This window comes from Cebidichthys violaceus, unplaced genomic scaffold (assembly GCF_023349555.1).
Source record: "Cebidichthys violaceus isolate CVI_PGR_0920_01 unplaced genomic scaffold, fCebVio1.0.p SCAF_1, whole genome shotgun sequence".
NCBI classification, from domain to species: domain Eukaryota; kingdom Metazoa; phylum Chordata; class Actinopteri; order Perciformes; family Stichaeidae; genus Cebidichthys; species Cebidichthys violaceus.
Genome location: NW_027176262.1, coordinates 1,069,862 through 1,130,809, shown reverse-complemented (window position 1 = coordinate 1,130,809; position 60,948 = coordinate 1,069,862). Strand labels below are relative to the sequence as shown.

The 60,948-nt window shown below is 42.7% G+C and overlaps 8 protein-coding genes and 1 non-coding gene across 9 annotated transcripts; 8 read left to right on the top strand and 1 right to left on the bottom strand.

The window, feature by feature from the left end:
• The first annotated feature begins 5,651 nt into the window (after positions 1 to 5,651).
• Positions 5,652 to 6,617, top strand: LOC137888997 (olfactory receptor 11A1-like). The gene has a single exon (XM_068732587.1). It carries the CDS (start codon positions 5,652 to 5,654, stop codon positions 6,615 to 6,617), a length of 966 nt encoding a protein of 321 aa, XP_068588688.1.
• Positions 6,618 to 10,554: 3,937 nt separating this feature from the next.
• On the top strand, positions 10,555 to 11,517 carry LOC137888915 (olfactory receptor 11A1-like). The gene has a single exon (XM_068732467.1). The coding sequence runs from the start codon at positions 10,561 to 10,563 to the stop codon at positions 11,515 to 11,517; it is 957 nt and encodes a 318-aa protein (XP_068588568.1). The 5' UTR covers positions 10,555 to 10,560.
• Positions 11,518 to 15,461: 3,944 nt separating this feature from the next.
• LOC137888819 (olfactory receptor 11A1-like) lies at positions 15,462 to 16,418 on the top strand. Its single transcript, XM_068732356.1, has one exon. It carries the CDS (start codon positions 15,462 to 15,464, stop codon positions 16,416 to 16,418), a length of 957 nt encoding a protein of 318 aa, XP_068588457.1.
• An 8,903-nt stretch (positions 16,419 to 25,321) lies between these two features.
• Positions 25,322 to 26,284, top strand: LOC137888654 (olfactory receptor 2A14-like). The gene has a single exon (XM_068732118.1). It carries the CDS (start codon positions 25,328 to 25,330, stop codon positions 26,282 to 26,284), a length of 957 nt encoding a protein of 318 aa, XP_068588219.1. The 5' UTR covers positions 25,322 to 25,327.
• A 9,201-nt stretch (positions 26,285 to 35,485) lies between these two features.
• LOC137888565 (olfactory receptor 2A14-like) lies at positions 35,486 to 36,421 on the top strand. The gene has a single exon (XM_068732006.1). The coding sequence runs from the start codon at positions 35,492 to 35,494 to the stop codon at positions 36,419 to 36,421; it is 930 nt and encodes a 309-aa protein (XP_068588107.1). The 5' UTR covers positions 35,486 to 35,491.
• A 1,819-nt stretch (positions 36,422 to 38,240) lies between these two features.
• LOC137877037 (5.8S ribosomal RNA) lies at positions 38,241 to 38,394 on the top strand. Its single transcript, XR_011103498.1, has one exon. It is a non-coding gene; the product is annotated as a 5.8S ribosomal RNA (ribosomal RNA).
• A 1,526-nt stretch (positions 38,395 to 39,920) lies between these two features.
• Positions 39,921 to 40,859, top strand: LOC137888469 (olfactory receptor 11A1-like). The gene has a single exon (XM_068731906.1). It carries the CDS (start codon positions 39,921 to 39,923, stop codon positions 40,857 to 40,859), a length of 939 nt encoding a protein of 312 aa, XP_068588007.1.
• A 6,970-nt stretch (positions 40,860 to 47,829) lies between these two features.
• Positions 47,830 to 48,768, bottom strand: LOC137869890 (olfactory receptor 2A14-like). Its single transcript, XM_068707037.1, has one exon. It carries the CDS (start codon positions 48,766 to 48,768, stop codon positions 47,830 to 47,832), a length of 939 nt encoding a protein of 312 aa, XP_068563138.1.
• A 7,802-nt stretch (positions 48,769 to 56,570) lies between these two features.
• On the top strand, positions 56,571 to 57,548 carry LOC137888377 (olfactory receptor 8G18-like). Its single transcript, XM_068731794.1, has one exon. The coding sequence runs from the start codon at positions 56,571 to 56,573 to the stop codon at positions 57,546 to 57,548; it is 978 nt and encodes a 325-aa protein (XP_068587895.1).
• Positions 57,549 to 60,948: the final 3,400 nt, after the last annotated feature.

The window sequence follows — 60,948 nt, the reverse complement described above, 5'->3', positions numbered from 1 at the left end:
TTCAGATAATAAAGGACAAGTGGTTAGGAAAGGGGACCACACCCCTCTGTGTCACGTTCACGTTCATGGTGGCAGTGTGCTGGAACATGTGCGTTTGGTTCGTTTGTCTTCTGAACTTGTTCAGCTGGAGTCACGTCATCGATCAGCTGATCAATAATCGATCAGCTGATCACATGATTGAAGGTAAATATTCCTCTTTGTTGTTGAAACGATGAGTCAAATGTGATTAATATCTACTTTTGCTTTGTGTCAACAATAAATCAAAGTAAAGAAAGTAGCAGCAGAAGTACTAATACCTCAGTTATGTTACAAGTATATTCTGCATAGTAATACACATTATATGTTTACATTGATTCAAAAGGTGCAGCTCATTTTAATGATTTAATGACATAATTTATTAGTTGATTAATAATCTGAATCTGTAAAATAACTAAAGCTGTAAAAGTAGAAAGTAGTAGAAATACTGAAGTACTTTTTTTAGCTTCAGTTTGTACTTCAGTACTTAGTTACTTTCTAAGTACACATAAAGTAAAGTTAAATATACTGATATCATTTAAACATGATAGTTACAATAATGTTATTTAATTTAATACATCATGTACATCATTCAAACAGCTGCTGAAGGTTAAATAAAACTAAACATCAGAATCAGAATCAGCTGTATTGGTCGTGTGTGTACTCATACATGGAAATTGACTCCGGTTTCCACTTCACTCTCAATATACAAACACAAGTTTACAATAAACACGAAAAAATATATAAAAAACAAAACAAGGGCAACAAAAAAGTAGAACAACTATGTACAATATAAGTATTAATATATATATGTCCCAAAAATTATATATATATATATTATATATATATATATATATGAACATAACCCTATACAACAACAACAACAATTGAGATGATAGTGCAAACAGAGGTAGTGTGTAGGTATCAGTGTGTCTGATTCATTGTTCATCAGATTGACATCCAGCAGAAAGAAGCTGGTCCTGGTTCTGGTGGTTGTGGTGTACAGAGCTCTGTACCTCCTACCAGAGGGGAGGAGTTGAACAGCTTGTGTCCAGGGTGTGAAGGGTCTGCAGTGATCCTTCCAGCCCGTTTCCTGACTCTGGAGGTGTACAAGTCCAGGATGGGGGGCAGGCTGGAACCACTGATCCTCTCTGCAGACCTGACAGTCCGTTGTAGTCTGTTCCTGTCCTGTTTGGTGGCCGATCCAAACCACACAGTGATAGAGGAGCAGAGAACAGACTGGATGATGGTGGAGTAGAACAGGACCAGCAGCTCCTGAGGCAGGTTGAACTTCCTGAGCTGGAGCAGGAAGTTCAACCTCTGCTGGGCCTTTTTCCTGATGGTGTCGATGTTGGGGGCCCACTTCAGGTCCTGGGAGATTGTGGATCCCAGAAACCTGAAGGTCTCCACAGCGGACACAGTGCTGTTGAGTAGGGTGAGGGGGGCAGTGTTGGGTGGATCCTCCTGAAGTCCACTGTCATCTCCACAGTTTAGAGCTTGTTCAGCTCCCGGTTGTTCTTACCACACCAGAGGACCAGCTGTTCTCCCGTCTGTACGCAGACGCAGACTGTCCCTGATGAGGCCGATGACCGTCGTGTCGTCTGAGAACTTCAGGAGTCTGACAGACGGGTCCTCTGAGGTGCAGTCGTTGGTGTAGAGCAGCGGTCGGGAACCTATGGCTCGCGAGCCATATATGGCTCTTCCGGTGACGGCATATGGCTCCCAGACAATTTTGAGTTGAAAAAAAAAAATCAGTTTGGAACTGATTTTAAAATACTTGTGATATTTCTTAATAATACTGTGTCATTTTAAAGTAAACAGAAATTAGTTTTGAAGATAAATTTCACGGGTCACGGGTCACCCGTGGGTCGGGTAGGGAACCAATGGCTCGCGAGCATGTCCGGGTCATTGTAAAGGTGAAGAAATCTATTTTATCAGATAGCCAACTAGTTTATCCGCTTCAACCCTTGTAACGGAAAAGATGGCGAAAAGAAAAAAAGACGATGATTACCGTGCATTCCAGGCTGCGTGGACAGAGGAATTTGCATTTGTCGACAGAGCAGGATCTGCGGTATGTCTAATATGCAATGATAAAATTGCATCGATGAAACGGTCAAATATAAAGCGGCACTTCGATACGCACCATGCTTCATTTGCATCGAAATATCCAGCGGGGGACAGCAGGAAAAGGGCATGCGAGGAGCTACAGCGGAGAGTGCTATGAGTCAGCAGCAACTACATGTGTGGACCAGGCAAGGTGACGGGAATTCCGTTAGCTTTGCGGGTGCTTTGGCAATAGTAAGGAATGGAAAGCCATTCACAGATGGCGAGTATGCCAAAACATTCATGCTTGATGTGGCCAATGAACTGTTTGATGACATGCCCCTGTCAGCAAGAACTGTGCATGATTGTAGCATCATGATGGCAAATCAAGTCGAGGAAACACAAATTAAGGACATAAATGCCGGGACATACTTTTCTCTCGCGTTAGATGAGTCCATGCAGCACCAGAAGTCGCATTAAAAGTAAGACATATTTAATTTATTATACGTTAAAAATACTATATGGCTCTCAATGAAATATATTTCGAAATATTTGGCCTTTATGGCTCTCCCAGTCAAAAAGGTTCCCGACCCCTGGTGTAGAGGGAGCAGAGCAGTGGGGAGAGACCACATCCCTGGGGGGCGCCAGTGCTGATAGTCTGGGTGCTGGATGTACTTTTTCCCAGCCTCACCTGCTGCATCCTGTCTGTTAGGAAGTTTGTGATCCAATGACAGGTGGAGGCTGGCACAGGTCTCCTGTAGTTGGTGAGGACCTGCAGGCCTCTCCAAACTGACGAGGGGTTGTTGACTGAAAACTTTTCTTCCAGCTTTTCAGTGTAGCTCCTCTTAGCTACCTTGATCTCCCTCGCCAGTGTGTTTCTGGTCTGGTTGTACAGCATCCTGTCCCCACTTCTGTAGGCCTCCTCCTTAGCCCGACAAAGCTGCCTGAGTCTTGTAGTGAACCAGGTTTATTGTTGTTGTATGTGCAGAAGGTTTTAGTTGGCACACACATGTCCTCACAAAGACTGATGTACGATGTCACAGTGTCAAACACATTTATATATATATATATATATATATATATATATATATATATATATATATATTCATATTCATGATTAGAGACTGAGCTCAGATCAGAACATTCTCTGCTGTTGATTGACTTAGATGTAAACAGGAACAGCTTCCTGTTTCAGGGTCAAGAATTTCACAATAAAAGCCTCCTCGAACAAGCTGGAGTTAACTTGATCACAGTAGAAGCAGAAGGTTAGTGTAGAGGTACTGTTGAACATCAGCTGATTTAATCAGTTTAAACCTCTTCTATCAATATTTTCTGATCAATAATCAAACTCATTATACATTCAGTTCAACAGGATTCAGTCATGTGACACTGTGATTGTTTTACATAAACAATAAAAGATAATCATTCTGTTTTTATCAGTTATAAGGGTTATTATTGAAGATCAATATAAAAGTTGATCAATGTCTTTCAATAGTAGTGAACTTATTGATGTTGATCAATGTGTCTGAGACTTATTAGAGTTAGACCTAGAGTTATTAATCATTAAGAAAATGTTGTTTATGTGTCAAACTTCACATGAATCACTTTGTGTTCTGCATCATTTTATCAGATAAACCAGTTGAATCGTCAACATGGACCCAACAGAACCAAACAGAGCCAAGTAGAACCCAACGGAACCAAGCAGGACCAAGCAGAACCGACATTGGGTGAGTTTCTTTTCTGCTGCAGTTAAAATCCTCTTCAACAGTAAACGGCTGGTTGTTTAAATGGAGGAACTGATTCCTCAATCTTTACTTTGTTTCTGAGGTGTGTTTGTTGTTCATCGAGGTTCTAAAAGATTTTAAAAGGTTCTAAAAGGACAGACCAGCAGGCTACTTATGAAAAGTCGCTGACTCACTGAGGTTTTACATTAACAACTGAAACAATTGGTGACGTGAACGTTATGAAGCATAGATTGCCAAGTGTTCCACTTGGCAAGTGTTCCACAACACTCTAGTCACAGTGCTGTTGCCCATTATCTCTACAAACAGCGGCAGCTAAAGTTAAGTTATTTTATTGTGTGCCTTGTGCGCTGCCTTATGTGATTATTTCCCAGTAAGGTATTTTCCACATTACTTACAGTTTTAATGTCTCCTGCAGCTTTTTGACGAGATATGAGCTGACTGCTGATCAACAGAAATATTCAGTAAAACCAAAACAGGAGCTAAAAGATCCTCAAAAGCTGCAGAATTGATTCAGAATTCTCTCTGGGTTTTACACATTTCATTAGTTAAAATGGAAACATTTGGTTATTGGAGCTTTGAAGTTATTTCATCTGATGTAACCCTCACACAGGTGTTGAGGGAAGTTACATCATGATGCTCATTGATGAAGTCCCTCAGGTGAAAGGTCACTTCAGCCTGTCAACAATGTTTGTCTCTGAGGCTTCTTCACAGTAGACACAGTTTCCACTAATTCCCTCTGAAGCAAATTAGTCAGAGCTGTGGACCAGTGAGACCTCAGCACTGGTGTCACTGGTCCACAGGCGTTCGATAATGACCTCACCTCAGACCGCTCTGAGACAACCTCAGGATGGACAGACAAACATTAGAAAATATTAGTTCTGCTGGTCAGAAAATGTTGGATATGAATTGTAGCATTCAGATTCTTTTAAAGTGTGGAGTTGAGGTCAATGTTGGGCTGGGGTGGCCTATGGCTCAGTGGTAGAGCGGGTCGTCCTTCAATCAGAGGATCGACCGATTTGATCCATGGCTCCGCTAGTCCATGTTGGTGTGTCCATTTCCATGTCCTTGGGCAAGACGCTTAACCCCAAATTGCTCCCTGCTGGTGTATGAATGGGTATGACTGTAAGTTGCACCTTGCATGGTAGCCCCTGTCATCAGTGTATGAATGGGTGTGAATGGGTGAATGATGACATGTAGTGTTAAAGCGCTTTGAGTGGTCAGAAGACTAGAAAAGAGATATACAAGTACAGTGCATTTACCATTTGAAAACATAAAGACTCTCTAGAATCAGTGACCTTACGTTACAGACGATGGCGGGACGATGTGGTGGGACGTTCCTGACTATGACGATTGGAACAAAGGTTACAACAACAAAATTATGATTTTACGTAGTAGAGGAAGACAGGATGACAACCGCACGCAGATGTTGACAACAGCATGACTACGAGACGTAGGTGACAAGTACATACATGACGACAACGGGACATTGTTGAAAACAACGGGACATGGGTGAGGACATTGTGACGTCGGTGCAACTGATGGGAAGTTGGGGATGACAGGATGTAGGATACTACAACAACAAGGACTGATGGTAACGAGGTGGCGAGGACTAGGAATTACGTCAGGAGGTAGGTGACACTGATGGGACTGAATGTGATCTGATAGGCTGGTGTGGGACCTGATAGAAAAGTGTTGCTGGCTGTTAGATTCTTCACCTCTGAAAAGGTACAAAGGTGTCTGCAGCCGATGGAAGTGACTGCAGCAGTCTGCAGCACAACAGGTGATAGAACCTGAACCATGTGTGATGTGATCCTGTTTCATTTACAGATACTTGTTGTGCCATAAAGAATGTTGAATTCAACTTCATCAACTTTATCTTACTTCATTCTTGGAGCTTATGTGCATGTAGGTAATGTGAAGTACTTGTATTTTATGTTAACTGCAATGTTATACATTATTATAGCTATTGTCAACATTTCTCTGATTGTGGTTATCTGTATGAACAGAAGCTTACATGAACCTATGTACCTTTTTCTCTGCAGCCTGTTTGTAAATGAACTGGTTGGTAGTACAGGGTTGTTTCCATTCCTTCTGGTTCAGATCCTCTCTGACATTCACACTGTTTCTGCTTCACTTTGTTTCCTGCAGATTTATTGTTTGTATACGTATGTAAATGTAGAGTTTTGTAATTTAGCCGTCATGGCTTATGACAGATATCTTGCTATCTGTTATCCTCTACAATATAACAGACAAATGACATTTAACAAAGCTGTTATCTTTATCGCTGTATTATGGTTTTATTCTTTTGTGAAAGTCTTAATTACTTTATTTTTAAACATCCGTTTGACATTTTGTGGAAACATCATTAACAGTTTGTATTGCCGTAACTACCTTGTTGTTAAGTTGGCGTGTTCTGACAGTGATGTGAATAACATTCATGGAATGTTTGGTACTGTTCTCACCATCTTAGTCCCTCTGCTTCCAATCCTTTACTCTTACATGAAAATTTTTAAAGTTTGTTTCTCTGGTTCTAAACAGACCAGACAAAGAGCTGTCAGTACCTGCACACCTCACCTCGCTTCTCTGCTGAACTTTTCCTTTGGTTGCTGCTTTGAAGTAGTTCAGAGTAGATTTGATATGACCAGTGTACCCAGAGTGCTGCGTATCATCCTCTCACTGTATTTTGTCATCATACAACCACTTTTGAATCCTATCATGTTTGGATTGCAAATGTCAAAGATACGGAATACATGTAAACGTTCCTTTTGTTTTAAAATGTCGACCTGTTACAAAGATACAATATTGATGAAATAACAAAAGTCAGTAAATATTCATTCAAAGTGGTAATACTTGTTGTCACTGATTAATGTGGGATTTGATGAACTGAATTGATTCCAGAATTGAATTTAGAAACATGGAAATCGTGACGACTCAGTAGGAAGTGTTGAGTGGTTGATTGTATTTCTTATATTGTTATGTTGATAATACAAATCATGAGTCCAGTGACTAATTCACAGGAGTGTAAACACCAGAGGAAAAGCTCTGCGTAACCAAAACAGATTTTCTGTGTGCCTTGATGATGCTGTGGGTTTGGTGTTATAGACCTGGTTCCTGATGGGGCCCTACACACCTGTAGTTTAACACTCTTGTGCACCATCATTTTCACTGATAATACTTTTATGTGAACAACAAATCTGTGTTGAACGTATGTTGTTAACAGCTGGTGGGCAGCACAGTCCTGCTTGGCATAATAATGAAGCTAACCGCTAACTCACGGAGGATGCATTGAGTTACATTATGATGTGTTCAAGCTCTATTCAGTAAAAATCAGTTTTGGGTGAAGGTGAATTATGACGTCATCATGATGTGTTCAGTGTGCTCTCATTCAATAGGAGAGATCAGGTATGGGAACATCTCTACTTTAATCATCGACATTAAGAGATTGAGCTTGATTCACAAATAAATTTGTCACTTGAACATTTTCACTCAACTTTCTTAATTACAGTAAAGGAGCAGTGTGGGAGATTTCTATGAATCTATCCCTGAGCCTGGTGCTGCGGTACAATCTTCCAGACGGCACCAGATGATCGGCACACTTCACCACAAGAAAGTGAATCATGGGAGGGCCTTACATAGTCAGGGAGTATGGGTTGCCAGACCCGTTACAATGGGCCATCCGGTGTCTGTACGACTGCAGTAGGAGCTGTGTCTGTATTTTCGGCAATAAGTCAGACACGTTCCCGGTGGGTGTTGGCCTCCGCCAGGGCTGCCCTTTGTCACCGGTCCTGTTCATGACTTTCATGGACAGGATATTTAGGAGCAGCCGGGGGGTGGAGAACATCAGTACAACAAGACATTAAATAAATATATAAAAGATACAACACAGGCATCAATGGCTTTGAAGTGACAAAAGTGGTCGTTTTATTGCCTGTTTTTGTGTTCAGGGACCAAGTGAGTTCTTCAGCAATGTGGAGTCCCAGGAATTTGATGCGGTCCCCACTATCCACCTCCTCCCCACCTATGTAGAGTGGAGAGGGTGTGGTCTTCCTGGATCTCCTGAAGTCCACTATGACTTCTTTGTTCTTGGTGGTCTTTAGGACCAGTTTGTTGTCTGAGCACCACTCAGCCAGATGTTGGACCTCCTGTCTGTAGTGCGTCTCACCGTTGTTGGAGATGAGTCCCACCACAGTGGTGTCGTCGGCAGACTTCACTATTGTGTTAGAGGAATATGTGGGGGAGCAGTCCTGGGGGAAGAGGGCCAGGCTGAGCACACAGCCCTGCAGTGGACCAGTGTTCAGGATGGTGGTTGTTGATGTCAGGTTCCCTATCCTGACACTCTGTGGTCTGTTTGAGAGAAAGTCCAGAGTCCATGAACAGAGTGAGGTAGAGAGTCCAAGGTTTTTGAGTTTATGCACCAGTTTATGGGGGATGATGGTGTTGAAGGCAGAGCTGAAGTCAACGAAGAGCATCCTGACGTATGTGTTAGGGAGCTCCAGGTGAGACATTGCCAAATGAAGTGTGATGGAGACCGCATCCTCCGTAGACCTGTTCACTGGGTGGGCAAACTGGTGGCTGTCCAGGTCTGCTGGGAGGACATCCTTGATGTGCGATAGTATCCTCTCAAAGCACTTCAAGATAACTGAGGTCAGGGCGACTGGGCGGTAGTCATTGAGGCAGGTGACTGCGGTCTTTTTCGGGACAGGGACAATGGTGGTGGATTTGAGGCAGGTGGGGACTGCAGGTTGTTGCAGGGAGAGGTTGAAGATGTTGGTGAACACCTCTGCTAGCTGGTCGGCACAGGTATTCAGTGTGCGGCCCGACACCCTGTCTGATACCGCTGCCTTGGTGATGTTGATCCTCCTCAGAGCGGACCTCACCTGGTGGTGCTGGAGGAAGAGTGTCTGCTCCTCCTTGGGCTGGGTTTTCTCAGCTGTTGCTCCGCTGTGCTGACTATCAAAGCGGGTGAAGAAGCGGTTCAGGGTGTCAGGGAGGTCACTGTCCTGACTGATCTGTGTGGTGCTGCTCTTGTAGTCAGTCAGGGTTTTAATTCCTCTCCACATGCTCCGGGGTTCGTTGTTCTTGAAGTGTCTCTCGATGCGCTGTTTGTGTCTGCGCTTGGCCTCTCTGATGCCCTTATTCAGGTCCCTTTGTGCATTTTTGTAGGCCTGTATGTCACCAGACCAGAAGGCAGCATCTCTTGCTCCATGCAGTAACCACACGTTTCTGTCCAGCCAGGGTTTTTGATTTGGGAACACTTTGATGGTTTTGGTGGTCGTTACTGTCTCTGTGCAGAAGTGTAGGTAGGCCAGGATAGCCGAGGTGTACTCCTCCAGGTCAGCTCCCTGTGCAAACACTTCATAGTACTTGCTTTCAAAGCAGTCCTGCAGAAGTGAAGCGGCATCATCGCTCCATACTTGAATGGTTTTGAAAGCTGGTCTTGTTTTGCAAATTACTGGTTTATATGATGACGTGATTATCAGAGAGAGGTGGTCTGATAAGCCGAGGTGTGGAGATGGTGCAGCTTTGTATGATCCTATAATGTTGGTGTACACCTGGTCCAAAGTATTCTTGTCTCTGGTCGGGAATCTTACATTTCTGTGGAACTTGGGCAGCACTGTCTTTAGTTCTGCATGGTTGAAGTCTCCCACCACAATCACAGCTCCCCCTTGAGCGTTTAGCTGGTTGGTAACAGTGCTGTGCAGCTCCTCCAGAGCTAGCTTCACGTTAGCATGTGGGGGGGGATGTAAACAGCTGTGATGAGGATGGCAGAAAGTTCCCTTGGCAGATAGAACGGTCTGGATTTCACAGCCAGGTATTCTAGGTCCGGGGAGCAGTGTTTCCCAATGATATCCGTAACTGTACACCAGTCGTTGTTCACGTAGATGCACACTCCTCCACCTCTGCTCTTGCCGGAGTTTGCAGTCCTGTCTCCTCGGTAAACCGTTCGACCCGCTAGCTCGATGGCTTCGTGGGGAGCGGTGCTGTCCAGCCAAGTCTCTGTAATTACCATCACAGAGCTGCTCATGTTGTGCGACGTAATCCTCAGCCTCATTTCGTCGATCTTGTTGACGAGTGGCTGGGAGTTTGCCAGAAAAAAACTCGGTAGAGCTGGTTGGTTGGGGTCAGCTCTTAGTCTAGCCTGCAGGCCGCTCCTCTTGCCCTGCTTCTGCCTTATTTCCCTCCTCCCACCCAGGCGCCTCCTGAGTGGGATGAAGGTAGCATCCCCGGGCCCTCCAAGTCACAGAATCTCCGGTGGGACAGTTATGTCGTAGGTGACAGGATGGTGATGGGATAGCAACTAGGAGATGACGGGACGATGGCGGGACGATGATGGGATGACGATGGGACGTAGTAGAGGAAGACAGTGTGACAACAAGATGCAGATGATGACAATAACATGACGACGGGACGTAGGTGACAAGTATGTAGGTGAAGAGGACGAGACGTTTTTTTAAAATAATGAAGGGATGTAGGATACTACAACAACAAGATGATGACCTAGACTTAGGTGACAAGGACTGGGAATTACGTCAGGAGGTAGGTGACACTGATGGGACTGAATGTGATCTGATAGGCTGGTGTGGGACCTGATAGAAAAGTGTTGCTGGCTGTTAGATTCTTCACCTCTGAAAAGGTACAAAGGTGTCTGCAGCCGATGGAAGTGACTGCAGCAGTCTGCAGCACAACAGGTGATAGAACCTGAACCATGTGTGATGTGATCCTGTTTCATTTACAGATACTTGTTGTGCTATAAAGAATGTTGAATTCAACTTTATCTTACTTCATTCTTGGCGCTTATGTGCATGTAGGGAATGTGAAGTACTTGTATTTTATGTTAACTGCAATGTTATACATTATTATAGCTATTGTCAACATTTCTCTGATTGTGGTTATCTGTATGAACAGAAGCTTACATGAACCTATGTACCTTTTTCTCTGCAGCCTGTTTGTAAATGAACTGGTTGGTAGTACAGGGTTGTTTCCATTCCTTCTGGTTCAGATCCTCTCTGACATTCACACTGTTTCTGCTTCACTTTGTTTCCTGCAGATTTATTGTTTGTATACGTATGTAAATGTAGAGTTTTGTAATTTAGCCGTCATGGCTTATGACAGATATCTTGCTATCTGTTATCCTCTACAATATAACAGACAAATGACATTTAACAAAGCTGTTATCTTTATCGCTGTATTATGGTTTTATTCTTTTGTGAAAGTCTTAATTACTTTATTTTTAAACATCCGTTTGACATTTTGTGGAAACATCATTAACAGTTTGTATTGCCGTAACTACCTTGTTGTTAAGTTGGCGTGTTCTGACAGTGATGTGAATAACATTCATGGAATGTTTGGTATTGTTCTCACCATCTTAGTCCCTCTGCTTCCAATCCTTTACTCTTACATGAAAATTTTTAAAGTTTGTTTCTCTGGTTCTAAACAGACCAGACAAAGAGCTGTCAGTACCTGCACACCTCACCTCGCTTCTCTGCTGAACTTTTCCTTTGGCTGCTGCTTTGAAGTAGTTCAGAGTAGATTTGATATGACCAGTGTACCCAGAGTGCTGCGTATCATCCTCTCACTGTATTTTGTCATCATACAACCACTTTTGAATCCTATCATGTTTGGATTGCAAATGTCAAAGATACGGAATACATGTAAACGTTCCTTTTGTTTTAAAATGTCGACCTGTTACAAAGATACAATATTGATGAAATAACAAAAGTCAGTAAATATTCATTCAAAGTTGTAATACTTGTTGTCACTGATTAATGTGGGATTTGATGAACTGAATTAATTCCAGAATTGAATTTAGAAACATGGAAATCGTGACGACTCAGTAGGAAGTGTTGAGTGGTTGATTGTATTTCTTATATTGTTATGTTGATAATACAAATCATGAGTCCAGTGACTAATTCACAGGAGTGTAAACACCAGAGGAAAAGCTCTGCGTAACCAAAACAGATTTTCTGTGTGCCTTGATGATGCTGTGGGTTTGGTGTTATAGACCTGGTTCCTGATGGGGCCCTACACACCTGTAGTTTAACACTCTCGTGCACCATCATTTTCACTGATAATACTTTTATGTGAACAACAAATCTGTGTTGAACGTATGTTGTTAACAGCTGGTGGGCAGCACAGTCCTGCTTGACATAATAATGAAGCTAACCGCTAACTCACGGAGGATGCATTGAGTTACATTATGATGTGTTCAAGCTCTATTCAGTAAAAATCAGTTTTGGGTGAAGGTGAATTATGACGTCATCATGATGTGTTCAGTGTGCTCTCATTCAATAGGAGAGATCAGGTATGGGAACATCTCTACTTTAATCATCGACATTAAGAGATTGAGCTTGATTCACAAATAAATTTGTCACTTGAACATTTTCACTCAACTTTCTTAATTACAGTAAAGGAGCAGTGTGGGAGATTTCTATGAATCTATCCCTGAGCCTGGTGCTGCGGTACAATCTTCCAGACGGCACCAGATGATCGGCACACTTCACCACAAGAAAGTGAATCATGGGAGGGCCTTACATAGTCAGGGAGTATGGGTTGCCAGACCCGTTACAATGGGCCATCCGGTGTCTGTACGACTGCAGTAGGAGCTGTGTCTGTATTTTTGGCAATAAGTCAGACACGTTCCCGGTGGGTGTTGGCCTCCGCCAGGGCTGCCCTTTGTCACCGGTCCTGTTCATGACTTTCATGGACAGGATATTTAGGAGCAGCCGGGGGGTGGAGAACATCAGTACAACAAGACATTAAATAAATATATAAAAGATACAACACAGGCATCAATGGCTTTGAAGTGACAAAAGTGGTCGTTTTATTGCCTGTTTTTGTGTTCAGGGACCAAGTGAGTTCTTCAGCAATGTGGAGTCCCAGGAATTTGATGCGGTCCCCACTATCCACCTCCTCCCCACCTATGTAGAGTGGAGAGGGTGTGGTCTTCCTGGATCTCCTGAAGTCCACTATGACTTCTTTGTTCTTGGTGGTCTTTAGGACCAGTTTGTTGTCTGAGCACCACTCAGCCAGATGTTGGACCTCCTGTCTGTAGTGCGTCTCACCGTTGTTGGAGATGAGTCCCACCACAGTGGTGTCGTCGGCAGACTTCACTATTGTGTTAGAGGAATATGTGGGGGAGCAGTCCTGGGGGAAGAGGGCCAGGCTGAGCACACAGCCCTGCAGTGGACCAGTGTTCAGGATGGTGGTTGTCGATGTCAGGTTCCCTATCCTGACACTCTGTGGTCTGTTTGAGAGAAAGTCCAGAGTCCATGAACAGAGTGAGGTAGAGAGTCCAAGGTTTTTGAGTTTATGCACCAGTTTATGGGGGATGATGGTGTTGAAGGCAGAGCTGAAGTCAACGAAGAGCATCCTGACGTATGTGTTAGGGAGCTCCAGGTGAGACATTGCCAAATGAAGTGTGATGGAGACCGCATCCTCCGTAGACCTGTTCACTGGGTGGGCAAACTGGTGGCTGTCCAGGTCTGCTGGGAGGACATCCTTGATGTGCGATAGTATCCTCTCAAAGCACTTCAAGATAACTGAGGTCAGGGCGACTGGGCGGTAGTCATTGAGGCAGGTGACTGCGGTCTTTTTCGGGACAGGGACAATGGTGGTGGATTTGAGGCAGGTGGGGACTGCAGGTTGTTGCAGGGAGAGGTTGAAGATGTTGGTGAACACCTCTGCTAGCTGGTCGGCACAGGTGTTCAGTGTGCGGCCCGACACCCTGTCTGATACCGCTGCCTTGGTGATGTTGATCCTCCTCAGAGCGGACCTCACCTGGTGGTGCTGGAGGAAGAGTGTCTGCTCCTCCTTGGGCTGGGTTTTCTCAGCTGTTGCTCCGCTGTGCTGACTATCAAAGCGGGTGAAGAAGCGGTTCAGGGTGTCAGGGAGGTCACTGTCCTGACTGATCTGTGTGGTGCTGCTCTTGTAGTCAGTCAGGGTTTTAATTCCTCTCCACATGCTCCGGGGTTCGTTGTTCTTGAAGTGTCTCTCGATGCGCTGTTTGTGTCTGCGCTTGGCCTCTCTGATGCCCTTATTCAGGTCCCTTTGTGCATTTTTGTAGGCCTGTATGTCACCAGACCAGAAGGCAGCATCTCTTGCTCCATGCAGTAACCACACGTTTCTGTCCAGCCAGGGTTTTTGATTTGGGAACACTTTGATGGTTTTGGTGGTCGTTACTGTCTCTGTGCAGAAGTGTAGGTAGGCCAGGATAGCCGAGGTGTACTCCTCCAGGTCAGCTCCCTGTGCAAACACTTCATAGTACTTGCTTTCAAAGCAGTCCTGCAGAAGTGAAGCGGCATCATCGCTCCATACTTGAATGGTTTTGAAAGCTGGTCTTGTTTTGCAAATTACTGGTTTATATGATGACGTGATTATCAGAGAGAGGTGGTCTGATAAGCCGAGGTGTGGAGATGGTGCAGCTTTGTATGATCCTGTAATGTTGGTGTACACCTGGTCCAAAGTATTCTTGTCTCTGGTCGGGAATCTTACATTTCTGTGGAACTTGGGCAGCACTGTCTTTAGTTCTGCATGGTTGAAGTCTCCCACCACAATCACAGCTCCCCCTTGAGCGTTTAGCTGGTTGGTAACAGTGCTGTGCAGCTCCTCCAGAGCTAGCTTCACGTTAGCATGTGGGGGGGGGATGTAAACAGCTGTGATGAGGATGGCAGAAAGTTCCCTTGGCAGATAGAACGGTCTGGATTTCACAGCCAGGTATTCTAGGTCCGGGGAGCAGTGTTTCCCAATGATATCCGTAACTGTACACCAGTCGTTGTTCACGTAGATGCACGCTCCTCCACCTCTGCTCTTGCCGGAGTTTGCAGTCCTGTCTCCTCGGTAAACCGTTCGACCCGCTAGCTCGATGGCTTCGTGGGGAGCGGTGCTGTCCAGCCAAGTCTCTGTAATTACCATCACAGAGCTGCTCATGTTGTGCGACGTAATCCTCAGCCTCATTTCGTCGATCTTGTTGACGAGTGGCTGGGAGTTTGCCAGAAAAAAACTCGGTAGAGCTGGTTGGTTGGGGTCAGCTCTTAGTCTAGCCTGCAGGCCGCTCCTCTTGCCCTGCTTCTGCCTTATTTCCCTCCTCCCACCCAGGCGCCTCCTGAGTGGGATGAAGGTAGCATCCCCGGGCCCTCCAAGTCACAGAATCTCCGGTGGGACAGTTATGTCGTAGGTGACAGGATGGTGATGGGATAGCAACTAGGAGATGACGGGACGATGGCGGGACGATGATGGGATGACGATGGGACGTAGTAGAGGAAGACAGTGTGACAACAAGATGCAGATGATGACAATAACATGACGACGGGACGTAGGTGACAAGTATGTAGGTGAAGAGGACGAGACGTTTTTTTAAAATAATGAAGGGATGTAGGATACTACAACAACAAGATGATGACCTAGACTTAGGTGACAAGGACTGGGAATTACGTCAGGAGGTAGGTGACACTGATGGGACTGAATGTGATCTGATAGGCTGGTGTGGGACCTGATAGAAAAGTGTTGCTGGCTGTTAGATTCTTCACCTCTGAAAAGGTACAAAGGTGTCTGCAGCCGATGGAAGTGACTGCAGCAGTCTGCAGCACAACAGGTGATAGAACCTGAACCATGTGTGATGTGATCCTGTTTCATTTACAGATACTTGTTGTGCCATAAAGAATGTTGAATTCAACTTTATCTTACTTCATTCTTGGCGCTTATGTGCATGTAGGGAATGTGAAGTACTTGTATTTTATGTTAACTGCAATGTTATACATTATTATAGCTATTGTCAACATTTCTCTGATTGTGGTTATCTGTATGAACAGAAGCTTACATGAACCTATGTACCTTTTTCTCTGCAGCCTGTTTGTAAATGAACTGTATGGTAGTACAGGATTGTTTCCATTCCTTCTGGTTCAGATCCTCTCTGACATTCACACTGTTTCTGCTTCACTTTGTTTCCCGCAGATTTATTGTTTGTATACATATGCAAGTATAGAGTTTTGTAATTTAGCCGTCATGTCTTATGACAGATATCTTGCTATCTGTTATCCTCTACAGTATAACACACATATGACATTTAACAAAGCTGTTTTCTTTATCGCTGTATTATGGTTTTATTCTTTTGTGAAATTCTTAATTACTTTATCTTTAAACATCCGTTTGACATTTTGTGGAAACATCATGAACAGTTTGTATTGTAGTAACTACCTTGTTGTTAAGTTGGCGTGTTCTGACACTGAAGTGAATAACATTTATGGATTGTTTGGTATTGTTCTCTCTATTTTAGTCCCTCTGCTTCCAATCCTTTACTCTTACATGAAAATTCTTCAGATTTGTTTCTCTGGTTCTAAACAGACCAGACAAAGAGCTGTCAGTACCTGCACACCTCACCTCGCTTCTCTGCTAAACTTTTCCTTTGGCTGCTGCTTTGAAATAGTTCAGAGTAGATTTGATATGACCAGTGTACCTAGAGTGCTGCGTATCATCCTTTCACTTTATTTTCTCATCATACAACCACTTTTGAATCCTATCATGTTTGGATTGCAAATGTCAAAGATACGGAATACATGTAAACGTTCCTTTTGCTTTAAAATGTTGACCTGTTACAAAGATACAATATTGATGAAATAACAAAAGTCAGTAAATATTTATTCAAAGTGGTAATACTTGTTGTCACTGATTAATGTGGGATTTGATGAACTGAATTAATTACAGAAATCTATTTTAGAAACATGGAAATCGTGACGACTCAGTGGGAAGTGTTGAGTGGTTGATTGTATTTCTTATATTGTTATGTTGATAATACAAATCATGAGTCCAGTGACTAATTCACAGGAGTGTAAACACCAGAGGAAAAGCTCTGCGTAACCAAAACAGATTTTCTGTGTGCCTTGATGATGCTGTGGGTTTGGTGTTATAGACCTGGTTCCTGATGGGGCCCTACACACCTGTAGTTTAACACTCTCGTGCACCATCATTTTCACTGATAATACTTTTATGTGAACAACAAATCTGTGTTGAACGTATGTTGTTAACAGCTGGTGGGCAGCACAGTCCTGCTTGGCATAATAATGAAGCTAACCGCTAACTGATGCATTGAGTTACATTATGATGCGTTCAAGCTCTATTCAGTAAAAATCAGTTTTGGGTGAAGGTGAATTATGACGTCATCATGATGTGTTCAGTGTGCTCTCATTCAATAGGAGAGATCAGGTATGGGAACATCTCTACTTTATTCATCAATATTTAGAGATTGAGCTTGAATCACAAATAGATTTGTCACTTGAACATTTTTACTCAACTTTCTTAATTACAATCTTTAAAGGAGCAGTGTGTGAGACTTCTATGAATCTATCCCTGAGCCTGGTGCTGCGGTACAATCTGTCAGACGGCACCAGATGATCGGCACACTTCACCACAAGAAAGTGAGTCATGGGAGGGCCTTACATAGTCAGGGTGGAGTTACTGTTCTCTTTTCCTTCCTGTAAGCACCTGTAGATGACAGTGGTGTGAATCATTTACAAGCATTAAAAACAGTCCATTAGAGCACTGATTCTAAAAAAGTTGGTAACTGTCAGTGCAGCACATGGCTGAGTATAAATTGTAGTATTATTGTAGACCAAAAGCCTGAACCGCACTGAACTGTAAAAGATTTGTGATTAGTGGCTCTAGGCACCACACAATTTGATTCAGGTTTAGAGTGCTACGATGTGATTATAAAAGCAATATTGATACTTCTTGATGCATCAACATTTTTATAGACATGATTTCATTTTAATCACTGCATATTTGTAATGATTCATGAATAAAAACAGATGAATTTACTTCTATTATCTGTTATTAATTCAATATTAGTAACAATTAAAGCTGCAAGCATCAATGATTGGGCCCTCTCATCTTCACGCATGTCGAGGGTACTGGCAGGACTCTGGGAGACGCAGCCATGCATTTCTGTGACCATCATACACTGCGTGCACGAGTTAAACAGTATTTCCTGTGTCGACCAATGGTGTAGCCAAGTTATTTTGCCAGGTCTTAAGCCTTGAATGTTTTGAGTGTACCTTTGAATACAATCATAACTGTAATACTGTAAAAATGTACAAAAAGCTGAATGTGTGTGAATGCGCTTCAATGTTAGTAACATAACAAACTGTCAAAGTTAATGCAGGTTGTTTGTTTGTGCAGGTAGCTCTGACAATCACTGCTGAGTGACTCAAAGCTGGAAGAGTCGAGGAGAAATAGGAGAATGTATAGTTCCATGTGGAAAAAAACCCATCTTTTTGTAAAGAAATCAGTTTAAACCAAAGGTCAGCCAATGTAGGATAATCTCTCATATAAATTAGGCTGGGTGCTGTTTGATATTATTAAACAAACTTCACATTGCATGAAATTACTTTACACTACGGCCTGTTCCAAAACAAACAAAAACAATTAAATTTACCATGAATGAAAATTCCACATAGAAGCGCGATTTGGAAACCTTTTTTATCCAATTTCTGCTCTCCAAACATCTTAGTTTGCACATATTTTGATCAGAGAAGTCTTATTCTGGTGGTGTGCCCACGAACCCTTTCAATAAGTTCAGTGTTTGGGCCGCTGTAATTATAGAATCCTGCTTAAGTCCATGGTTATCAGTAGGTGGCGCTATGACTATGAGTCAATATTGGCAGGCAGAAGTCCTAAAATCATGACAGTAATCAAGCATGTGAAGTTTGGGACAGTTTTGACAAAGTACAGTCGAGTTAAAACAGCTTGATGGAAGCTGAAGAATGTGTTGCTACGGCAACGGCCTTTCACGAAACAACAAACTTTGAGTAACTTTTCATCACAAAGGTCTTTAGATTGTTCTGACCAAATTTGAAGTTGATTTGAATATTTCCCTAGGAGGTGTTCGTTAAAGTACAGCGCCTGGAAATGGCAAAAACAACACTAGAAATTTAAAAAAATTTCCAAATGGCTGACTTCCGGTTGGGTTTAGAGCATAGACCCAGGAGACTTTCTTTTAAGTCCAAATGTGATCCATGTTCTTACCAAATTTTATAGATCTATGTGAAACGTACTGCCAGGGCTGCTTCGTCCAAATTTTGTAGGGGGCGCTATCAAGCTGACTTGCCAATCTGAAGCATTAAAACCATAATATGTAACTACATTTTTTACTTTAAATGTGTATCCGAAGTTTTGCTTTGTTTCGAGCATTTTTAGCCCCTCAAAAGCATCTTCATTTTTCACGGCGAAGACTGCGTCGCCACAACAACGGCATTTGACAAAAACATCAAAAGCTTCATGAACTGGCATTATGAACTTCTTACATTTGTGTGGAACTAATTTGATGTTGATCTGATTTACCTACTAAGAGAAAAAAGCCAAAGTATAGAGACTTTAACTTACTGTTGCCTGTAGGTGGCGCTATAACTATTATACAAAATTGGCCTGCAGATGTCTTCAGGCCTGGAGTCTAATGAAACATGTGAAATCTGGTAAAGATCTGATGATGTGGATTCGAGTTACATCAGTTTATTTGTTCATGGCGAAGGTCTCAAGAGCATGCTGACCGAATCTGAAGTCAATCGGGTCAAATCTCTAGGAGGACTTCGTTAAAGTAACGGCGCCTTGAAATGTTACATTTCAGCACTGCAAAGAGAACCAACAGTAAAATATATAGAATGAAGCCTGTAGCAGCATCCTGTAATAAAAACACAGAGTTTATCATGTTCTGAGTCATGTGACATAACAAGCTGCTGTTATTCACTAATAAATAATAAAGACTTCTCCTCTAACCAATGAGCATTCAGTTCTAATACAGAAATAACTCTTTGTGGAACATGTGGTTGAACTCTTCATCGAGTGATAAAGCCCAACGTTTACAGCGACAATAGATTCTGTAGTTTCTACCAGTAGGCGTAGTCGTGGGGAGGAGTGTTTACAGTTCGGTGGGCTGAGGATTGCATCGCTGCTTTTTGCAGATGATGTGGTCCTGATGTCTTCATCGGGCTGTGACCTCCAGCACTCACTGGATCGGTTCGCAGCCGAGTGTGAAGCGGTTGGGATGAGGATCAGAACCTCTAAATCTGAGGCCGTGGTTCTCAGCAGGAAATCGGCGGATTGCCCACTCCGGGTAGGGAATGAGTCCTTACCCCAAGTGAAGGAGTTCAAGTAACTCAGGGTCTTGTTCGCGAGTGAGGGAACAATGGAACGTGAGATTGGCCGGAGAATCGGAGCAGCTGGGGCGGTGTTGCAGTCGCTTTACCGCACCGTTGTGACGAAAAGAGAGCTGAACCGCAAGGCAAAGCTCTCTATCTACCGGGCAATCTTCGTTCCTACCCTCACCTATGGTCATGTGGACTGGGTCATGACCGAAAGAATTAGATCGCGGGTACAAGTGGCCAAAATGGGTTTCTTCAGGAGGGTGGCTGGCATCTCCCTTAGAGATAGGGTGAGAAGTTCGGTCATCCGTGAGGGACTCGGAGTAGAGCCGCTGCTTCTTTGCGTGGAAAGGAGCCAGTTGAGGTGGTTCGGGCATCTGGTGAGGATGCCACCTGGGCGCCTCCCTAGGGAGGTGTTCCAGGCACGACCAGCTGGGAGGAGACCCCGAGGGAGGCCCAGGACCAGGTGGAGGGACTATATCTCCAAACTGGCCTGGGAGCGCCTCGGGATCCCCCAGTCAGAGCTGGCTGATGTAGCCCGGGAAAGGGAAGTTTGGGGTCCCCTGCTGGAGCTGTTGCCCCCGCGACCCGATCCCGGATAAGCAGACAAAGATGAGATGAGGGTTTCTACCATCCTCCCTCTTTCCTCACTGACTTCATGACTTTAGCTTTGCTTTGGTTCTAGAGTCTCTCTGAGTTTATGAAAACATAGAGATCAATGTTGTATCAGGGTTCAAAGAGTTCAACATAGAAAGCTCTGGTTCTCAATGACAGTTGACCAAAACAGTGTGAATCTACTTACATTACATTACATTACAGTCATTTAGCAGACGCTTTCATCCAAAGCGACTTACAATAAGTGCATTCAACATTGGTAATCAAAAGAACTACTACTCACCAGAATTCATAAGTACATTTCCTTTTCCAAACAAGCATCTAAGAGCATGAAGCAGAGCATAACTCAGAGCCAAAGTACAGAAACAACAGTTAGTGCTATAAGTAATACGAATACAATAAGTGCTAGGTGGAAGGCTCAGGGTAGCACTTCCTGAAGAGGTGGGTTTTCAACCTGCGCCGAAAGATGGGCAGCGACTCCGCTGTCCTGACGTCAGTGGGAAGTTCATTCCACCACTGTGGGGCCAGGACAGAAAACAGCCGTGACCGGGTTGATTGGCCGCCAGGACCTCTGAGCGACGGGGCGACGGGGTGACCGATCGCCCCGAGGCAGCAGAGCAAAGTGGTCGGGCAGGGGTGTAGGGCTTGACCATGGCCTGGAGATACAAAGGAGCTGTTCCTTTCACTGCCCTGTAGGCTAGCACCAGAGTCTTAAACTGGATGTGAGCTCTTACAGGTAGCCAGTGTAGAGAACGGAGAAAGGAAGTTGTGTGGGAGAACTTGGGGCGATTGAACACCAGGCGAGCTGCGGCTTTCTGGACAAGCTCCAGAGGTCTGATGGCCAACGCCGGGGCTCCGGCGAGTAGAGAGTTGCAGTAGTCCAGGCGGGAGATGACAAGAGCCTGGATGAGAACCTGCGGTGTCTCGTCAGTGAGGAAGGGACGAATCCTCCTGATGTTGTAGAGCAGGAATCTGCAGGAGCGTGTAACAGATGAAATGTTTGCTGAGAATGACAGTTGGTCATCCAGGGTCACACCCAGGTTCCTCGCAGTCCAAGTTGGCGTCACCACAATATCATCAATGGTAATGGACAGGTCCCGGTGCGGGCAACCCTTCCCCGAAAGGAACAGTAGCTCAGTTTTGTCTAGGTTGAGCTTGAGGTGGTGTGTCGTCATCCACTTCGAGATGTCAGCCAAACACGCAGCGATGCGCGTCTCCACTTGGGTGTCACCGGGGGAAAATGACAAGACCAGCTGGGTGTCATCGGCATAACAATGGTAGGAGAAGTCATGCGAGCGAATAACAGAACCCAGAGATGTTGTGTAGAGCGAGAAGAGATGAGGGCCCAGGACTGACTCTTGCGGAACCCCCGTAGTCAGCATGCGTGGTTCCGACACGGCCCCCCTCCAGGTCACCTTGTAGGATCGACCCGTCAGGTAGGATGCAAACAGGGAGAGTGCAGATCCTGAGACGCCCATCCCCTCGAGGGATGAGAGGAGGATTTGATGGTTCACAGTGTCAAATGCCGCATACAGGTCCAGGAGAATCAGGACAGAGGAGAGAGAGTTAGCTCTCGCGGCGTGAAGCGACTCTGTCACCGCAAGGAGGGCCGTCTCTGTCGAGTGACCCACTTTGAACCCGGACTGGTGGGGGTCCAAAAGGCTGTTTTGGTGGAGATAGGAAGACAGTTGGTTAAAGACAGCACGTTCAAGTGTTTTGGATAGAAAGGGTAGAAGACAAACCGGTCTGAAGTTCTTGACATCAGAGGGGTCAAGTGATGGTTTCTTCAGAAGGGGGGTGACTCTGGCAGTCTTGAAGGCCATGGGAAAGCATCCTGAAACAAGAGATGTGTTGATGAGGTGGGTGAGGAAAGGAAGGAGTTCAGTCACAATAGACTGAAGAAGAGGGGAAGGGATCTGGTCAAGGGAGCACGTGGTGGGGCGGTTAGACGTAACAAGGTTCAGGACCTTGTTAGGGGAGAGAGGAGCCAGAAAGGGTAAGATGGGGTGTGGAGATGGGAGGGAGAGCTGTGGGGGCAGGATTGGACAGGGAGAGAGGGGCTGAGAGAAGGAGGATCTGATATCGTTTACCTTCTTGTCAAAGAAGTTGGAGAAATCATCAGGGAGAAGGGAGGAAGTAGGAGGAGGGGGTGGGGGTTGGAGGAGTGAAGTGAAAGTTTCAAAGAGTTTTTTAGGAATGGAAGCAGAGGTTAGGATTTTAGAGCGGAAAAACGCAGCTTTAGCAGTAGATAGAGAGGAGGAAAAAGTGGAAAGAAGAGCTTGGAAGTTAAGAAGGTCCTCCGGGAGTTTGCCTTTTCTCCATTTACGCTCAGCCTCTCTTAGGCTCCGTCTATCAGTACGCACTGCGTCTGACAGCCACGGGGCAGGTGGAGTTGGGCGTGCAGGCCTGGAGGTGAAGGGACAGAGTTTGTCCAAAGAAGAAGTAAGGGTGGAGAGGAGAAGATCAGTAGCAGTATCAGGGGATAGGAGAGAGAAGGATTCAGGGTCAGGGAGAGCAGAGGTGACAGAAGAGGAAAGATCAGCAGGGGAGAGGGAGCGGAGATGACTCTGGGTAGAAATGATGTGGGTAGGTGGAGGAAGTGATGGGGCAGAGGATAGGGAGAGGGAGTAGGACATGAAATAGTGGTCAGAGAGCTGGAGGGGAGTGACAGAGAGGTTAGCAGTAGAACAGTGTCAAAGGTGAAAGGTCACTTCAGCCTGTCAACAATGTTTGTCTCTGAGGCTTCTTCACAGTAGACACAGTTTCCACTAATTCCCTCTGAAGCAAATTAGTCAGAGCTGTGGACCAGTGAGACCTCAGCACTGGTGTCACTGGTCCACAGGCGTTCGATAATGACCTCACCTCAGACCGCTCTGAGACAACCTCAGGATGGACAGACAAACATTAGAAAATATTAGTTCTGCTGGTCAGAAAATGTTGGATATGAATTGTAGCATTCAGATTCTTTTAAAGTGTGGAGTTGAGGTCAATGTTGGGCTGGGGTGGCCTATGGCTCAGTGGTAGAGCGGGTCGTCCATCAATCAGAGGATCGACCGATTTGATCCATGGCTCCGCTAGTCCATGTTGGTGTGTCCATTTCCATGTCCTTGGGCAAGACGCTTAACCCCAAATTGCTCCGTGCTGGTGTATGAATGGGTATGACTGTAAGTTGCACCTTGCATGGTAGCCCCTGTCATCAGTGTATGAATGGGTGTGAATGGGTGAATGATGACATGTAGTGTTAAAGCGCTTTGAGTGGTCAGAAGACTAGAAAAGAGATATACAAGTACAGTGCATTTACCATTTGAAAACATAAAGACTCTCTAGAATCAGTGACTTTACGTTACAGTCTCAAGCTCCCTTCACATCTACCTCGTTTGGTCTCGACTTTTGGCCTTTTCTGTTTGATCTGAGCCGGAAATACAGGTTTGAAACTAGAGATGCACAAATCTGACTTTTATCAGTCCCGATACTGAAACCTGGGCTTTGAGTATCGTTCGATACCAAGTATTGTCATGCTATCTCCACACTACCAGAGACAGAAGGGGGGAAGTAAAGTAGGGGAAGACGATGGTACTTATTTGACAACGAAGGGACGTAAGTGACAATGAAGGGACAAAGGAGGGGACAATGATGGGACGTTGACGGTACGATGACGATGACGGGACGATGGCGATGACGGTACGATGACGGTCCTATTTTCTGTTCTTTAATGTAAAGTTACTGTGGCGAAAGGAGCCTCTCCCAGCTGTTAACAAACTAGCTAACGGGCTAGCTAGCGAGCTGTACACAGCATGCCATTTGGCGGTGAAATTTTATAAATGTACAATTATTAGTGTTACAAATTGTTTGTGTCACAAACTAATGTGTTGTGGTGTTTTGCCCTGTTAAAGAGAGTTACTTGTGGGTTGTTAATTGTTGTTATAAAGGTATAACCATGATTAGGGTTCCCTCTCAATACACTTAAGACAACTAGTTCCGACCGTGGCGCTCATAGCGGCGAACAATATTTAGCTGCCTGTTGAAGAGTGACAGCAGCTGTTTCGGCTATGCACCGGTATGACGGTGTGTGAAAAATTTATATCATACGGGAAATTAAAACCGGTACTGGTTGAACCGGTATACCGGTTAAACCGACGCCTGGACGATGGGACAAAGGTTATGGCAGCGATGGACAGGTTACAACAAAAAGATGACGATTAGACGTAGTAGAGGATGACTGGATGACGTAGATGACAAAAAGATGATGACGGAACGATGACGGGACGATGACGAGACGATGTGGTGGGACGTTCCTGACTATGACGATTGGGACGAAGGTTACAACAAAAAAATACAGGATGACAACCGCACGCAGATGTTGACAACAGCATGACGACAAGACGTAGGTGACAAGTACATAAATGACAACGACGGGACATTGTTGAAAACAACGGGACATGGGTGAGGACATTGTGACGTCGGTGCAACTGATGGGAAGTTGGGGATGACAGGATGTAGGATACTACAACAACAAGGACTGATGGTAACGAGGTGGCGAGGATTAGGAATTACGTCAGGAGGTAGGTGACACTGATGGGACTGAATGTGATCTGATAGGCTGGTGTGGGACCTGATAGAAAAGTGTTGCTGGCTGTTAGATTCTTCACCTCTGAAAAGGTACAAAGGTGTCTGCAGCCGATGGAAGTGACTGCAGCAGTCTGCAGCACAACAGGTGATAGAACCTGAACCATGTGTGATGTGATCCTGTTTCATTTGCAGATACTTGTTGTGTCATAAACAATGTTGAATTCAACTTCATCAACTTTATCTTACTTCAGTCTTGGAGCTTATGTGCGTGTAGGTAATGTGAAGTACTTGTATTTTATGTTAACTGCAATGTTATACATTATTATAGCTATTGTCAACATTTCTCTGATTGTGGTTATCTGTATGAACAGAAGCTTACATGAACCTATGTACCTTTTTCTCTGCAGCCTGTTTGTAAATGAACTGTATGGTAGTACAGGGTTGTTTCCATTCCTTCTGGTTCAGATCCTCTCTGACATTCACACTGTTTCTGCTTCACTTTGTTTCCTGCAGATTTATTGTTTGTATACATATGCAAGTATAGAGTTTTGTAATTTAGCCGTCATGTCTTATGACAGATATCTTGCTATCTGTTATCCTCTACAGTATAACACACATATGACATTTAACAAAGCTGTTATCTTTATCGCTGTATTATGGTTTTATTCTTTTGTGAAATTCTTAATTACTTTATCTTTAAACATCCGTTTGACATTTTGTGGAAACATCATTAACAGTTTGTATTGCAGTAACTACCTTGTTGTTAAGTTGGCGTGTTCTGACACTGAAGTGAACAACATTTATGGATTGTTTAGTACTGTTCTCACCATCTTAGTCCCTCTGCTTCCAATCCTTTACTCTTACATGAAAATTCTTCAGATTTGTTTCTCTGGTTCTAAACAGACCAGACAAAAAGCTGTCAGTACCTGCACACCTCACCTCGCTTCTCTGCTAAACTTTTCCTTTGGTTGCTGCTTTGAAATAGTTCAGAGTAGATTTGATATGACCAGTGTACCTAGAGTGCTGCGTATCATCCTCTCACTGTATTTTCTCATCATACAACCACTTTTAAATCCTATCATGTTTGGATTGCAAATGTCAAAGATACGGAATACATGTAAACGTTCCTTTTGTTTTAAAATGTTGACCTGTTACAAAATTACAATGTAGACGAAATAACAAAAGTCAGTAAATATTTATATTTTCTTCAAAGTGGTAATACTTGTTGTCACTAATTAATGTGGGATTTGATGAACTGAAATAATTGAATTCTATTTTAGAAACATGGAAAATGTGACGACTCAGTGGGAAGTGTTGAGTGGTTGATTGTATTTCTTATATTGATATATTGATAATACAAATCATGAGTCCAGTGACTAATTCACAGGAGTGTAAACACCAGAGGAAAAGCTCTGCGTAACCAAAACAGATTTTCTGTGTGCCTTGATGATGCTGTGGGTTTGGTGTTATAGACCTGGTTCCTGATGGGGCCCTACACACCTGTAGTTTAACACTCTCGTGCACCATCATTTTCACTGATAATACTTTTTTGTGAACAACAAATCTGTGTTGAACGTATGTTGTTAACAGCTGGTGGGCAGCACAGTCCTGCAGCTAACCGCTAACTGATGCATTGAGTTACATTAAGATGCGTTTAAGCTCTATTCAGTTCATTAGAGCACTGATTCTAAAAAAGTTGGTAACTGTCAGTGCAGCACATGGCTGAGTATAAAGTATAAACTGAACCGTAAAAGACTTGTGATTAGTGGTGTGAATCTCTAGGCACCACACAATTCGATTCAGGTTCAGAGTGCTACGATGTAATTATAAAACCAATATCGATACTTCTTGATGCATCAACATTTTTATAGACATGATTTCATTTTAATCACTGCATATTTGTAATGATTCATGAATACAAACAGATGAATTTACTTCTATTATCTTTTATTAATTCAATATTAGTAACAATTAAAGCTGCAAGCATCAATGATCAGGCCCTCGCATCTTCACTCATGTCGAGGGTACTGGCAGGACTCTGGGTGACGCAGCCATGCATTTCTGTGACCATCATACACTGCGTGCACGAGTTTTCCTGTGTCGACCAATGGTGTAGCCAAGTTATTTTGCCAGGTCTTAAGCCTTGAATGTTTTGATTGTACCTCCAAATACAATCATAACTGTAATTCTGTAAAAATGTACAAAAAGCTGAATGTGTGTGAATGCGCTTCAGTGTTAGTAACATAACAGACTGTCAAAGTTAGTGCAGGTAGCTCTGACAATCACTGCTGAGTGACTCAAAGCTGGAAGAGTTGAGGAGAAATGGGAGAATGTATAGTTCCATGTGGAAAAAAACCCATCTTTTTGTAAAGAAATCAGTTTAAACCAAAGGTCAGCCAATGTAGGATGTGGGGATACTCACAAATCCCCGGCTGAGTGCCACTGCATTGGAGTTTACCCCAGTGAACGAGAGGGTCGCCTCACTACGCCTGCAGGTTATGAGGGGTGGGGGGGATCTGACTGTTGTGCACCGAACAACAGTTCAGAGTACTCGGCCCTCTTGGAAACCCTGACTGGAGTCCAGTATGGGGCTCCAGTAGGGGACTCCATAATTCTGTTCGAGGATTTTTACGCGCACGTGGGCAACGATGGGGATACCTGGAGAGGCGTGATTGGGAGGAATGGCCTCCCTGATCTAAACCCGAGCGGTCGTTTGTTGTTGGACTTCTGTGCTAGTCATGGATTGTCCATAACGAACACCATGTTCGAGCATAAGGATGTTCATAAGTGTACGTTGTACCAGAGCACCCTAGGCCGAAGGTCGATGATCAATTTTGTGATCGTATCATCGGATCTGAGGCAGCATGTTTTAGACACTCAGGTGAAGAGAGGGACGGAGCTATCAACTGATCACCATCTGGTAGTGAGTTGTCTCTGAGGGTGGGGAAAAACTCTGGACAGACCTGGTAAGCCCAAACGGGTAGTGCGGACAAACTGGGTACGTCTGGAGGAGGTCCCTGTCTGGGAGATCTTCAACTCCCCCCTCCGGCGGAACTTTTCTAGCATCCCTGTGGAGGTTGGGGGCATCGAACAGGAATGGACGATGTACAAAGCTTCTATTGCCAAAGCTACGGCGGTGAGCTGTGGTCTCAAGGTCTTAGGTGCCTCAAGAGGCGGTAACCCTCGAAGACCGTGGTGGACACGGTGGCCAGGGAAGCCGTCCGACTGAAGAAAGAGGCCTTCCGGGATATGCTATCCCGGAGGACTACTGAGGCAGTTGTAAGGTACCGACAGACCCAAAGGGCTACAGCCGCTGCCGTGAAAGAGGCAAAGCAGCGGGTGTGGGAGGAATTTGGAGTAGCCATGGAGAAGAACTTTCGGTCGGCACCAAGGTGTTTCTGGAAAACCATCCAGAACCTCAGGAGGGGGAAACGGGGAAACATCCAAGCTGTATACAGTAAGGATGGGACTCTGTTGACTTCAACTGTGAGGGTAATCGGGCAGTGGAAGGAGCACTTTGAGGAACTCCTGAATCCGACTAATACGCCCTCTACTGTAGAGGCAGAGCTGGAGGCTGATGGGGGAGCATCATCAATTTCACTGGTGGAAGTCACTGAGGTAGTTGGGTAGTCGTAGTAGTGGGGAGGAGTTTACAGTTCGGTGGGCTGAGGATTGCATCGCTGGTGTTTGCAGATGATGTGGTCCTGATGTCTTCATCGGGCTGTGACCTCCAGCACTCACTGGATCGGTTCGCAGCCGAGTGTGAAGCGGTTGGGATGAGGATCAGCACCTCTAAATCTGAGGCCATGGTTCTCAGTAGGAAACCAGTGGATTGCCCACTCTGGGTAGGGAATGAGTCCTTACCCCAAGTGAAACAGTTCAAGTACCTCGGGGTCTTGTTCGCGAGTGAGGGAACAATGGAACGTGAGTTTGGCCGGAGAATCGGAGCAGCTGGGGCGGTACTGCAGTCGCTTTACCGCACCGTTGTGACGAAAAGAGAGCTGAACCGCAAGGCAAAGCCCTCTATCTACCGGGCAATCTTCGTTCCTACCCGCACCTATGGACATGCAAACTGGGTCATGACCGAAAGAATTAGATCGCGGGTACAAGCGATCAAAATGGGTTTCCTCAGGAGGGTGGCTGGCATCTCCCTTAGATATAGGGTGAGAAGTTCGGTCATCCGTGAGGGACTCGGAGTAGAGCCACTGCTCCTTTGCGTGGAACGGAGCCAGTTGAGGTGCTTCAGGCATCTGGTAAGGATGCCACCTGGGCGCCTCCCTAGGGAGGTGTTCCAGACCCGACCGGCTGGGAGGAGACCCCGAGGGAGGCCCAGGACCAGGTGGAGGGACTATATCTCCAAACTGGCATGGTAGCACCTCGGGATCCCCCAGTCAGAGCTGGCTGATGTAGCCCGGGAAAGGGAAGTTTGGGGTCCCCTGTTGGAGCTGTTGCCCCCGCGACCCGAACCCGGATAAGCAGTTGAAGATGAGATGAGATGAGAGAGGAAAACTCCACGTAGAAGCGCAATTTGGAAACCTTTATTATCCAATTCCTGCTCTCCAAATATCTTAGTTTGCACATATTTAGATCAGAGAAGTTTTATTCTGGTGGTGTGCCCACGAACCCTTTCAATAAGTTCGGTGTTTGGGCCGTTTTAATTGTAGAATCCTACTTACGGCCATGGTTATCAGTAGGTGGCGCTATGACTATGAGTTAATATTGGCATGTAGAAGTTCTAAAGTCATGACAGTCATCAAGCATGTGAAGTTTGGGACAGTTTTGACAAAGTACATTCGAGTTACAACAGCTTGATGGATGATGGCGAACCATGTAAAATGGCCGCTACACCACGTCCACGTCGTTTGATGAAACCTCAAGCTTTTAGTAACTTTTAATCATTAAGGTCTTCAGATTCTTCTGACCACATTCTTCTATGTTGATCTGATTAATTCCGTAGGAGGACTTTGTTAAAGTACAGCACCTGGAAATGGCAAAAAAAAAAAAAAGAAATTCATACAAAATTAAAAATGACTGACATGCAGTCGGCTTTAGAGCATGGACCCCGAGACCTATTTTTAAGTCTACATATGATACATCTGCTCACCAAATTTTATACATCTAGGTGAAACGTACTGCGAGGGCTGCATCGTCGAAATTTTGTAGGGGGCGCTATCGAGCCGACTTGCCACTCTGAAGCATTAAAATCACATCAGATGACTACATTCAGGATTTTAAATGTGTTTGACACGTTTGATTATGTTTTGAGTATTTTTAGCCCCTCAAAAACACCTTAATTATTCATGGCGAAGAATGCGTCGCTACGGCAACGGCCTTTCACGAAACAACAAACTTTGTGTAACTTTTCATCACAGAGGTCTTTAGACTGTTCTGACCAAATTTGAAGTTGATTCGAATATTTCCCTAGGAGGAGTTTGTTAAAGTACAGCATCTGGAAATGGCAAAAACAACACTAGAAATTAAAAAAAAATTCAAAATGGCTGACTTTCGGTTGGGTTTAAAGCATGGCCCCAGGAGACTTTTATTTAAGTCCACATGTAATACATGTGCCTGCCAAATTTCATAAATCTATGTGAAACGTACTGCGAGAGCTGTTTTGTCAAAATTTTGTAGGGGGCGCTATCGAGCCAACTTGCCACACTGAAGCATTAAAACAATAAAATTTAAAAAAATTTTGGGCTTTAAATCTGTGTGCCAAGATTGCTTATATTTCGAGCATTTTTAGCCTCTCATTACATTACATTACATTACAGTCATTTAGCAGACGCTTTTATCCAAAGCGACTTACAATAAGTGCATTCAACATTGGTAATCAAAAGAACTGCTAGTCACCAGAAGTCATAAGTACATTTCCTTTTCCAAACAAGCATCTAAGAGCATGAAGCAGAGCATAACTCAGAGCCAAAGTACAGTGCAGAAACAAGAAAAACAGTTAGTGCTATAAGTAATACGAATACAATAAGTGCAACAAGCTAGTATGAATACAATAAGTGCAACAAACTAGTATGAATACAATAAGTGCTGAGTGGAAGGCTCAGGGTAGCACTTCCTGAAGAGGTGGGTTTTCAGCCTGCGCCGAAAGATGAGCAGCAACTCTGCTGTCCTGACGTCAGTGGAGTTCATTCCACCACTGAGGAACCAGGACAGAAAACAGCCGTGACCGGGTCGATCGGCCGCCAGGACCTCTGAGCGACGGGGCGACCAATCGCCCTGAGGCAGCAGAGCAAAGTGGTCGGGCAGGGGTGTAGGGCTTGACCATGGCCTGGAGATAGGAAGGAGCTGTTCCTTTCACTGCCCTGTAGGCTAGCACCAGAGTCTTAAACTGGATGTGATCTCTTACAGGTAGCCAGTGTAGCAAACGGAGAAAGGAAGTTGTGTGGGAGAACTTGGGGCGATTGAACACCAGGCGAGCTGCGGCTTTCTGGACAAGCTCCAGAGGTCTGATGGCCGACGCCGGGGTTCCGGCGAGTAGAGAGTTGCAGTAGTCCAGGCGGGAGATGACAAGAGCCTGGATGAGAACCTGCGCCGTCTCGTCAGTCAGAAAGGGACGAATCCACCTGATGTTGTAGAGCAGGAATCTGCAGGAGCGTGTAACGGATGAAATGTTTGCCAAGAATGACAGTTGGTCATCCAGGGTCACACCCAGGTTCCTCGCAGTCCGAGGAGACTTTCTTTTAAGTCCAAATGTGATACATGTTCCTACCAAATTTTATAAATCTATGTGAAACGTACTGCAAGGGCTGCTTCGTCCAAATTTAGTAGGGGGCGCTATCGAGCTGACTTGCCAATCTGAAGCATTAAAACCATAATATGTAACTACATTTTTTACTTTAAATGTGTATCCCAAGCTTGGCTTTGTTTCGAGCATTTTTAGGCCCTCAAAAGCATCTTCATTTTTCACGGCGAAGACTGCGTCGCCACGGCAACAGCATTTGACAAAAACATCAAAAGCTTCATGAACTGGCATTATGAACTTCTTACATTTGTGTGGAACCAATTTGATGTTGATCTGATTTACCTACTAAGAGAAAAAAGCCAAAGTATAGAGACTTTAACTTACTGTTGCCTGTAGGTGGCGCTATGACTATTATACAAAATTGGCCTGCAGATGTTTTCAGGCCTGGAGTCTAATGAAACATGTGAAATCTGGTAAAGATCTGATGATGTGGATTCGAGTTACATCAGTTTATTTGTTCATGGCGAAGGTCTCAAGAGCATGCTGACCGAATCTGAAGTCAATCGGGTCAAATCTCTAGGAGGACTTCGTTAAAGTAACGGCGCCTTGAAATGTTACATTTCAGCACTGCAAAGAGAACCAACAGTAAAATATATAGAATGAAGCCTGTAGCAGCATCCTGTAATAAAAACACAGAGTTTATCATGTTCTGAGTCATGTGACATAACAAGCTGCTGTTATTCACTAATAAATAATAAGACTTATCCTCTAACCAATGAGCATTCAGTTCTAATACAGAAATAACTCTTTGTGGAACATGTGGTTGAACTCTTCATCGAGTGATAAAGCCCAACGTTTACAGCGACAATAGATTCTGTAGAGTTTCTACCATCCTCCCTCTTTCCTCACTGACTTCATGACTTTAGCTTTGCTTTGGGTCTAGAGGCTCTCTGAGTTTATGAAAACATAAAGATCAATGTTGTATCAGGGTTCAAAGAGTTCAACATAGAAAGCTCTGGTTCTCAATGACAGTTGACCAAAAAAGTGTGAATCTACTTCTTGGTTCACTTCACACTTTCCCAGTTTTGAATAGTATTGCGCTGGTCAGAGTGTTGATTCCCGTGATATGTGAACCCTGAAATTCCTCTGTGGCATTTCAACTTCGGCCCTTTACTCTCCATTTTAAGTATAGAACATTTTGCAGTGTTCCATCTATCCATCCATCGATTTACTATACGCTTATCCGGGGATGAGTTGCGGGGTCATTATTTCACAGAAAAATCACAGTAAGGTATTTTTCACATTTCTGACAGTTTTAATGTCTCCTGCAGCTTTTTGACGAGATATGAGCTGACTGCTGATCAACAGAAATATTCAGTAAAACCAAAACAGGAGCTAAAAGATCCTCAAAAGCTGCAGAATTGATTCAGAATTCTCTCTGGGTTTTACACATTTCATTAGTTAATATGGAAACATTTGGTTATTGGAGCTTTGAAGTTATTTCGTCTGATGTAACCCTCACACAGGTGTTGAGGGAAGTTACATCATGATGCTCATTGATGAAGTCCCTCAGGTGAAAGGTCACTTCAGCCTGTCAACAATGTTTGTCTCTGAGGCTTCTTCACAGTAGACACAGTTTCCACTAATTCCCTCTGAAGCAAATTAGTCAGAGCTGTGGACCAGTGAGACCTCAGCACTGGTGTCACTGGTCCACAGGCGTTCGATAATGACCTCACCTCAGACCGCTCTGAGACAACCTCAGGATGGACAGACAAACATTAGAAAATATTAGTTCTGCTGGTCAGAAAATGTTGGATATGAATTGTAGCATTCAGATTCTTTTAAAGTGTGGAGTTGAGGTCAATGTTGGGCTGGGGTGGCCTATGGCTCAGTGGTAGAGCGGGTCGTCCTTCAATCAGAGGATCGACCGATTTGATCCATGGCTCCGCTAGTCCATGTTGGTGTGTCCATTTCCATGTCCTTGGGCAAGACGCTTAACCCCAAATTGCTCCGTGCTGGTGTATGAATGGGTATGACTGTAAGTTGCACCTTGCATGGTAGCCCCTGTCATCAGTGTATGAATGGGTGTGAATGGGTGTATGATGACATGTAGTGTTAAAGCGCTTTGAGTGGTTAGAAAACTAGAAAAGAGATATACAAGTAAAGTGCATTTACCATTTGAAAACATAAAGACTTTCTAGAATCAGTGACTTTACGTTACAGTCTCAAGCTCCCTTCACATCTACCTCGTTTGGTCTCGACTTTCGGCCTTTTCTGTTTGATCTGAGCCGGAATTACAGGTTTGAAACTAGAGATGCACAAATCTGACTTTTATCAGTCCCGATACTGAAACCTGGGCTTTGAGTATCGTTCGATACCAAGTATTGTCATGCTATCTTCACACTACCAGAGACAGAAGGGGGGAAGTAAAGTAGGGGAAGACGATGGTACTTATTTGACAACGAAGGGACGTAAGTGACAATGAAGGGACAAAGGAGGGGACAATGACGGGACGATGACGGGACGATGACGATGACGGGACGATGACGGTACTATTTTCTGTTCTTTAATGTAACGTTACTGTAGCGAAAGGAGTCTCTCCCAGCTGTTAACAAGCTAGCTAACGGGCTAGCTAGCGAGCTGTACACAGCATGCCGTTTGGCGGTGAAATTTTATAAATGTACAATTATTAGTGTTACAAATTGTTTGTGTCACAAACTGTTGTGTCGTGGTGTTTTGCCCCGTTACAGAGAGTTACTTGTGGGTTGTTAATTGTTGTTATAAAGGTATAACCATGATTAGGGTTCCCTCTCAATACACTTAAGACAATTAGTTCCGACCGTAGCGTTCATAGCGGCGAACAATATTTAGCTGCCTGTTGAAGAGTGACCGCAGTTGTTTCGGCTATGCACCGGTATGACGGTGTGTGAAAAATTCATATCATACGGGAAATTAAAACCGGTACTGGTTGAACCGGTATACGCCTGGACGATGGGACAAAGGTTATGGCAGTGATGGACAGGTTACAACGAAAAGATGACGATTAGACGTTGTAGAGGATGACTGGATGACTGGATGACTGGATGACTGGATGACGTGGATGACGTAGATGACGAAAAGATGATGACGGGACGATGACGGGACGATGACAAGACGATGTGGTGGGACGTTCCTGACTGTGACGATTGGGACAAAGGTTACAACAACAAAATGACAATTTTACGTAGTAGAGGAAGACAGGATGACAACCGCACGCAGATGTTGACAACAGCATGACGACGAGACGTAGGTGACAAGTACATACATGACAACGACAGGACATTGTTGAAAACAACGGGACATAGGTGAGGACATTGTGACGTCGGTGCAACTGATGGGAAGTTGGGGATGACAGGATGTAGGATACTACAACAACAAGGACTGATGGTAACGAGGTGGCGAGGATTAGGAATTACGTCAGGAGGTAGGTGACACTGATGGGACTGAATGTGATCTGATAGGCTGGTGTGGGACCTGATAGAAAAGTGTTGCTGGCTGTTAGATTCTTCACCTCTGAAAAGGTACAAAGGTGTCTGCAGCCGATGGAAGTGACTGCAGCAGTCTGCAGCACAACAGGTGATAGAACCTGAACCATGTGTGATGTGATCCTGTTTCATTTACAGATACTTGTTGTGCCATAAACAATGTTGAATTCAACTTCATCAACTTTATCTTACTTCATTCTTGGAGCTTATGTGCATGTAGGTAATGTGAAGTACTTGTATTTTATGTTAACTGCAATGTTATACATTATTATAGCTATTGTCAACATTTCTCTGATTGTGGTTATCTGTATGAACAGAAGCTTACATGAACCTATGTACCTTTTTCTCTGCAGCCTGTTTGTAAATGAACTGTATGGTAGTATAGGGTTGTTTCCATTCCTTCTGGTTCAGAGCCTCTCTGACATTCACACTGTTTCTGCTTCACTTTGTTTCCTGCAGATTTTCTCTTTGTATACATATGCAAGTATAGAGTTTTGTAATTTAGCCGTCATGTCTTATGACAGATATCTTGCTATCTGTTATCCTCTACAATATAACACACATATGACATTTAACAAAGCTGTTATCTTTATTGCTGTATTATGGTTTTATTCTTTTGTGAAATTCTTAATTACTTTATCTTTAAACATCCGTTTGACATTTTGCCGTAACTACCTTGTTGTTAAGTTGGCGTGTTCTGACACTGAAGTGAATAACATTCATGGAATGTTTGGTATTGTTCTCCCCATCTTAGTCCCTCTGCTTCCAATCCTTTACTCTTACATGAAAATTCTTAAAGTTTGTTTCTCTGGTTCTAAACAAACCAGACAAAGAGCTGTCAGTACCTGCACACCTCACCTCGCTTCTCTGCTAAACTTTTTCTTTGGCTGCTGCTTTGGAATAATTAAGAGTAGATTTGATTTGATCAGTGTACCCAGAGTGCTGCGTATCATCCTCTCACTGTATTTTGTCATCATACAACCACTTTTGAATCCTATCATGGTTGGATTGCAAATGTCCAAAATACGTAATACATGTAAACGTTCCTTTTGCTTTAAAATGTTGACGTGTTTCAAAGATAAAATGTAGATGAAATAACAAAAGTCAGTAAATATTTATTCAAAGTGGTAATACTTGTTGTCACTGATTAATGTGGGATTTGATGAACTGAATTAATTCCAGAAATTTATTTTAGAAACATGGAAATCGTGACGACTCAGTGGGAAGTGTTGAGTGGTTGATTGTATTTCTTATATTGTTATGTTGATAATACAAATCATGAGTCCAGTGACTAATTCACAGGAGTTTAAACACCAGAGGAAAAGCTCTGCGTAACCAAAACAGATTTTCTGTGTGCCTTGATGATGCTGTGGGTTTGGTGTTATAGACCTGGTTCCTGATGGGGCCCTACACACCTGTAGTTTAACACTCTTGTGCACCATCATTTTCACTGAGAATGCTTTTTGTGAACAACAAATCTGTGTTGAACGCATGTTGTTAACAGCTGGTGGGCAGCACAGTCCTGCTTGGCTAAATACTGAAGCTAACTGCTAACTGACGGAGGATGCATTGAGTTACATTATGATGTGTTCAAGCTCTATTCAGTAAAAATCAGTTTTGGGTGAAGGTGAATTATGACGTCATCATGATGTGTTCAGTGTGCTCTCATTCAATAGGAGAGATCAGGTATGGGAACATCTCTACTTTAATCATCGACATTAAGAGATTGAGCTTGAATCACAAATAGATTTGTCACTTGAACATTTTTACTCAACTTTCTTAATTACAATCTTTAAAGGAGCAGTGTGTGATTTCTATGAATCTATCCCTGAGCCTGGTGCTGCGGTACAATCTTCCAGACGGCATCAGATGATCGGCACACTTCACCACAAGAAAGTGAATCATGGGAGGGCCTTACATAGTCAGGGAGTATGGGTTGCCAGACCCGTTACAATGGGCCATCCGGTGTCTGTACGACTGCAGTAGGAGCTGTGTCTGTATTCTCGGCAATAAGTCAGACACGTTCCCGGTGGGTGTTGGCCTCTGCCAGGGCTGCCCTTTGTCACTGGTCCTGTTCGTGACTTTCATGGACAGGATATCTAGGAGTCAAAATGCATGGGGTTTCATAGAAACACGGCAAAATGTCATCACGGTGACAATGTGTTTGTCATTTCGCCTACATCCCATTTGGACATTGAGGACAAAAACTGCCATTTGGGGTCACTTACACAACGGCATGGGAAATCTCGCGGAGGCAGCATTGAGCTATTCTTGCCCCCGACTGCCGAATGGGAGGATTTCTGATATTTAGGTATAACTATTGATTGGAAATATAGAAATGATTTATTACTGTACAATGTCCGATTCCTGCCGGGGTCGGTCACGGCCGAGAAGACGATGAAACTTGACTATCTAGAGGAAGTAAAAGTCGTAACAAGGTTTCCGTAGGTGAACCTTGTTACGATTAGTTGGTGACCATCCCAGGTGCATCTGCGGGCGTCCGCGATCAAACCTCTTGTCTCTGGGCCATATCCCAATCCTACCCCACTCACTCCCCCTGCCACCCGCGAGTTGTTGCCCCATGAACTGTTCTGAGGGCTGATGGACCTGACGACGGGGTGCGCTCGTGGCGGGGGGTTGTGCATCCTGAGCCAACGGGAAGCGCCCGCCATTAGGAACCTAAATACTAAGTGCAGTGCGGCGGCCTCGCCCTGGCCATCCGCCATGCGCCTCCTGGTACCAAACTCTCCTCCCTCCTCTGGAGAGAGCACAGGGGGTTCAATGTCTCATCTCCCCCACTCTCGCCCCCCAGAGTTGAAGCGGGATGGAACACCCGGGGGCTTGTTATTATTATCCCCCATTTCTGTCTGTGAACATTGGCCTGCAAGCCAAAAAAAATAACTTTGACAACTGTTAGCGGTGGATCACTCGGCTCGTGTGTTGATGAAGAACGCAACTCGCTGCAAGAACTAGTGTGAATTGCAAGACACATTGATCATTGACACTTCGAATGCACCTTGCGGCCCCGGGCTCCTTCCGGGGCTACGTCTGTCTGAGGGTTGCTTTGCCATCAATCGAAGACATTAGCGTATCCGTGGCTGGGGCAGTCGTAGGCACCAGTTGCCTTCGTCCCCCTAAGTGCAGACTTCGGGATGCCCGGTGCTGTGCGTGGGCCTTTGTCGGGCTCACCTTCCTCCCCGTTGGCTATTCTTTTCTACTTCCTTCCCCGAACTCTTTGCGGGGGCCAAGCTGGGGCACTGGTCAGGCCCGCATGAGTTGGCCGCGGCTGCCGGTAGACATCTCGTCTCCGTGCTGACCGCGTTACGCGTGTGTAATTCCGACAGTGCCGTTCTAGTGGGGGCCTGAAGGGTACCTTGGGAGTTGGGTGGGTGAGCGGAGAGTCGGAAGACGGGGCTGTTGGAAGGTTGAGGGCCGACGACTTTGGAGTTGTCAGAGGATGAATACCGAGAGCCGCGGGGAACGTGTATCGCTGAACGCAGCCGAAGTTGCTGGCGACGAAACATGGTGAGGGAAGGAGGGAGCTCCAGGACTTCAGAATATAGCTGGTCTTCTTCAAACAGTTTGTTATTGGAAGGGTCAAGAGAGAGCCTTTGAATAAGGTTAGCGGTTTAAGGTTTTGCTCGCCTGTTGCACATCATGTTGAAACTGAGTCAAAGCGGAAGTCACTGGGTCAGTTGTGCTTAAATACTTTATGTGGAGGAAATGAGATATGTTCGGGGTGTGGTCCTTGTTCCCGAACTAAGGTTGTAAAACTCAATTTAAATATGTATTTCATTTTAAGAAGAAAAAAAAGAGAATCTAAATATTAAATAGCAAAATTTGGGGATAAATTAATTTATAAATATCTAAAATGAAATCTATTCGTAGTAGACAGGTGTACAGTAGTTTTGAAATTAATAAATAAAAAAACAGGAACGTAGTAAATGTTTGTATAATAAATATATATCTATGTCTATATAAAAATCATTGAATGGAAGGGTGTCTGGAAAAAATATCTTAAACTCAGTCATATATATAAACATATATATATATTATTACTCGTCAGCAATTAATACACAAATACGCTGCTCTATACCTCTCTTCTGACCACTGAGATACATACACTGCTCTATACCTCTCTTCTGCTCAAAGCTCAAAGCTTGTTAGATGTAATCTCTGGTATTCCCCGTCTGACGTGACATGAATGAGGTGGGACTGCTTCCTTGACATGAAGAGGTATAAACAGCAGATTTCAAAGCAGCCTGACATTGGCAGTCCACTAATCAGCAGGTTACTAACATTCATCTGTGTGTAGTATAAATATTTTTGTGTAATTTAAGAAGTCTAATTTAAATGTATTTGTTCATTCATTGAGGCTGGGCACTACATTGTAAGTTCTTCTCTTATCTATGCTTGATCATTTTAAACGAAAACTGTGAAGCAGTGTTTTCAAAGTAAAACTTGGCAAATATGAAAATATATCCTGTGTTATTTCGAACAATGTCTTTAATTAAATCAAATGATTCACTTTGGTTTGAGAAATGAGAAGCGAACCTTGTTACAATTAGTTTTGTCATCTAAAACTAGAATGATGGTAAATTCAACTTTAACTTACTTTGTTCTTGGCACTTACATACATGTAGGGACTTTGAGATACTTGTACTTTATGTTAACTGCAATGTTATACATTGTTATAGTTATTGTCAACATTTCTCTGATTGTGGTTATCTGTATGAACAGAAGCTTACATGAACCTATGTACCTTTTTCTCTGCAGCCTGTTTGTAAATGAACTGTATGGTAGTACAGGGTTGTTTCCATTCCTTCTGGTTCAGATCCTCTCTGACATTCACACTGTTTCTGCTCCATTTTGTTTCCTGCAGATTTTCTCTCTGTATACATATGCACATGTAGAGTTTTGTAATTTAGCCGTCATGTCTTATGACAGATATCTTGCTATCTGTTATCCTCTACAATATAACAGACAAATGACATTTAACAAGGCTGTTATGTTTATCACTGTATTATGGTTTTATTCTTTTGTGAAATTCTTAATTACTTTATCTTTAAACATCCGTTTGACATTTTGTGGAAACACCATCAACAGTTTGTATTGTCATAACTACCTTGTTGTTAAGTTGGCGTGTTCTGACACTGAAGTGAATAACATTTATGGATTGTTTGGTGTTGTTCTCACTATTTTAGTCCCTCTGCTTCCAATCCTTTACTCTTACATGAAAATTTTCAAGGTTTGTTTCTCTGGTTCTAAACAAACCAGACAAAGAGCTGTCAGTACCTGCACACCTCACCTCGCTTCTCTGCTCAACTTTTCCTTTGGCTGCTGCTTTGAAATAGTTCAGAGTAGATTTGATATGACCAGTGTACCCAGAGTGCTGCGTATCGTCCTCTCACTGTATTTTCTCATCATACAACCACTTTTGAGTCCTATCATGTTTGGATTGCAAATGTCAAAGATACGAAATACATGTAGACATGTCCTCTGTTATAAAATGTTGTCCTCTCAGTAGAGACTGTGGATGAAATAACAAAAGTGTCAGTAAATAATTCATGATATCTTTATTTGAAATGTGCTGATTAAAGCATTCAAATGATTGCAACAGTTGTGGCATTGTTCATGGTGGTGATTTTAATGTTTTCTACATCCAAATGCTTCCGAACATTTCTGAATCCAGAGACAAATGGTTTAACCTAAATGTTTACACAGAGCAATGCATATCTATTATATAAACACAGGCAATCCCCTTTGAATATAACTATATAAAATGTGTTAAAGTGGCACAACAACTCTTCCTCCACATTCATATATTTTATGTAACTGGTGGTGACTTAGGTTGCTATAATCACTTTAATTTTGCCTTGTTATGAATTCAAATGAATTTGTGACTTGTGACAGTAAGCTGTTCAAATACAATTTGATTTAATTTAAAGTTGGTGTATAAGTTAATGGTATATTTGATATTTTTATGATGTTAAATAAACAGACAGGAGAAGATAACTTCTCTTAGTGCACTTTGTATAGTTTGTATTGGATATAGTGCACACCAGTGGAGGTTTATATGAAAAACTCGAGTTATTGCATTTGTTTCAACAGAAGTGAACAAGGACAGGTTCATAATGACTCATGCAGTAAGAGCTTCAGTGTAGTTTACCATTGCAATACTTCGGGGATCGGGGGACTCGCAACACATGAACCGTAGACTGGATGGGCCAGAATCAGAACCACTACCCGCTCTGCCAGTCCACTGTCCCAGACCTTTATGTGACACCATATATGATATAGATGCCAAGATGTCACAATTTGAGGTGCTAGACTCACCAAACTTGGTGTGTGTGTTGCTATGTAGCCATAGACCCTGTGTATTAAATTTGGCGGGTTTAGCTCATTGATATCATGCAGTTGTCTGATAATTGATTTTAGTAACTTATTTAGGGAGGAATAGGATCAAAAAGGACAATTCGGAATCCCAGAAAAGAAGTATCCGAATCGGCATAATTGTTTCCAACTCGCCAAAGGTGAAATGGGCACAATTGGGACTTTTGGGGGGCCACATGGGAAAAAGGGCCTTTTGGTTTGTTATCCCGCTTTGAAATGTAGATATCTCGGACCAACGCTTAATTGTATTTTTTGGGAAAAATTGGGACATTTTGGGTCTGGATTGTCGAGCCACACATTTTGCCTTGTTTGGGCCTCTAAAATCTCCAAAACCCTTTGGGCTGGGAGGCTGACATTTGGACTGTACTATTTCCTCACAGTCTAGATCCAACGGTATGAAAATTAAAAGGATTGGAGAAAGGGAATTTTTTTGAACTCTCAGTCAATTAAGCCCGAAGCATAGATTTGCCTGTGTTGACTGAAAATTCGAAGTCCTCCGATTTGCTTGAAACTCTGCTCACTTGTTGGGCTGTTCCCAGGTATGCCCCTTCCCAAATGTCAGCCTCCTATTCCACAGCACACTGGATATATTGTTTGGGGGGAATGGGATTAAAAGGGCCATATTGGCTGGGATTTTTGGACTAAGTTGTCAGCCATTAAAAATGTTGTCGAAATGGCTGTTTTTGGAGTAGGAATAGTCCTAACGTAACTCAAAAACTGCCATTTCTGCTACATTTGTATGGGCCGGTCATGTAGGCCAATTATCCCAACCAATATGGCTTTTTTGATCCCATCTTTCCCAAACAATATATCCACAGTCTTTTGGGCTAAGAAGCTGAAATTTGGACTGTAATTCCCTCTTTACCCATAGATTCAATGGTGTGAATGGATTTGGGAAATTCCAACTAGAAATTTTTGGCATTTTGCCAATTTTTGCCCTCCAATATCTCCACAACCCTTTGGGCTGGGAGGAAATTCTGACTGTACTATCTCCTCATAGTCTAGATCCAACGGTATGAAAATGAAAAGGATTGGAGAAAGTTAAATTTTTTGAATTCTCAGTCAATTAAGCCCGAAGCATAGCCTGATTTGACTGAAAATTTTAAGTCCTCCGATTTGCTTGAAACTTTTCTCACTTGGTGGGCTTTTCCCAGGTATGCCCATTACCAAGTTTCAGCCTCCAATTCCAGAGTACACTGGAGATATTGCTTGGGACGGATGGGAATGAAAGTGACCTTTATGACTATCCCTTATTAGTCCAAAAATGGCCATTTCGACTACAAAAAGGCCATTTGGGTTGGGATTATTGGCCTACATGGTCAGCCCTTGCAAATGTAGGAGAAATGGCAGTTTTTGAGTATTAGTTTAAGGATTAGTTCCCTTATCACTCCAAAAACGGACATTTCTACTACATTTTGAATGGGCTGGTCATTTAGGCCAATAGTCCTACCCCAAAACTCCCAAATGCCAGCAGGCCAGTTTTTACCAATCTTTTCTCTTAATTTTTCTACTTTAAAGCAAGGTAATGAAATGGAACCTTGTCTTATTCAAAGAGGGGTATGTGAACATTAAATGCCTAAAATTTGGTGCTTGTTGCTGCAAGTTAAGGTCCCCAAAAACAGGCCTAAAGGGTTTAATTGGTGCCATATTCCCTTATATTTGGTAATTTTTTGAGCTATGAAAAAATTTACATAATCTCTCAAATATTGGTCCAAGAGACCCCAGATTTTCAACAGACTTGTTCTAGATTCTATTCTAGAAAGTCAGACACCCTGGAAATAGTTGGTCAGATTTGAGCAACTATCTGTGTTGGAGCCCTGCTTTTTTTTCGAGAGGAGTGACAGTCAGACTATATTTGAATGGTAGTTTTTATTGGATAAATTGAATGGAAAACAAAACCACAAACGTCTTTTCCTTCAAACAGTCCTAACTTCTCAGGACATGGTTGAAAATGCTTGGAAATTTAATGAAACATTCAATTTGAGGACTTGAATGAGCACCTTTTTCAGCAAGTCTGCAGACCCTCTGGAAAGCTATCTTCTTCTAACAACATGCTAATGACTTGGAACTACTTGAACCTTAAAGAGTGTCCTCTTGTGTCCACCATATGTCAATTTAATGTGTTTTTATAGGACCCAAGTACTGAATCTGGAGTAACCTTTCAAAAAAGGCCCATTCCCTAATATCCCAAAAATGGCCATTTTGAGTAAATTTGTATGGCCGGTCATGTAGGACAATAGTCCCCCTCCTTCAAATTGCCATAACTTCTCAGAACATGGCTGAAACTGCTTGAAAAAATGCATAAAACCTTCCCATTGATGACTTAAATAAGCTCATTAAGCAGCAAGTCTGCACACCCTTGCGAAAGCTATCTTTCTCCAGGAACTTGCTATTGAGCTAAAACCAAGTGATTCTTAAAGACTGTCGTCTGTTGTCTACTATTTTTGATGGAAAATCAATTATGTGGGAAATCAGGTCCAAAAGGCAGTGGCACATTTGGGAGAGTTGACCCTGTTCCATTTCTAATTTGACCTTTTTGGAAGCATTTGGTACATCAACTGACGTGTCCACGGTGGAACTAGGCATTGTACGGTGATAACTGACAGATTTCCATGTTTTCCAATGAAAGTTATAGTTAGAATGCGTAACCCACACATTTCTAAGGTTACCAATGAAAGTCGTACTTAAAAACCACAATTTCAACCATTCGGCACTTAGTCCAACCTTTTCCTGTGTTTCCAATAAAAGTCGTACTTAAAAACCACAATAGCACCCATTCGGCACTTAGTCCAACCATTTCTTAGGTTTCCTATTATGAAGGTGGTACTTAAAATCCATAATAGCACCCATTTGGCCTTTCGGCACGTAAAATTAGTCAATACCGCCCTCTATAGGATTTGGTAATCAAATACACATTTTGCACAAAAGTCCTTATTTGGCCGCATCAGAACAATGGGATGTCTTACGTTCGGCAAAAACATTTCAATCGTGTCCAATTTCTGACATGGCCCAACAACGGCCTATGCAAAAGTTGGGACAAAACCCAGACGTTTAGGGAAGGGACTTGAAGAGTTTATGACCGGGGTGAGAGGGGTCTGCTACAATCTTTCTTGACCGCCTAAAGGGTCCTGGAGGCGAACAAGTCTTGGAGGGACGGCAGATAGCAGCCAATCGGGGATGATGTTGGAGGTCTTGTAGCAGGCTGGTACATGGAATGTACAGCTGATGAGCACAATGCTTCAGGGTGGGGGTGTGATAGATGGTTGTGAGGCAAGGGCCCCTGCTGAGCTGGAGGAGGGGGACCTAGTGGTCTGGAGCTGGTGGATGGGGTCATGGTGGATGGGGTCAGGACTGTCCCATTGTCTTTCAAATCTACAGTAGAACTCGTTCAGCTTGTTTGCCAGGCGTAGGTCGTTCATGGAGTGGGGGGCTTTAGGCTTGTAGTTGGTGATCTGTCTGAGACCTCTCCAGACAGAAGCAGTCACTTGCTGAGAGCTGGTGTTGCAGTTTCTCAGAGTACAGTCGTTTAGCATCTCTCAGTTCCTTACTAAATCTGTATTTTGACACTTTAAACCTTGTCCCCACTCCTAAATGCCTGATCCTTGTGCAACCTTAGCTGTCTGAGTTCTGATGTAAACCAGGGTTTGTCGTTGTTGTAACTCACCCTGGTGCTTGTTGGAACACAGCTGTCCTCACAGAAGCTGATAAAGCACACCCGAAGATCCTCCATAGCTTCACTGGTCCACTGCTTGAATTTTCTCATCACAGGTTTACAGAGCTTTATTTTCTGCCTGTAAGCAGGAATCAGATGGACCATGAAGTGGTCAGAGAGTCCCAGCGCAGCACGAGGGACGGCGTGATAGGCCCCGCTGATTGTGGTGTAACATTGATCTAGAATATTCTCCTCTCTGGTTGAGCATTTAATAAACTGTCTGTATTTAGGGAGTTCATAGCTGAGGTTTCCTTTGTTAAAGTCACCAAGGACAATAACTAAAGAGTCCACTCCACACACAGTATCTGTTCGGCGAGTGTCCGCTGTGTTTCCTGCACGTTGCCTTGCGGCGGCATGTAAACACCGACCAGTATGAATGAAGCAAACTCATGGGGGGAGTAGAAGGGTTTACAAGTTTATCTGCTACAAGTAATAATGCTACATTAGACTGGAAGAACCCAAAAACCTATGCCCAGTGGCTACCTCGGGTTTTGTCCATTTGAAACACAGACTTGTCTCCCTCATGTCAAGGTGTTTGGTTACCAGCGCTGTACATAGAGATGAGCCAAACCACCGTGTATATAGTTTGTATTACCCAAGCTCCTACCCTTAATTAGCGATTAATTTAGACACTCCACTTCTCCATTTGCTTGAACCCATTTTGGCGTCGTCCTTATGTGTTAGATTCCACAGACTCATACCATACAACCTCTGAGAGGCTGTGGAGACCTCTGGGTAGATGTGTAGGCCAATCTGTTTGGTGTTAAACTTTCCCATTCCCTTAAAACACATTCTGCATACTGCAGCTAGAGTATGCATTTGTTGCCCGTAACAGCACTCCTAGTTTCATGACTGTCTTTTTTTGTGGAGTGGTTCCCCATTACCTTTTGTCACAATGAATTCAGCCTGATCAGTCCTGGTGTCAATGGTGATTTCACACTTGCCCCAGTGACTGACTGGATGAGCATGGGTACAAATCCCTCCGTTCTTTTGCCACACTTGAATAGCACTTAATCTTTTTTGACTCCAGTCTGTCCCACATATTTTCTCTCATCACAATACTTTAAGCACCTCAATCTACCATTTTTTTTATTTTTCTGTGTGTACTCTTATGTGTGGAATTTTTAAACTTAGCTATTGTGTCTTGTGACAGATATCTTGTTATCTGCTAATATCTACAATATTACACACATGTGACATATAAAGAGGTTTTTATTGGGGGAAGGAACTTTGCTTCCCACTGGTTAACACATATCCACAAAGTGGCTTGGGACAAATTGTTTTAAATTAATTCAAATTGGCAAATTTGAAGATTTCTGTTTTCAAGCAAAACATATCACACACAGTGTACACATAGTGGTTCCAGTGGGGATTTGTATTTTGGTGGTGATTGTGGCTTGTTTACATACGTATGTGCTTTTTCCCCCTATTAAATAACAAAGACACTGTTTTCAGATTAACTCAAATGATTCATTGGCATTTGCACTGCAATTTCTTGTTTTCAAATGACATATGCTGAGACATACTTGTGATTGTTGAATATCTGCCAGTGATATGGGATCATGCCAATATATCGCTTTATAATAGCTTATAATGACTTCATAAGTCTTCATAATAAATATTTTATAATGTGAATAATTATGCGTAATGTTATAACTCATTATGAATATTTATAAGTGCTTAAACTATAAGTATACAATGTTATAAGTATCTTTAATGCTTTATAGACATGGGCATCATAAAAAGTGTTACCAGAACAACTTGTATTTAGTTAATGTTTATTGGACTATTTGTACAACATAATTTAACAAGAAGGCAATTAAAAATTGCTTGACATACTAGAGTAAGGGATTAATAAAATATATAAAATAAACGCAAATACAAAATAAAAAGGTAATATAAGGCTTCAAAGGCTTCTTGGCATATGGACTGATAATGTTATTGTACTATTGGTCCAGTAGTACTAGTAGTACTGGTCCAGCTGTCTATAATATGAGACACCTTTACATGTCAGTAACTGGATGAGTCACTTTATTTAAATAGTTGTTTAGCACAAGACTTTAAATACAGTGCATTTCTACTACCACTACTACCACTGAGAAAGCAGCAACTGCACAATTTCTACAATTGTAAAAGTAAAAATGCTTTGCTGATTTTAATTTGCTGCCTTGTGTGAAAAACGTAGTAAATAAATATAATGCACAATTCATCTTGCATCTCAAGATACATCCTTTTAGCAAACTCAACGAATTACAAACTTGACAAAGATTCAAGATTTTGTTTAAATATTAAATTTGAACACCCACATTATATAGGTCGACATATGCTACTGACAAGACATATACATGTTATTGAAGATGAGGAAATAAACTACATGGCTTTCAACAGTAATTTACATTTTACCAAAGACAAGACTTTTACATATAATGCAGATTTTTGTCAAATTCAGTCCGTACATTAAAGGGTTGAAGAGCGGTTGGCAAGTGATAAAGTATAAAGATAAAAAGATGCGCAGTGCAATGGGTGCTCTGTTCATATCAAATCTGCTCTGCACTATTTCAAAGAAAACCCCAAAGGAGAAGTTGAGCAGAGAAGCGAGGTGAGGTGTGCAGGTACTGACAGCTTTCTGTCTGGTCTGTTTAGAACCAGAGAAACAAACTCTGAGGATCCTCATGTAAGTGTATAAGATTAGAATTGCAAGACCAAATAATACAATGAAAGTGTACATGAGTCCATAGATGTTGTTGACTGTTGTGTCATAACAGGCCAGTTTTACAACAGAGTAGTTGTTACAGAACAATTTGTCGATAATGTTCCCACACAGCTGTAAAGATGCACTCAAAGATATCATGACTACAATATTAAGAAGAGGAATTAACCAAGTTAGAGCAATAAGCATGGTAACCTTGTTAAATGCCATACGTGTGTTATATTGTAGAGGATAACAGATAGCAAGATATCTGTCATAAGACATGACGGCTAAATTATAAAACTGTACATTTGCATAAATGTACAAAAGAAAAATCTGCAGGAAACAAGATGAAAAAGAAATAATGTGAATGTCAGAGAGGATCTGAACCAGAAGGAATGGAAACAACCCTGTACTACCAACCAGTTCATTTACAAACAGGCTGCAGAGAAAAAGGTACATAGGTTCATGTAAGCTTCTGTTCATACAGATAACCACAATCAGCAGAAGATTAGTGCAAACAATTACAACATAAAAACACATAATAATCATGAACAATAAGTATTTAAACAGCCCGAGATCAAAGTAAGCACTAAAAGTGAAATATGAAACCTGTGTGGAGTTTATCATCATCATCATCATCATCATCTCTTTGGTTCACAGCAAAATAATTAAAGTTTGCACAAGAACAACAATTTACACGGTTACATTTTCTAGATTTACTGAAATCAAACTAGTTTAGATGTTAAATTTACGCTTTTTTCTGGACCCACAGCATAAACACACACACAGTATTCAGTCTTCAAACAGTAAAGATGTCACTTCTCACAAAGACAAATGTGACAGATTATCCAAACACATCATTTACCTCATTTATATTCAATAACATGTTCAGGTTATAAATGACAGAACAGTTTGTGACATTGTGCGAATGCTAACATTCATCTGCTGTCTAATCATGACTGCTGGTGGAGCTCTGCCTCTGCCTCTTTAAACTCTTCAGCTCAGATGATGTTGCGTCATTATCACAGAAGACATCTAACTGATGTCACCAGCTATTATCATCGTATTAAAAAACAACAAAGGTCAGTAAAAACTAATGCATTGATTATTTCTCTCCCATTACATATAGCTGTAATCATTGATCAATGAATTGATTAGTCAATCAAAACAAAATTGATTTTGATAACCCAGTAAACATCATGCGTCTGTATCTGAAGTAATAGGTGTTCACTTGTTGGTAATTCCCCTTCTTGCGCAGTAGGTGGTCTCTGGAGTACAGGGAAAATATACATACAGTTGTGGTCAAAAGTTTACATACACTTGTAAAGAACATAATGTCATGGCTCTCTTGAGTTTCCAGTTATTTCTACAACTCTGATTTTTCTCTGATAGAGTGATTGGAACAGATACTTCTTTGTCACAAAAAACATTCATGAAGTTTGGTTCTTTCATGACTTTATTATGGGTTAACAGAAAAAGTGATCAAATCTGCTGGGTCAAAAATATACATACAGCAGTGCTAATATTAGGTTACATGTCCCTTGGCCATTTTCACTTCAATTAGGCGCTTTTGGTAGCCATCCACAAGCTTCTGGCAAGCTTCTCGTTGAATCTTTGACCACTCCTCTTGACAGAATTGGTGCAGTTCAGTTAAATGTGATGGCTTTCTGACATGGACTTGTTTCTTCAGCATTGTCCACATGTTCTCAATGGGATTTAAGTCAGGACTTTGGGAAGGCCATTCTAAAACCCTAATTCTAGCCTGATTTAGCCATTCCACTACCACTTTTGATGTGTGTTTGGGATCATTGTCCTGTTGGAACACCCAACTGCGCCCAAGACCCAACCTTCGGGCTGATGATTTTAGGTTATCTTGAAGAATTTGAAGGTAATCCTCCTTCTTCATTATCCCATTTACTCTCTGTAAAGCACCGGTTCCATTGGCAGCAAAACAGCCCCACAGCATAATACTACCACCACCGTGCTTGACGGTAGGCATGGTGTTCTTGGGGTTAAAGGCCTCACCTTTTCTCCTCCAAACATATTGCTGGGCATTGTGGCCAAACAGCTCGATTTTTGTTTCGTCTGACCACAGAACTTTCCTCCAGAAGGTCTTATCTTTGTCCACGTGTTCAGCAGCAAACTTCAGTCAAGCCTTAAGGTGCCGCTTTTGGAGCGAGGGCTTCCTTCTTGCACGGCAGCCTCTCAGTCCATGGAGATGCAAAACACGCTTGACTGTGGACACTGACACCTGTGTTCCAGCAGCTTCTAATTCTTGGCAGATCTGCTTTTTGGTGGTTCTCGGTTGACTCTTCACCCTCCTGACCAATTTTCTCTCAGTAGCAGGTGATAGCTTGCGTTTTCTTCCTGATCGTGGCAGTGACAAAACAGTGCCATGCACTTTATACTTACAAACAATTGTTTGCACTGTTGCTCTTGGGACCTGCAGCTGCTTTGAAATGGCTCCAAGTGACTTTCCTGACTTGTTCAAGTCAATGATTCGCTTTTTCAGATCCATGCTGAGCTCCTTTGACTTTCCCATTGTAGCGTTTGTGGGCGTTTGTATCCAATGAGCCCTATTTAAATGGCCTCAGAGAAGTCACCAGTTGTAGTCACTCATAATCACTCACAAGAAGTTAAGAGGCCATGCTATGAAGCTCATTTCATTGACACAACTTTCTAAGTCACCAAAATTGCTAATTCATGTTGCTGTATGTATATTTTTGACCCAGCAGATTTTGTCACTTTTTCTGTTAACCCATAATAAAGTCATGAAAGAACCAAACTTCATGAATGTTTTTTGTGACAAAGAAGTATCTGTTCCAATCACTCTATCAGAGAAAAATCAGAGTTGTAGAAATAACTGGAAACTCAAGAGAGCCATGACATTATGTTCTTTACAAGTGTATGTAAACTTTTGACTACAACTGTATGTGAATCAGTAATCTCAGAGCAGGTGTGTTGTTTACCGGAACCCTCATACAGTTTTTGACCGTCAGGTGTACGATAAGCCATTTGTTTGTTTGCATATGTAAGTTCTTCATTGATATAAATTCATGGATCACAGTTAACAATGTGGATTGACTTCATTTGGCTTTAGGTTACTTCACCTGAACTCCAGGACTCCTAAAGATGTCTACTTTACTTTACTACAACACCTTTATTTACTTTACTTCACTACACTTCAGTTTACTTTACATTGTTTTACTCCACATTAGACATCCAGGTTTACTCCGTCTCTAAAAGATGCTCACTTTACATTACCTCACGTCACCACAGACTCTCTACTCTACTCTACCTTTACTCCAGAACTTCTATATTTTTTCACTTCACATCCCTTTGCTTTATTTTAGTTCACTTCAGTTTACTGCATTTAACTTCAGCTCAATTCCAGAACCCATACATCCACTTCACTCCTTTTTATTTCACTCAACTTTACTTCACTTATACTTTATTTAACTTAAGTTCACCTTACTTTAATTCCAGGAATCCTAAATATGTCTACTTCATTTAATTTTACTTCAACACACTACCCTTTACTTTACTTCACTTTAGTTTAGACCGTCAGCTAAAGTCTGACTCTTAAAGATGCTCACTTTACTTTACTTTGCTTTACTTAGCTTAACTTCACTTCATCTTACTTTACTTTAGTTCACTTCAATTGACTTCAGCTTACTTCACTTGAGCTCCAGGGCTAAGGAAGATGTCTACTTTTCTTTACTTTACCAGACTAGAGTTCAACCTTGCTTAACTTGACTTAATTTCACTTCAGTTTACTTGATTTCACTTTAGTTTAACTCTAAGACTTCTCCATCCACTTCACTCCTCTTACTTTACTTACCTTCGCTTCATCTTACTTTTATTTTAGTTTACTTCACTTAAACTCCAGGAATCTTAAAGATGTCTACTTCACTTCAGTTTACTTCAATACACTACACTACACTACAATTTAATTTACTTTAGTTTAAAAGTCCAGTTTAACTCTGACTCTTAAAGATGCTCACTTTACTTTTCCGCACCACACTTGAATTGACTTCATTACACTTTAGATAACGTTCCTTTAACTCCAGAACCCCTAAAGATGTACACTTTCCTTTTTTATTTTAGTTCACTTCAGTTTACTTCATTTCACTTTAGTTTAACTCTTGGACGCCTCAATCCACTTCACTCCAATTTACTATACTATACTATAAACTTTAATTCACTTTACTTCACTACTCTTTACTGTTCTTTGATTTAATAAAGAACTTTGTATTTGTTTCCACATCATGATTCATATTTGATTTTCAAACATATCTGACACTCATATAACCAGGGTTAAAATCTTTAGTGCTTAGTTGTTTATTCTGGCAAAAAAGAGAGTGAATGTTTTATTTGATTCACTGACACATGTTTTTACCAGCCTGTTTTCACCTGTGATTCTGTGTGTTTGAGTTAAGAGAAAATGTCCTGGAGACAAAACTTCACAACCCAGGACTGATTTGGCATTGTGGATGGTGTGATCCCATCACAAGATGGTTTCTAATTTATTTATTAAGTATGTGTCAACATAACATTGACTTACAGATGATCAAAAGATTCAAACCAATGTTTTTCTTTTTATTTAATTTCAGAACAAGTAATAGTCACATGTGCCAGAAGGCAGAAAAAACATAAGTAACATTTAATGAATGCATAGACATTGTTGTTGGAACTTCTATTGTCAAAATGTCAATCTTCATTTGTTTCTTTTCATGTTACAGAATTTGAGGAATTATGAGCTTTATAATGTCAGGAACTTACAATTTACCAAAAACAAGACTTTGACACACATTGCAAATTTTGGTTAAATGCAGTCCATACAATACGGGATTAAGGAGCGGTGGACATGTAAGCCAGTATAACGGTAAAAAGATGCGCACTATATTAGGTACATTCACAAACAGGCTGCAGAGAAAAAGTACATAGGTTCATGTAAGCTTCTGTTCATACAGATAACCACAATCAGCAGAAGACTGGAAACAACAGTGGAAATATAAAAAGTCAGAATAATCAGGGAATATAAGTATTTAAAATGTCCGGTTTCAAAGTAGGGTGACAATATGAAATATGAATACTTTGTAGAGTTTATCATGATCCTCCTTTTGGCTTACAGAATAATTACACCTTGAACAAGATAAAGCCTTTGTAATGACGATATAAACTTTTGAGGTACATTTTTAAATTGTTAAATGTCTAATGAAACTTATTTTGAACCATCTGCAGCATCAACACAAAACAGTCTTCATTCTACGTTACAGAAAAAACAAAACTCATCATTCTATCATTAAAAATAAATATAAAGCTTGGTTAGAAAATACACACCACAGTTCATGACATTGTGTGATTTCATCTGCTGCTCTGCTGTCATCATTGAGCCCCTCCTAACTAAGCTGAAAGACTGCTTCTGTTTCTTTTTCTCAGGAGACGCCCACAGCAGCAGACTGACCTCATTATCAAAGAAATCTCTGAAAAAAATATATAGGCCTTAAAGGTAGATTTTACTTCAAGGCCCCTTTACAAGACGTGACCTCATGACCCCTATCATTTCAGTTGATAATGGTCTTATTGGTACCAACCATACTACCCCAAAAATTACAATTTAACAAATAAAGACATACTAATTGCCACGTAGCGGACCTGGATCCTTGGAGTCCTCTGGTGGGTATGGCAGACTGGTACTTAAATAAATAAAATAAGGTGATACTTTAATTCTACTGTTGGATTATGACCAGCTATGTATATAAAACAGGAGACAGACCTCCGGTTCTAAATAGACGAGTTAATGCTTCATGTGTTAAAGCTGCATTCTCTCTAGTGTCCATCAGGGGGCGACTCCTCTGGTTGTATAGAAGTCTAGTCTAAAATGACTCTACTTCTCTCTTGATTTATTCCCTCAGTAAACATTGTAAACATAGGTTTATGGTCTCAATCTCTAGTTTCAAGTCTTCTTCAATACAGCAAGATGTTCATGTTCAAAATCCTACAGGAAGAAAACACATAGTGATAACAGAGAAAATGGTTGTTTAGTGATGTTAATGTTTAAAAGCCAGAGTTTCCTTGATGTCAACTACTTTGTACTTTGTAAGTGTTTGGATTTGTGACCACACTGAAGGGATGTTGTCTTAGAAAATATCAATTATATTAAGATGGCATTTCTAGTGGACACAGCGGCCACTCTGGGTAAACAATGTGTTAAATATTACTTTAAATCTTAGTCCTTGTCCGTTTTGGGGAACAAAATCCAGCGCACATGTCCTCGGCTAAGTCTTTGACTATCTGACATTAGTGCAAATTAGGAATTGAGTCGACATTTGCAAAGAAGCTGCATAGCCATAGCCTGCCACGAGGACCAGGGCCCGAAGCAACAGCACCACCTACTACCACCCAAATGTGTTACTACAGAGACCAGAGGGATGCTGGCCTCTATGTCAGTGAGGGTTATAACTATTAAGTGTCATAATCAATGAGAATAATGATGCACACTTCCGCACTTCCGGGTTAAAGTTGGACTAACAGGCTATATTTAGAGTTTATCATTATCCTTTGTTTGGCTCACAACACAATTTCAATTGGCAAAGGTTGATCCGGTTGTAATAACTACTTTACATGTTGATCAAACCTCTCTAGGCCTACAGATTCACGGGTTGTACAAACAAAATAGACTTGTTGTTCTGCAGATAAATTCCCCAAATGCACCATTTCCTCATTCAAATCCAACCATTTGGTCACATTTACATGTATCGACTGTTTTGCTACAGTCGGACTGAGTCCATCCAAACATGCCTGGAATACCTCCACAGCCCAGTCCAATGCAGCGTCCACATAACTGCTGACATTGCACCAATCCATCTGTTGATCTCACTTTCCATATGACCTTCATTTGTGAATAAAAACTCACCATTTTTAAACTTATTTACCTGGGTAAGGTACTCTCATACCCACTGCTTCACACTCTGCTGCAAAATGCAGTGAATGCTGGAGGTCATGATCCGAGGAGGCCAAAATTACCATATCATCTACAAACAGCAGAGAGGTGATCCCGAGAGCTCCGAACCTGACGTTCTCCACCCCCCAGCTGCGCCTAGATATCCTGTCCATGAAAGTCATGAACAGGACCAGTGACAAAGGGCAGCCCTGGCGGAGGCCAACACCCACCGGGAACGTGTCTGACTTATTGCCGAGAATACGGACACAGCTCCTACTGCAGTCGTACAGAAACCGGATGGCCCGTTGTAACGGGTCCGGCACCCCATACTCCTGCAGCACCCCCCTACAAGAACCCCAGAGGGACCCGGTCGAAAGCCTTCTCCAAGTCCACAAAGCACATATAGACTGGTTAGGCAAACTCCCAGAATCCCTCCAGTAGTCTTGTGAGGGTAAAGAGCTGGTCCACTGTTCCACGGCCGGGACGGAATCCGCACTGTTCCTCTTGAATCCGAGGTTCGACAAACGGTCGAAGCCTCCTTTCCAGCACCCTGGCATAGGCCTTCCCCGGGAGGCTGAGTAGTGTGATACCCCGGAAATTTGAGCACACTCTCCGGTCCCCCTTTTTGAAGATGGGAACCACCACCCTGGTCTGCCAGTCCATGGGCACTGATACCGACCCCCATGCGACATTGAAGAGGCGTGTCAGCCAAGACAGCCCAACAGTACCCAGCGCCTTCAGCATCTCAGGGCGGATCTCATCCACCCCTGGCGCCTTGCCACCAAGGACTGTCCAGGCTGTCCAACAGCCTCCATTATTGTGTGATCCAACTCACCACCAGATGGTGATCAGCTGTTCTCCTTTTACCTGTGTCTAAAAATATACATCTCAACATCTGATGGCAGGATTACAAATGGCAGTGCCACCGGGATTTATTACCCCTCCCTATACATCGAAATGATGAAGGCCCAAAATTGCATTGCCAATGAATATTCTATAAGAAAATATAACATTTGCCTGATTTAATTTGACTTCCTGTATAAACCATGCACAATTCTGGTATTATATCTGAATCTACAGAGCCAGTGCCAAAAACTGCATTTCTTCAAATGGCCATTTTTTAGAGCTTATAGAGTTGCGTCGTCACTGCCAAGATAGCGAAGGCCGTAGCCGCCCGCCTTGACCTGAATTTTAGAAACCTCTGAATGACGTCACAGAGGTTTTTCTGAGCTGTGTTTTTAAACTTGTAAACAGTATGTCAGTTTGTTTCCCCCCTGACGTTAGAGTCTGTATTTGTCCTTTGATAATGAGCTCAGTCTTCCTGCTGGGGGCGTTCTCTCACTTGACGAGGTTAAAAGAGGCAGAAGCAGAAGTTTCAGCTCAGTTCGGAGGGACTCTGACTAAAGCAGGTGAATGTCAGGATTCACACAATGTCATGAATTAATTGTTGTTTATTATTTCTGATCTCAACATTATATTGACTTTAACGGAGGAAATGATATTATATCTGTTTTGTGTCGTTACACTGAATTCTGTTCATGTGAGGAGGATCATGATCAACTCAACGCAGGTTTCATATTTCATACTCAGTGCCTACTTTAACACCGGGGGTTTTAAATACTTGTTTTTCATGATTGTTATGTCTTTGTATATGTTAATTATTGGTTCTAATCTTCTGCTGATTGTGGTTATCTGTATGAACAGAAGCTTACATGAACCTATGTACCTTTTTCTCTGCAGCCTGTTTGTAAATGAACTGGTTGGTAGTACAGGGTTGTTTCCATTCCTTCTGGTTCAGATCCTCTCTGACATTCACACTGTTTCTGCTCCACTTTGTTTCCTGCAGATTTACTGTTTGTTCCTTTATGCTATTGTGGAATTTTTCAACTTAGCCATCATGTCTTATGACCGATATCTTGCTATTTGTTATCCTCTACAATATAACACACGTATGGCATTTAACAAGATTACTGTACTTCTTGCTGTTATATGGTCCTATGCCTCTGTTTTAAGTGTTGTTCCAGTCATATTGAGTGTCCCTTTACAGCTGTGTGGGAACATTATTAACAAAGTGTACTGTGACAACTACCCCATTGTCAAACTGGCCTGCTCTGATACAACAGCCAACAACATCTATGGACTCTTTGCTGCTTTCCTCACAGTCTTTGTTCCGGTATCTCTAATCTTTTACTCTTACATGAGGATCCTCAGAGTTTGTTTCTCTGGTTGTAAACAGACCAGACAGAAAGCTGTCAGTACCTGCACACCTCACCTCGCTTCTCTGCTCAACTTCTCCTTTGGGGCTTTCTTTGAAATAACACAGAGCAGATTTAATATGAACGGTGTTCCCAACATGTTAAGAGTGTTTTTATCATTATACTGGCTGACATGCCAACCGCTCTTAAACCCTTTTCTTTATGGTCTGAATTTGTCAAAAATCCGAATCCTAACTAGAAATTTGATTTTTCATTGAATGTACATCACTTACAATCATCCCGCAGATTTTCAGCTTTGATTTAAATTTGTTGTGCTTTACTAATACTAACTTGACATCGGATGGATTAAAACAGAAAATGACTTATTGTATTTTGTTGAAATTGTTTTGCTTGTACAAATAAAGGGAACATTTAGATTTGTATAATGTCAACATGAGTGATAATCATGATTTACAGTTTTTTTAATTATTTCATTATATTTCGTAAAAAAGGGGAAAACGTGTGAAGTGCAGTTTATGTGAACCTTTATAAACTTTGAAAGAAACAAGTTCCACTCAATAAACAGTTCAATAATGCTTTTAGTTTTCATGTCTTTCTTCTGGGACTTTTTGGTACAACTACAACAGGAGGGTAAACCAAGAAGACCTAAACATATGACCCTTTGTAATGTATTTCTGAGGACAGGTCATCTCCCCTAACACCACATTATCGGTCATTTGATATCCATGCACGATTGTTAGCCTGCTCGAAAGCTGCTGAGTCGAAGTGAAAGTGGAGATATATTGGTGCGTCGTAGTTGTAAGACAAGATTTCAGTTGTAAATTTTTTATTTTTTTTAGGTTCCGCAAGCCTGAAAGATGATCTGTAGGTCGTTCCGTAACAGGCTATTAGTTTATTGTTCCCTAATTCCCGAGGAGGTAATTCAAATTCAACAAGGTCCAGTTAGTGAGAATTTCCTCATCAAAGGTCCAGAACATCACAATAATGTCTAACTTACGCTATGATTTAGTTTCATATATATTTAATTATTAACAGTTGTATTAACGTCTCCATGTTGTTAACAACTGAAACAGAATGTTTTTGAAAAATGTGACTCTTAAAATAATTTATTTTATCTTTTTGTTCATTGCAAGACAAGAGACAATACATAAATATAACAACAAGATAACAACAAGAACAGTGAGCTACAAGCCTGTGGTTATTAAACCACTTGTTTCAGCTCTATTCTCTCTGTTAACATCATTGTTGATCAGTGAATTCATGGTAGGATTCTGATCATATCTAGATTTATTTTCTGTGCCTTCATTTCAGATGTGAGTGGGTATGTTTGTTCAGAAGATGTGTGGTTTGTCTCTTAGTGGAGCTTCACATGACCTCTTTTAATAATCGCCACGGTCTACGCTGAACGAGTGCCGTAAAGGCTGGAAAATCAGTTAAAATATAAGCGCTCCATCAACATTTTATAATTCTCAATTATCTAGCGTTTTAGGTCCAGGGTCCAGACACAACGACGTCTGGCTCTGGTCCACAGTCCGCCTATTAATGACCCCTGCACTAGACCACCAGCATTCAGATACTTGGGCTAATTTAATCCATCACATATACATACATACATATATATATATATACATACATATACACATACACATATACATATTAGTGCTGGGCAAGTTAATGCGTTATTATCACGTTAACGCATTCATTAATTAACACCGACAATTATATTATTGCACATTAACGCAGTTTTTTTTATATTAAGCAGACATTTTTAACACAAGAACCGCAGCGAGTGGTGAACAGCTGTGTTTGTGTGATGTCTCTTCCTGCCACTCCCCCCCCCGGGTGACAGCCCGGTCTGGAACCCTCCTACACTCCATCACCGTCGGTCCCCCCTGTCACACACACACACACACACACACACACACACACACACACGATCGTCTTGTTACAGGATCAAGCATGACAATATCAAAATACATATTGTCGTGATTTTAAATAAACGTGACAACAAACTGCTCTTAACTGCAACTCTTTATTAGCATAACTTCCCAGGTTCCCATGCTTCACCTACATTCCCCTGGGTCCTAAGATCCTCCATGTCAGGTATCACAAAACGACAGACAAGAACCCAATAGCACGACACAAAACAGTTCAGGTGTAGAAACCGGGTTTAATAACCAGCAGATGTCAAACCAGGTAGTAACCCGCGTGGCAAACAAATCCAGTGGGAGCAGGCAAAAGGGAAGGTCCAAAGTCCAAAAAGGCAGGTCAATACACGGATAATCAGGATCAGAATCGGAATGACAGGTTGCTGGATAGCAAGGGAAACACACTAGACAATCTGGCAGAGAACTGAGGGAAATGGGCCGGTACATATACACTGAGGGGCTGATTGCTGATGAGGAGCAGGTGAGTATGGAGGTGGGGCAGGCCAGGTGAAATGAAATCAGCAATTAGTGCAGAGCGGGGGGGAGTGGCAGATTCTGAAATGACATGAGAGTTAGTGTGGCAAAACAGGAGACAGACAAATGAAAAACTAAAGCCTGGCTGAAGTTGTGACAGAACCCCCCCTTCTAGGGACGGCTCCTGACGTCCCACCGGGCTGGTCAGGATGGTCCCTATGGAAAGCTGAGATGAGGTCAGGGTCCAAGATGTTACGAGCTGGAACCCATGAGCGCTCCTCAGGGCCATAACCCTCCCAATCGACCAGGTATTGAAAACCCCTTCCCCGCGGTCGTGACTTGATGAGACGATGGACAGAGTAAGCAGGACCCCCGTCAATGAGCCGGGGGGGTGGCGGGGGTCTGGAGGAGGGCTGGAGCTGGCTCTCCTTTACGGGTTTGATCTTGGAGACATGAAAGGTGGGATGAATTCTCATGGAGCGAGGAAGGCGGAGACGGACCGCAGCGGGGTTGATGACCTTAGTGATGGAGAACGGGCCCACAAACCTTGGGGCCAACTTCCTAGACTCTACCCGAAGTGGGAGGTCATGTGTGGACAGCCAAACCTTCTGACCAGGAGTGTAGCAGGGTGCAGGGATCCGACGGCGGTTGGCATTTCTCTGGTACCGGTTGGACAAACGCAGGAGAGCAGAACGGGCCCGCCACCAGGTGCGCCGACAGCGCTGGATGAACGCCTGGACAGATGGGACCCTGGCCTCTCGCTCCTGCTCCGGGAACAGTGGAGGTTGATATCCCCGAGAGCACTGGAAAGGAGAAAGCCCTGTTGCTGAGCTTGGAAGCGTATTGTGAGCATACTCCACCCACAGAAGCTGTTTGGACCAGGAGGTTGGTGTCTGGGATGCAATGCAACGCAAGGCAGTCTCCATTTCCTGGTTCATCCGTTCCGTCTGTCCGTTGGATTGAGGATGGAACCCAGAGGATAGGCTGACCGTGGCCCCCAACAGCTGGCAAAACTCTGTCCAAAAACGAGAAGTGAATTGTGGCCCCCGGTCTGAGACAATATCACAGGGGAGGCCGTGCAGACGGAAAACATGATGTAACATAAGTTCAGCTGTTTCTTTGGCAGATGGTAATTTAGGCAACGGAACAAACTGAGCAGACTTAGAAAATCTGTCCACAATAGTCAGAATGGTGGTGTTACCCTCTGAGGGAGGCAGTCCGGTGACAAAGTCAAGTGAGACATGGGACCATGGAC

What these genes read in the sequence shown, in the direction of transcription:
- LOC137888997 (XM_068732587.1), top strand. Translation starts at nt 5,652, where the DNA reads ATGTTGAATTCAACTTCATCAACTTTATCTTACTTCATTCTTGGAGCT.
- LOC137888915 (XM_068732467.1), top strand. Translation starts at nt 10,561, where the DNA reads ATGTTGAATTCAACTTTATCTTACTTCATTCTTGGCGCTTATGTGCAT.
- LOC137888819 (XM_068732356.1), top strand. Translation starts at nt 15,462, where the DNA reads ATGTTGAATTCAACTTTATCTTACTTCATTCTTGGCGCTTATGTGCAT.
- LOC137888654 (XM_068732118.1), top strand. Translation starts at nt 25,328, where the DNA reads ATGTTGAATTCAACTTCATCAACTTTATCTTACTTCAGTCTTGGAGCT.
- LOC137888565 (XM_068732006.1), top strand. Translation starts at nt 35,492, where the DNA reads ATGTTGAATTCAACTTCATCAACTTTATCTTACTTCATTCTTGGAGCT.
- LOC137888469 (XM_068731906.1), top strand. Translation starts at nt 39,921, where the DNA reads ATGATGGTAAATTCAACTTTAACTTACTTTGTTCTTGGCACTTACATA.
- LOC137869890 (XM_068707037.1), bottom strand. Translation starts at nt 48,768, where the DNA reads ATGATGATGATGATGATAAACTCCACACAGGTTTCATATTTCACTTTT.
- LOC137888377 (XM_068731794.1), top strand. Translation starts at nt 56,571, where the DNA reads ATGATATTATATCTGTTTTGTGTCGTTACACTGAATTCTGTTCATGTG.